This window comes from Populus euphratica, unplaced genomic scaffold (genome assembly GCF_000495115.2).
Source record: "Populus euphratica unplaced genomic scaffold, PopEup_1.0 scaffold55.1, whole genome shotgun sequence".
Classification (NCBI taxonomy): Eukaryota; Viridiplantae; Streptophyta; class Magnoliopsida; order Malpighiales; family Salicaceae; genus Populus; species Populus euphratica.
In genome coordinates this window covers 628,696-698,820 of record NW_011499921.1, presented here as the reverse complement: position 1 = coordinate 698,820, position 70,125 = coordinate 628,696, and the positions used below count along the sequence as shown (strand labels likewise).

Genomic DNA, 70,125 nt, shown 5'->3' with positions numbered 1-70,125 from the left:
AAAAGAACGCGGCTCTCACCCAGCGACAAGTCGTGAGGCCTCCACATATGAAATGTCAAAATACGTGTCGTTCACTTCTCGCATAGTCAATTGCAATTTTCTTCAGTCTCCGTCCTCTCCATCTGAAAGTAGCAAAAGAATTCAATTCCTAAGCCAAATTTCCGTTACTTTGCGTGTAAACCTGTATTATAGAAATCCAAAATGATGGCGGAGGATCTGGGTATCGAAGCAAAAGAAACCGCTGTGCGTGAGGTGGCGAAGCTGTTGCCGCTTCCAGAACTCTTGCAATCCATTGTTTCTATCAAAGCCGATTACATTACCCGCCAACAAGTAACTTCAATTCACTCCTTTTTTCTCTCAATTTTTTTATGGATCTCAAGTCAATTAAATTGCTATTATTTTTTGGTTTTTTAGGCTAATGACGCGCAACTTAGTACAATGGTAGCAGAGCAGGTGCACTTTTTATAGATTTAATTAATTATTGCTTGTTGATTTTATTTTGTTTTGTTTTTAAATTTTAAATAATTTTGATAATGTGAAAGTGCAGGTGGAACAAGCACAATCTGGATTGGAATCGCTGTCCTTGTCGCATAAGACGATAAATCAGCTACGAGAGAACTTCATTTCTATTGAAAAGTATGCTCTTATTTAAAATAATAATAATAATAATGACAAATGCTTGTGCATTCTTTTTTATTTTTTCAATGGTTTGATTTAATAGTTATAATAATTGATTTATTTGTGTGTTAGGTTATGTCAAGAATGTCAAACTTTGATTGAGAATCATGATCAGATAAAGCTACTTAGCAATGCAAGGAATAATCTAAATACTACCTTGAAGGTCGGTGCCATCCTTTCACCTCTTAGATTTTTCGAAGTCATTGCTTGTAATTAGTGTGACAAATGAGAGTATGTTATCCTGAGTTGATATAATATTTGAGCTCTTATAAGCTGTATGTTCTGATGCCTGAAGCTTCAGCTAATATGAGTATGCTAATTTTATTATTTGCTCCACGGTTACTTTTTGGCTTAACTCTTGATTCTGTGTAGGATGTTGAGGGTATGTTGTCAATATCTGTTGAAGCAGCAGAGGCACAAGATTCATTGAGTGATGATAGAGAAATTGTTAATACTTATGAGGTAGAGCTGAGTTCTTTATCTTGTTGAGTTGTAAGTTGAATAAACATACATACATACATATATATATATATATGTGTATATATATATATATATCATGAATGTGTAGTTATAAATTGTTTGATAACTTTTTGCTGTTAATTTGTCATAGAGATTAACTGCACTTGATGGGAAGCGAAGGTTTGCATTAGCAGCTGCTGCATCTCACAAAGAGGAGGTTGGAAGATTAAGGTCCGTATCTTCCTCTTCAAGTTAATTTTGATGAAGCACAACAAATTACTACTATTAAAGAGAAAATAAATAGCACCTAAATTTTGGCTTGGCTATGAGTGCCTTCACATTTGTTTGACATTGTAGCATGTTACTGATAAAAACTACAAGTAGTTATAAATATTTGGACTTCAAAGAAAAATGTTTAACCCCTTGTGATGCCAGCCTTTGAATTATACATAAGAGATTGGAATTTGATGACAACTCATGACCCACCTCTCTGTTATAACTCTTTTCCAATTACTTTTTCCTGAAATAAAAATTCTAATGTTTGACACTTTGACTTTGGCTCAACCATGAAGCTCCGTCTCCCTTGGTGGTAATGTTGATGCAGCAGAACCTTTATAATTGATATATTTCTTTTCTCTCATGGTTTGTGTGTGCTTTTTGTAGTTTGAGGTTCAGTGAATTGATTTCTTTTTATGTGAAATGATCAGAGAATATTTCGAAGACGTAGATCGGACATGGGAAACCTTTGAGAAGACTTTATGGGGACACGTTTCCAACTTCTTTAAACTTTCTAAAGAGAGGTGCATCCCTTATTTTCTCTTGAATTTTTTGATAGTGGGTATATGAGAAGTTTGTCTGGTTCTTGGAGCCACATTTGACAAGGCCTTACTGATGTTCTCTTAGTCATCCTACCTGTACAAACTGTATATTTAATCTGAGGAATCAATCAAAACAGTGTTGTAAGTGTTTTATGGGTGGTGATAATAATTAGTTTGCCTTCTGATCATCATTTTGCAAAAGAAACCTTAACCCACCTTTTCTCTCGATAGAAACACCACCCCCAGCAATCAACTAGGAGCATTGAGGTTTGTTTGAAGTAAGCTATTTTTTTTAGAGAATGCCACATTCCTTGATCAAAGCCTTTTGCTCATCTGGTTCAAACATGTTAACTAAACCCACTCCCCTTAGTCGAGTGAGAGGTCTCACTTCAATCTGGGATTTGGGGTGGGGGTAGAGAATTTGCCACCAAAAAACTCCAGAGAACCAAAATTAAAAATCTTAATGATGGCAAATGGAGCCCATTCTGCTGATAATACCACAGTATCTACTTGTAAGCAACTTCAAAGAGCTAAAATTATGATACCTAGCATTAAGTAGTTGATCCTAATGGTACAAGAGTAAATGCTGTATTGCCTGCTCATTAACAAATGTGAAAATCTTTGTTGATTAGACAAACACGTGTGAGAGAGAATAGAGTGATTTGAGACTATTTTGCTTGATTCCTGATCCTTGCGGTATCCTGGAAATACAAAGCCAAATGATTGTTCTTGAGGATTTAATGTATATAGATCTTCTGTATAATAAATAAATTGCCCATATAATTCTTTTCATTTATTAGTTCTATTACTCTTTGCTATAGAACACAATATATGTTTTATTGACCTTGTGGTTCTTCTCCGATGCTAAACTTTATTGATTGTGCCTTTTCTTTCTACCTTCACAGCCCACAAACACTGGTTCGTGCTTTAAGGTATGTTTCTGACAAGTCTTTCAGGCTTCTCTCTTTTGTACCTAGGCTGCTGCATATCAAAATGTCCTCTCTTTCATGTTCTTAAAGTAGTTGTCATCTATTAGTGGCAAAACATTAGTTACTTGCTGAAGGTTCCAATAACTATGAGGTTTTGTATCATGTAAGATGATGATAGGAGATCTGGTAACTAGAGGTAGCATTCTTTTATAACCATTTTGTTTGTAACAGAATCCTTGCTATGATATTAGTCCATTTTGTTTAGTCAACCGTACTAGCATGATTAAGAGAGAAAGCATGCTGTGAATACATTAGTTGCTCGTTTCTCTTCTAATTTGTTTGATATGGCTTTTGATTCAACAAATGATGGTGAAATAATGAAATGTGAAACTTCATATCCAGTATGTTGAAAATTTATGACATGCTTGTTTGTCTTAATTCAGTATATATTTGAAAGGCTACTGTATCCCCTTTTCCTTTTTCTAGGGTTGTCGAAATGCAAGAAATTCTTGATGAACAAGTTGCTGAGGAGGCAGCTGAGGCTGAGGGAGGTGGTGCAATGGCAACTGTTGCAAATCCTCGCAGATCTTCCAAGTAACTTGAGTCTCATCTGTTTGTGTTTATATTTTGTTTAAACTCTGAATTACTCTCTCCACCAATGATTTTGTATGTATCTTATCCATTTGTATTTCATGCTGCATTCACCTTTGTTCCATAGTGAACATCACTAACAGAAAGTTTACTTGTGAACCGCAGAAAATCCACCGCCGCAGCAGTTGCTTCTATAAACCTTACGCAACATAAGTTGAAGATTCAGGGAAAAGGGTTTAAGGATAAATGCTATGAGCATATAAGAAAGTCAGTTGAAGGACGGTTCAACAAGCTACTAACAGAGGTGTGCTTCTTTTGAATAATGTTTCACTCGATATAAAATTCACTTCTGATGCTGCATATGATTGATAATGGTATTTGTTCATCAGCTTGTACTTGAAGACCTCAAAGCTGCCTTAGAAGAAGCTCGAACAGTATGTACAAGTGATATCTCCAATTCGCAACTATTTAATTTTCCCTGTTCCTTGAGATTGGAAACTTTTATACTCTGTCTTTTATTTTATTTAAATGATTTTCATTTGATACACAAAGGTCTTGAATAAAAAGCCATGAGATATAATAAAGGTACTATTATGAAATTTTAAGAAAATCTGAACCGGGAAAAGGATTTTTTTTTTTTGTCCCCCACAAAGCATTTTGTCTGTGTGTGCAAGCATGTGTGTATGATTGCCTCTGTTCTTCTGCTTGTGCATGTTTTCACCATTGTGCTGGGAGTAGCAGCATTTGAAAGAGAAAATAGATAGAGTCGCTTGCATTTTTGGATTTCATGTCTGCTTCTTTAAAGTGCTTTTGTGGCTGCTTTTGGCATTACTTTGCTTGTAAGTGAATTTCAGTTTATTATCTATCCATAGCTGTTGATACTGCATCATATTGATCAATAATTTATATTTATATTTTTTTGACATTTAGATTGGTGAAGAACTTGGTGATATTTATGACTATGTAGCCCCATGTTTTCCTCCAAGGTAAGGCCTGTGCTAAACCTGCTTCCTTTTGTTAATTTATCTGGACATATGCAGAATTCAGTCATATGATTTGAGGATCAAAGTTGCTCTCATTTTTTATTCATCAATCAACTATTGCAAGTTTTCTTGGTGCTGCACAATGCAATGGTTCTATATGGAAGCCTTAGTATGCTTGGTGCTATTTCGTCTGTATGTTATGCTCTAATAGTCACCCTTAATGAAGGATCCATTTTTTCTAGTTATTAGTAACAGATAGATGTGAAATTGTGGGTTGCTTTATAAGTTTCCTAGTGGTTGTAAACTGGTCCTTTGAGTCAGCTTCTGTTTCAATTGGATAGCCTAAATAGGAACTTATGTCTTTATTGGAGAGTATGATGCACTTAGATCAAACACTTCATCAGTAATTTGTATATTTTCTTGATCAAGCTTAGTATACTGCGATGTGTGATTTGATCGAAATTCTTCTTGATCAACATTAGCACGTCTAAGAAACTGCTTTGCCTTGGACTGTGAAAAACTTTAGTTGCATGAACACATTCTGCTATTTTTTCCCCAGAAACCTTTTTCTGGAGCAGAGCACCTTCTTCTTGAAATAGGTTGTAATGTGGTGTAAGAACTTTGGGATATTAAGTTGATCTTTGATGCTTGCAGATATGAAATATTCCAACTCATGGTAAACCTCTATACCGAGAGGTTTATTCAGATGCTCAGATTGTTGAGTGACAGGGCAAATGAGTTATCAAATATAGAGATTTTAAAGGTATTCACCTGATCAATAATGTGTTTGAAACATCTCATTTCATACATGTAAGAGCACCATATTGGAGGGTGACCCATTGTCCCTTTGTATGGTGCTTTCTGACTTTATGTACAATTTTCTTTTATGAGAAAAGAAAGTCAATTTTATTTTACCCAGATCTCATTTTTTTCACCCTAGGGTAATAGTAAATGATTTCTTTCATGTAGATTAAGTGGTTTAATTTTGATTGTTTACAACTAGGTAACCGGTTGGGTGGTTGAATATCAAGATAATCTGGTTGGACTTGGTGTTGATGAGTCTCTTGCTCAAGTCTGTTCTGAGAGTGGCGCCATGGATCCCCTCATGAATTCATATGTGGAGAGAATGCAAGCTACAACAAGGGTAATGATATAAGATCCCATAGCTCTACTGAGCTATTTTGTATGGAATATGTATATTATTCAGTTTTGACCTTCTCTATCACTCATCTGATGCTTTTGCTCATTTTTTAGAAATGGTACTTAAATATCCTAGAAGCTGATAAGGTACAGCCACCAAAGAAAACAGATGATGGAAAGCTATATACTCCAGCTGCTGTTGATCTGTTTAGGATCCTTGGGGAGCAAGTTCAGATTGTTAGGGATAATAGCACAGATGTCATGCTATACAGGATCTCGTTGGCTATAATTCAGGCAAGTGTAGATAAATTCTGTAGAAATAATAGCTTCATTTTTTGTCACTTGGAATTGATTTCTGAGCTCGTTTAAAAATTAGAAGAGAGTTGACAGTATCTTGAAGAATATGGTAATTCGTGGAACAATCCAGTTCACTTAATCATTTTCAGCAGTATCCCACTTGAGTCTTGCTTCAATGCCTCGATAATAGGACTTCTGGCACCTTAGGGATGACTGTTTTTATTGTGAATTTGTGCTGTGCCATCTAGCAGCGCCTGCACTTGAGTGTGTATTTATGCTTCATACTAGTTCTGCATAAGTCTCCCCTCCCCCTTACTTTCTGACCATGTGCTTGATGTTGTTTTCTGTATCCACCATTAAAATTTCTGTTACTTGTGTTTTATAGGTGATGATCGATTTTCAAGCTTCTGAAAGGAAGAGGTTTCAAGAACCTGCTTCAGAAATTGGTTTGGAACCTTTATGTGCAATGGTTTGTGGATTTTATTTTTTTTGTGTGTTTTATGCAAGTATTTTGTCATGATCAAGAGATAAGTTCCATTTTTGTTTGCCACTTGTTTTTGCTATGAACAGATAAATAACAATCTGCGATGCTATGACCTTGCAATGGAGTTGAGTAACAGCACAATAGAAGCACTACCACAAAACTATGCTGAACAGGTTATTTATATGGTTACTTTTTATTTGCTTCTGCTTCATCCATGTGTTTTCTTATAGGTATCCATGCCAAGATTTTCGGTTGCTTTACTATATAATATGCTTGAAAACAACTATTCTAATTGCACAGTTGAAATTAAACATGTAGCTTAGCTTTTCTTCTTCTTCTTCTTCTTCTTTCTCATGTTATGAAATTTATTATCCTCGTCACTTTTGCAGGTTAATTTTGAAGATACTTGCAAAGGCTTCCTAGAGGTTGCAAAGGTTTAAACAAATAATGGCAGTGGTTCCTCCTTTCTCTCTGCCTCATTTGTTGTGGAAGAAAATAGCATGGAGCTTGGTCACTGCAAATGCTATTTTCTTCCACAATCCTGATGTTTGTGTTGTTGTAGCCAGTGGCCTTGCTTAGCATACTTTATCATTTTTATGGACATTCTTTTTATGAGATGATGATAAGCTGATGCTCAATTTTCCCTTTGATGGTAGGAAGCTGTGCATCTAACCGTTAGGGTTATCTTTGAAGATCCTGGAGTGCAGGAGTTAATTGTCAAGCTTTATCATAAAGGTAAAGCAATGTTCAGATTTATCATACTCTATGCTGTTAACAACTTGTTATGTCATTTATGTTATCTGTGTTAAATAATGAGAACCAAGCTGACAATTTAAGCGCATGTCAACAGCCCAATACAATCACAATATCTATATACAGTGATGTGGGACTACATAGTAGCTTTTCTAGGACTACTTATTTTAGAAGGAAAAGGTTTTAATTTAATTCTAATATTTTAGTTTCCTTATGTTTCCTACTTTCATTAGGGCTTGCCCATTCTATTTGTTTGGGTGCCTATAAATAAACACTACATGCAGGCATTCAGTTCTGAGGTTGAATTTTTGAATAAAATAAATTGAGTTTTCTTCAAGATAGAGAGCGTCTCTCTTTTATGTTGTGTTGGTTCTACACCATGCAGTGCTTAAACGAGTAATTGGCAGAGGTCAGGTAGGGCATGATACTACCCTGGGAATACAATTCAAAAGGAGCATGTATCACTAATGGATGATCTTGAAAAATATTAACAAAATGTTTCAAGTTTAACAACTAAAAGAACATATGTTGATTTTATAGAATATTGTCCAGAAATGTTGAAAGATCTTAACTCAACCAATTTTCTTAATGCATTTGGCCCATCTAATATTGCCTCTAAGTGTTTACCTCATATTTCAGAGTGGTCTGAAGGACAGGTCACTGAGTACCTAGTTGCAACATTTGGTGATTATTTTGCAGATGTGAAGATGTAAGTTTGCTCGTTTGTCACCTTTCTTCTACTGCTTTTTCCCTTTGGGTGACATCTTGTGGGATGTTCTACGCTTACATTTGCATGGAAATTTAACTTCATTGTTTCCACATACAATTCATTTTAGTTCATGCTGTATTGCAGCTGAACGTACATAATACACTGCATTTGCTTGTTGCATGGTCTTTGCATTTCCAAGGGAAAAGTTCAGGTTTATGATTTGTGTGGGAAAGTCCCAACTTTTATAGCCAAGGCCACTTAATTGTGATCCATGGTGTGTGTGGCAAATTGAATCTGGCATGCATCCTGAGTTTAGAAGCTGGGTTCCAGCCTGCTAATGGAAGGAGAAGTGTTAGAGGAATATCACAAGGTTTTAAATAACATGGTGTGCTTTCAAGAAACTACCTCTTGTCCGTGAGATAATGGAAAAATCTTGAAGGGCTTTGCACTAACAGATTAGATAAACCCATATGATTAAAATAGTTTGCTTAGGTTTTCCTCTTATCTGGAAGTTGTTGTCTCGAAATTTGAAACATGGATTTGGGTGTGTCAATTATTTTAACTATTGGCAACCACACATGCATATAGCTTTATTGATCTTGAATCTATAGTTTAAACAAGAAAGGCTGCTCTTATTTGTTTTATTTTTCTTACCTTAGGTATATTGAAGAAAGATCATTTAGGAGATTTGTTGAAGCTTGTCTTGAGGAGACAGTGGTGGTTTACGTGGATCACCTTCTGACTCAGGTTTTATTTCAAATATAAAGTTGAACCTTTTATTTTCTTGGAAGATAATCCTGCATGTCCTCTCTCCCAGTGTCTTTCTATTTTAACATAATGTTCATTTGTAATGTGTTGTGATTGTTGTAGAAAAACTACATCAAGGAAGAGACAATAGAACGGATGAGGCTAGATGAAGAGGTTATTATGGACTTCTTCAGGGAGTATATTATTGTGTCTGTAAGTAGCTGCTTCATGTAGAAACTTGCCTGGATTATTCTATGCTTACTATATTCACAAGCTGTTTCTGTTGAGATTACCAACATTTTCTATCATCTTTTTGTTCTTTATTAATATTGATCAACTGACCTTTGTTTCAGAAAGTAGAAAGTAGAGTCAGGATACTGAGTGATCTGAAAGAACTTGCTTCAGGAGAGAGTTTGGATACCTTCACGCTCATTTATATGAATATTCTTGAACATCAACCTGACTGCCCGGTAAATGTTGCTTAATATTTCTTCATTTGAGTGATTATATTGGTCCGATAATTATTCTTCTTATACTGGGTCCTGATGCGCACAAGTGGATCACCAGTTGTCAGTGATTTCTTGCAAAGCCATGGGCAGGAAAAAACAATGCAATATAAATTTGCACGTATCAAAATTTTGTGATTAACCTAGTATCTGATTGTATCATGCTTACGAATTGCAGCCCGAAGTAGTTGAAAAGCTTGTTGGACTGCGAGAAGGCATACCAAGAAAGGATGCGAAAGAGGTGCGCGCAACCCTTGATATGGATCCAATGCATAACAGACATACTCAACGACAACTAACCTCAAATATTCCTTATATTTCTCCATTTTAACATGGGAATATCTCCCCTTGCATCATATACCATGTTAGGACTAAACAAAATAATAATAATAATAATAAAGAAGCTTATTTTCATGTTATTCCTTTCACAGGTTGTACAAGAGTGCAAAGAGATTTATGAGAATTCACTTGTTGATGGAAACCCCGCGAAGGCTGGTTTTCTCTTTCCAAAGTTGAAGTGCTTTGCAGCTTCCAAAGGATCTCTCTGGCGAAAGCTCACTTAATTTCAGTGCCGATGTGGGGGCAAAAAACATTAACTGCTGTGAGGTTAATCGTCCATAATCATCCATTGCAATGACCTGATGTATTCATTTTATTGATGGTAAATTTTGAGCTTGTATTTTCTTCTCTTATATATATATATAAAACCAACCTATTCTTTTCTTTGTAATTATGTACTTATAGATAGCAATGACTAAAGTGTTGGTGATCTCAAGTCACTGCTTTTGACGAAAGTAAAAAGTTCTCTTATTTAGCTGCTATCAAATGTTGCGAGCCAAACCATTGTAATTCCCACGAAAAAAAATCAGTCACAGCAAGAACTTTGTTGTATTTGTTTTACTGTACTACCAACCTATTAACGTGGCCATATGGTATTTTTACCCCTTTCTTTTCCCTCATCTCACCATATCCAGCTTAAATTCTATTAATATCAACAAGAATAGAAAATTTCCCTCCATTGCTTTACAGAAGCCCCATAAGAAGCTCTAGGCAATCAAGTAAATACCTTGGAGCTTGGAGTAGACCATAGGGATGCTACGCTGCAAAGATTCAGGAGTGTTTGACAATTATTTGTCTAAAATTTGATTTATTTTAAATTAAATTTCTTAGTATTTTCAGATTGTTTTGATGTATTAATGTTAAAAATTATGTATTAATGTTAAAAATTAATTTTAATATATTTTTAAGCAAAAAACACTTTAAAACATAATATTTATTATACTTCCAAACAAGTCCAAGAAGAGAAATTGGCTAGGGCCGCTAGGCACATTTGACACTGCTGCGGAAGCTGCTATAGCATATGATCTATCATCCATCTCCTTTAATGGGCATTGAAAGAACTTGGCATGGAAGACATAGCTGGGCACCACACAAGTTGATGAGTCTACTGTTCTTGCTTCTATCTTGCAAAGTTTTTGCCAGTCCACTACTTCTTCTTTCCATCCACAAATTTAAGTGTTTTTTTTCCTAATAATAATAATAATCAACTGCCTCCTTTCCAAAAAGATAATATATAGCCCTCTTTTGAAAGTTGAGAATGAAAGGTGGAGGATTTCAACATGTGAGCATGTGTTCTTTTCATCTTCTTTTTCTAATTCTCTACAGAGGAGCACAATGTCATTGTTGAAACTAAGGTTGCTCTAACTTAGTTTTCTGAAGAGAACCCACCTCTTTAAGGATCCTGTAATTTGGTTTTCACTGCCACGCACATCTTATTAGAATTCACTCTCGTCTGTTTGTGAGGTAGATTTGTTGAAATTTGATTTTTTTCTGTTTGAAATTATTATTTTTATTTTTTTAAATTGTTTTGCTAATATTAAAAAATAAATAAATTATTATTTTAATTTATTTTTAAACAAAAAACATTTTAAAAAATAACCACAATCAAAATATCAAATATGCCCTTCATTCCATCAGCTAGATTGTCATTTTTAAAAGAAGTCAGTTGACTTAAAACTTAAAATTTAAGGTTTAATGATTTATTTTCTTGTCATCTGAAGCAATTTATTAGAAGAGTAGACTAATTTTGAATTATGAAGGATTAGTTGTGATAGTTAAAGGAGACCCGCAGATATTCTGCTACTTGATAATTTTATTTTATTTTTTAAAAGGCAGCAGCTTTCTGGTGTTGGAGACTAGCTTATTTTCACCTTCGACTGAAGGAAACTTGAAATTGAACCCTCTGTGTATGAACCACTGAATTTACTTGCGTGTGCGAAAGGCTCTCGGTGGACACAATATTTATTTATTTATTTTTGTTAATATGTTACACAGGTAAGATAGTTGACTAATTCTAAGAGTCTTAAAATTAGATTTTTAATAATTCTAAAAAAATTTAAATTTATAAATATTAAAAAATAAATTTAATATCTAATTAGTTTAACTTTCCTGAATTGATGAATACAATATTTAACCTCATAATTGTTAGTTAAAAGTGATTCTTATTATTATTATTATTGTTGTTATATGTTAATTAATATTTTAAAATATGTTAAGAAAGAAAGTACTGTAGTTTTTCTCGTATGTTTTTTTTTATTCCCCCGCATGTTATCTTTTCTTTTTTATTTTTTTTTCAAAATTATCTTCTTCTTCTTTTATTTTTTTGTTTTTGTTTTAAATTATCTTTGTCGATTTTATTTTTTTATTATTGAACTGGTTTAGAATTTAGCTTTATAGCTTTTTTCTTTGAAACATTGTCGATTGCTATAGTATTTTTCTACATGTTTTTTCTTTAAATTATCTATGTTGAATTTATTTTTTTAATATTGAGATAGTTGAGAATTTAACTTTGTAGTTTTTTTATTTAAAACATTATGAATTGTACAGTGTTTCCCCACATGATTTTTATGTTTTTTTATGATTTTTTTCAAAATTATCTTTGTCAATTTTATTTTTTTAATATTGAGCTTATTGAGAATTACAACTGTAGTTTTTTCTCACAAAACATTGTGAATTACTATAGTGTTTCCTACGCGGTCTTTTTTCTTTTGTTTTTTATGATATTTTTTTTAATTGTCTTTATTGCTTCTATTTTTTTAATATTAAACTGGTTAAGAATTTAACTTTGTATTTTTTTTTTTGTAAAACACTGTGGATTGCTACAGTCATTCCCCCACATGGTTTTTTTGTTATGATTTTTTTTAAATTATCTTTATCAATTTTATTTTTTTAATGTTGAACTAGTTAAGAACTATAACTGTATATTTTCTCACAAAACACTATAAATTGGTACAATGTTTCCTTATATTTTTTTTCCTTTCATTTTTTATGTTTTTTTTCTAAAATTATCTTTGTAGTTTCTTTATTGAAAACATTGTAGATTATGACAGTCTTTCTTCATATGTTTTTTTTTATGTTTTTTTCATAAGTCCAGTATAACGCATAACCATGCCACAAGCCCGCGGTAGCGTGTGGACATGGCATCTAGTAAACCACTAAAACATGTGGGACAATTAAATTACACTCTCACATTTTGTATTGGTCTTATTCTTCTTCTTTTTTTAATTTTTCACAAAATTATTTTTTTAAGTGATTACATTTTTTTAGAGTCAAATTAAATGTCAATTAATTCAAACTTGTTGATCAAGAACAAGATTGAAAAATAGATGACCAATGTGATAAGGCATAAAAAATAGGTGATGAGTTCAAAGTTCTTGTTAAAAGTTCACTTTATTTCTCTAACTTTTCAAATTATACCAATTCAGTTCCTAACCAATTTAGTCCCTAACTCTTTTTGCAATTCAATCTTGGCATAAATATTTATTTTTAACATTTTCTAGTCTCTATTTCAAGAAAGAGAGAAGAGAGAGAGAGAGATTGTTGAATAATGGCATTAAGAGAAAATGCCATTGTTCATGTTATTTCTTACCACTAAAATGGTTGTTCTTGGTGTTCACGAGTTTCATGCGATAAGAGTATGATGGTAATTGTTTGAAGTCTCTATGTTGCTTGAAAAACATATTTAGGTTGAAGAAGATAAATTTAGCTCGGTTTAATTTTGAGTTTTTTTTTTTTGTTTTTTCTGGATTGATAAATTGGTTTCTAGATACTTTAAGAGTGTTAGTAAGATATTTTTAAGTTGAAATAACTTTAAAATTAGGTTTTTAGTGCAAAAAAGCCCACAAACCTAATTTTCTAGCCACCACGGTGATGACCAGAATTTATGATGACAAACAACATATTATTTGCCTTTTTTTTCTTCAAAAAACAATAAAACCAAGCCTCGACATGCAAGACTAGGCACAATGCTCAACTTTTTTTGGCCTTTTTTCAATCTTTATTTTATATGTACATTAAATATAAATTTTAAAAAATAATTATTGAGTCCATGATTTAGATTACATGTTTGATGGGTTAAGCCACATTGTCTAATTTTTTTTAATGCATTTTTTGTCCCTTGATTTAAAAAATAATAATTTTACTCTTTGTTATAAATTATCTATTTTTTTATTGAACTTAAAAATTAAAACAAAATACAATTTCATCATTTGTTATCAATGATCTAGTTTTTCCATTTCAATCCCACACTCCTGCTCCCGTCTTGTTTTTTTCTTTTTAAAAAATATTTCATACAAAAAAATTCTTATGTGTTTTATTGTCGTATAATTAAATAAAGGTTAATCTCTTATATATGTATTTTATTATCATATAATTAAATAAAGGTTAATCTCTTAGATAAAAAAAAATAATGAATTTGATGATAATAAATGATCTATGTCGCGAGTTTAGTTGGTTGACTCGAGTTCATTTAGTTTTTTTTTAATTGATTGTTGCTTTTTATCAATTTTTTTCTCCTTCAACATTAAGTTAATTGGGGATTGAGTTTTCTAATTTATTTTTGCAAGATTATACCCACAAATTTCATAGGTTAACCTAGGTTGATTAAGATAAATCTAATATATTTTTCTCTCAATATTAAATAAACATATTTTTGAGTATGCAACTGATTTTGAATTTATGATTAAAATCTATTTGTTTTTTTAAGAAACACATTAGCGATGCCTAGACTCTTTTTTTGCATTCAATATTTTTTTGCTCCAACATGTTTCTTTTATTGTTTGATTAGATAAAGAGTTTATGATATATATGGCCTGTATTACGAATTCAAATATCTTGACCTATATTTATATCTATTTTTTAGTTTAGTCTTTGATTATCGTTAATAACTTATTTATATATTACAGGCACAAATAATAGTTTTATTAGATAAAAAAAATTATTTAAAGAAACAAAATTATGAAACATAATTTGGTATATAACAAGTGTTGTAAGTGTTGTAAGATCAAATATTTTAATTTACATCTATTTTTCAAATTTTTCAATTTAATATTTACTTATTATTAACGTCTTTAATCCTTGCTTTGATTATCGTTAATAACTTATTTATATGTTACAAGCACAAATAATAGTTTTATTAGATTAAAAAATTATTTAAAGAAATAAAATTATGAAACACAATTTGGTATATAACAAGTATTGTAAGATTAAATATCTTAATTTACATCTATTTTTCAACTTTTTCAATTTAGTATTTACTTATTATTAACATCTTTAATTCTTGATTTATTTAATTATATGTGTATATAAGTTTTTTTTTATTGGGATTTTTTTTCATGGCCGCAAACTATACATTGAGAAAGCATGCACCTTCAATTTTTTTTAAAAAAATTACTCAATGCATAACAAATCACGGGTCAAATAGTTTAAGTTTTATACTTGTACAATTTCTAAATTGTTGTTGCCTCTGGCCTCTGTTAAAAGCGTCAAGATGGGTTGACATCAGTCCAAAGACTAGGGTGACCTAGTGTAACCAACCTCAGTCCATGGAAAAAATAATTATGGAAGTCTCACGGGACCATAGATATATACCAAAAAAACCCATATATATATATATATATAGACAATTGAATTCGATTGTGTGATATATATCAATGAGCTTCTAACTCAGGTTGATAACAATCTCTTGATAGATAACAAAAGATTTACATCTCATGTAAGGAAAGATCAAAGTTAATTTTCATCCTTACTGTAGTGGTCAGATTAATACCTATCAGCAAGTTTATCTCTCTTTTCTTAAGAGTAACAATTAACACTAACCATGTTTATAACCCAATATATAATAATATAATTGTGTCATTGTTAAAATAATAATAACCTACGATTAAGTTTTTTCTTAACTCAAATTAATATTATATCTTTGTATTGCTATATGATGATGTTGTTTATGGAATTAAAGTCTATTTGGGATTTGGGATTGTGATACAAATTTAAAGTGTTTTTTCTTTAAAATATATCAAAATAAAATTTTTTATTTTAAAAAAGTTATTTTTTATATTAGTAAATCAAAATGATCTAAAAATATTTAAAAAATTATTTTAAATAGAAAATTAAAATTTTTAAAAATAAGATTTATACCGTATTTATAAAGTATTATCAAATACACTGATAGTGGATTAGTTGGGTCAAACATTTGAATTTAAGAATTAAATGACTCCTTCAATGAAAGACCTGCACTTATCTTTAGTACAGAGTACTTTTTTCTTTTAAGCCCTTAAAAATGAAGGGATCCGTTGCATGGACTCCATTAATGCATGGAAGAGACAGCCTTCTCAAGTGCCGAGGGCGTCATGTGTGCAGTTATGATGTTACAGTTATAAGATTTGTTGTCTGAAAATTTAAAGCCTCAAAACAATAACCTAAACATATGTAATATTTTTTTTTTTTATTTATGTGGGGTGTCCGGGCCAGTTTACACGGACCATAACTAATCTCCATGGTTCCCTAAACATCCTGTAAACCCAGCAGGCAAATAAAGCAGCATATTACGTGAGGTGTCCGGGCCAACTTACGCGGACCATAACTAATCTCACGGTTCACTAAACATCCTGTAAACCCAGCAGACAAATAAGATAGCACGGAGCTGACAGGCATGCAACTCCAAGACTCGAACCCTGTGTAGCAGAAGGCGCAAGACGTCTACCACGCTAGGCCAATGCCTTGGGTGCAACATATGTAATATTCATATATGTATAACTGGTATAAGATTTTCAAGTTCAAGTCACCCAAGAGAGAGAAAGAGAGAGAGAGTATCCCTAAGCACACACATAATAATTACAACTAGTACTCGTGAAATCTATAGAGAAGATGATTTTTTGGACTTTAGCAAGCCAGTATGGTGTGCCGACAGATCTTTGAGCTTCTGAGATTCTTAAGCTGAGGTGGAATTAATTAATCTGACCACCGCTCCCGCTGCTTACTGGTGGAGTCCGCCTCGCGCGAGCACTTACAGTGACTGCAGGAGGATCTTCCTATATGCACGTCACACAAAATATTAACTGGTATAATTATGTTGAACTAATAATCATGAGTCATATTTAAGAAGAAAAAAAGATTACTAGTGCTGCACGAATTTAATTTGGAATGCAAGTTCATCTGTTGGATACGAGAAATTAAGTTATTAATGCCGATTTGATAATTCAGGAACTACTCCATTTGTTGAGACCAAAACAGATGAGAAAAAAGCTTAATATCACATTGATATGTGATCAAGTCACATTTCACAGTTTGGATTCACAAGCTGAGAGAGAGAGAGAGAGAGATTACAGAGTTATCTGTGGGAGGATCAGCTTTTGAGTCGGTTGTTGTTGGAGGAGGATCTTGGGAGCTTTCTTCAGAGGCTTTTTCATCCTCTTGTTTCTCTGAACTGGAAGTTGACGAGCCTTCTTGGGTCTTACTTTGATGATCAACAATAACTAGTCCCAAGAACTTTAGAAGAGCATTCTGAGCTTCAATAAAGAAGGAAGAGAGATAGGAACCCATTTTGATACTTCTTCTTCTTTGATCTAACCTCAACAGTCAAGAGCCCTAGTTAAATAGTTTTCTCAATGGTTGTCTGGTGTATGTATTGTATCATCACTATCGTTGACAAAAGTTCGAAACTGTCCCCCTTTTTTGTCTCCTCTTATTTACGTGTATGCACCCTTTTATGACCAAATCTAATATGAACTAGCCCATTAAATGTTAAAAAGAAAACTAGGAGAGTGGAGATTTTTTTTTTTGCAATGCTATTAATCTTGGCAAGTAAATAAATATCGAAATCTTTTAATCTATTTTTTATTTAGCAGGAGTTTTCAATTAAATTATATAAAAACAAACTAATTTGATGTAAATTAGTTGATTTATTGGATTTCAAAAAAGCTGAATGACCGCTAAAAATATTGATCAACTTATAAAAAACAAGAATAACTTTTTAAAAAAATATTGAGACGATAACACATTTGATGACCTTACTCACACGAAACTTGGTTCATGAACTTATTAGCTAGGTTTGATAAAAAAAAATTATATAATAAAAATTAGATGCTCGCAATTTCAATCATCAAACCTAAAATATACGTTTATTCAAAACCATGATAACCCTAAATAAAGTAGAGAAAAAAAATCATTTATAAAGTCTATTTCTCAACAAATTAAACATCGATGGATGAAATAAGATAAAAATAAAATATTTTTTTAATTATTATCAACATTAATTAAAAAATCAAATTGCCTTTAAAATGATAATTAAACCCTTTAATTAAGTTAAGCTTTAAAAGTGAAACTTAAAAAAAAAAAAAAACCAACCTTAGACCCAAGTTAAGTGTTGTTTTCCTTATAGTAACTTAATTTTGAAAAAATGATTAAAAAAGATAGCAATAACCTCGATCAACTAAAAAATAGTTAATTTACAATAAATGAAGAAGGGTCATTTTAGGAAAAAACTAGTAAATTTATTGTTTCAACCCATACTAATTTATTCAAGTGAATCTTCTAAACCAGGATTAATATTTTAAATTTGCAACTCGTGAAATTAAAAACCCGAGTTCGATTAAGGATTTTAATTGTCAACCAATTTAATACTAAATGATAAAATTAAAAACAAAATCTCAAATTAAAATAGTAACCAAAGCAAGGGGGCAAAAAAGAAGAAGAATGTAAATCAAATATGAAAGGAGAAAAAAAATAAAGGGGTGAAATTAAAAAATAAAATAAATTCAAAAATTATCTTAAATTAAAAAAATTAAAAGAATAATAACTAAATCCGATAAACAAAAAAAATTAAAGGATTATACTATTGAAAAAAACAAAATTTAAGAAATGAATTAAAATAAAACAAATAAAAAAATGAGAGACAAAATCTAAAAAAAAATAACTTGAAGAGCTGTTATGAAAACGTGGAGATCCTAGCATGGATTTCTAGGAGAAAAGAAAAGAAAGAAAAAAGAATGATAATGATGTATTAAAAGCTCGTGTGACTAGATACATAATATAGAAAGGAAGAGGAGGCCAAGACAAATTAAATGACGAGAGAAAATAATATTTTTAATCATCAGAGTCAACCACATACATCTCTCGAAAACAGTGGAACAGCAAACAAATACAATGTATATGTCAACAACTTTTTGAGTTTTTTTTATTTGTGAAAATACTACTCTACTCTAAGGACTCAAATATTATTAAAAAAAACCATTGTGAAATTGCAAATTAATCCCAAGTAAAGCTTTTGAAATTTTGAATCCAAAGATAATGGATTAATATTGTAGCAAAAAATATAAAATGCCAAAAAAAAACCCTAAACGATTGTTAAATGATTATTTACTTTTAAGTGCATCAAAGTCTTTTTATTATCCAAAAACAAATAATGAAAATATCTAAACACCTCTTAACAATTCTAAAATAATAAATAAATAAATAAATAAAGATCGTTATACCTATAAAAGATAGGTTATTGAGAGTTTTTTATAATAAAATTATCAATTCATTATTACAATTCATAATAAATAAAGAGATATATTAAGTGTTTTTCAAGGTATTTTAGCTTTTTTTTAATTTCCTAAATGGAAAAGTTTTTAATTTACATGCATGAGGGACTTAGTATACAAATTATACAATGCATATCATTAAGAACATAACCTAATTAATTACTTGAAACAATGCTCACTAATGGAGTTTTTTTTTCATTTTTTTACAAATGAGAAGTTCGAATTCAAGTCTTTTAAGAAATGGAGAATATTGAGTTATTGATTATTAATAATGAAGAATTGATTTAAATGGAATTACCTTTTAATCATTCAACATTATCACCCCTTTAATTTCATCTGATTATTCAACCCATGTTATCTACATGTGGTGGTACGGATACCATCTATCTAATTTTACCTTACAATATCATTATGGTATTATTCTACAAAACTAGTTTGTGTATATATATTAATGAAGCTAGTATATAGTTTCAGGAATTAGTCGTCCTTGTGATCTTTGAAATACATGTTATTTTCTAGGTTCCAGCCACAATTAATGAATAAAAGACCTTAAGGAATTAATTAAGTTAATTATTTTTCACTTGTGTTATCAGAAAGTGCTTTTTTTTTTAAATGCAGTTTCCTAATTTTCATGTAATTTATATATAGCATTTTAAAAAATTGATCAATATAATTTACTTTCTAGTTAGATAATAAAACAAATTAAGTTTAAAATGATTAGAAGAGTTTTTTAGTTTAAAAGATCTGAAAATACAATGCTCAAAAATATTATATATATATATATAAGGATCTCAAAAATATTTTATATATATAAGGATTAATATATTAACAAATACTTTAAAATATATAATATTATTAGTTATCTAATATTTGAAAGAAAACTTAATATCAGCAAAACTATAATCAATCGGCATGCTACACAAACAGCTTGAATTGTGTGTCACTCGTGAGGGTATCAGAGTAAATAGCTTGAATTGTCATAAGGTAATAAATATTATTAAAGAGACCTGACACAGATGAATCTACCCCTTACCTACTCTTGGGAGGAGATGTCAGATGATACATCATGCCATGGCCCTTCTCTGTTTGTCTTTTTACACCTACTCCGATCGTATATTAGACTACTAGTATTAAAAATTCTTCTTACTGGGATCGCAGCTCTCTGTCCATGAAGAATCTCACTTTAAAAATCTAATGTTCTCGTCAGAAGTCTGAATACGCTACTTTTCTTCTTCCTCTTCTCTACGTAGGAATCAAAGTTTCGGAGTCACCCCAGGTTTTTGATGACTATAATATTTTGATATTATATCAAACCAGTTGCTAGCTGTTTACTAATTCAAGACCACCACCATGATGTCTGTGGTCATTTCTTACGTCAATGGTAGAACAGTTCTTTCCATTCGAGTGTGATTTGTGGAATTCCTCTTCCTTTAGTATCAAGAATTACATTTCAACAAGGGTAGCCAAGTGATAAGGACTTAGAATTAAAGGGTTTATTCTCTCTGTGATGATAAGGACTTGGAATTAAAGGGTTTATTCTCTCTATTATCTCAGATTCGAGTTCTTGGTTGCTTATATGATAACCACTGGAGGCTTATATGATCGTTACTTCAGGACCCGTGGGATTAGTCGTGGTATGCACAAACTGACCCGACCATCCATATTAATCTAAAAAAAAAAAATTACATTTCAACACCAGCAGGGTTGTGACTTAGTGGTTGGGGCATCCTCTTTCATTTAAATATGGTTAAATTTTAATGAAAGTGGGGTTGGAGGTTCTTCAAGTTTTTTTTGGGTTCATTTCTACATGGTATGTTTGCCATTTTTGTAGTATTTTACATGTTTTTTAAGTTTATAAAGTATTTAATAAACTTAAAAAATAGTCGAAATACTCGTAAATTGGCTCGAACATCCTAATTATAAAAAAAAAAAAAGAATTACATTTCAACATTGCATTTAACCATATACTTGGGAATAACTGATGCTAAGAACCAAGAGCAACGGCAGAAGGGTGATTAGGAAAATAGATGAAAACTTTATTGTGCAGTGATGTTTAATTTCTTGCGATGCTTAGGGCATTGTATAACAAAAAAAAATTAGAAGAACAATTTCATTCGAATGTAAAAGACATGTACCCTGTATTTAAGTAAGGAGAGAGAGAATGCCGACCTCCTGCAAGGAAGACCAGAGGTCCCATGTTACCATGAATGTCAAAGAGTAACCTAATGATTATCTTGGGAATGAAAGAGTCGGCAGGTTCAGATACATTAAAGTTTCTTAGCTCATCGAAGCATTCATACAATACTCAATTGCTGATGAGCTCATTTTTAATAGAATCCCCACAGAAAGGATCACTTTATAAAGACAATCTGGTGGCTGCATGAGCCATGTGTATACCTCCTTCTATGCTACGGGCCAGGGCATCATGAGCTGCCGTGTTCCCGTTTCTCCTCACATGAACACAGAAAATACCTCCGAAGGCATTAAACAAACGTTTCAGAATCTCAGCAAAAAATAGTTCTCACCACGACTCGTCTAAGGAACTCGATTGCAAGCAAGAAATCACTTGAGAACCAACAATGTATGACAAAAAAAAAAATTAAAGAGATGGTTTTTTGCTTTTGTTTTTTTTCAATATGCAAGCTTATACTAACCATTATAATTTTCAATTTAATCATTAAATCGAGTTGAAATTTATTAAAAAAATTTAAAAATTTTGTTTTACATAAAATTAAAATTTTATACCAATCAAATTAATTTTAAGAAGATGTTGCAATAAAAATCAGAAACTACTGTATAGGAATTTCATTATTTTTCTTGTTAGTTTAAAATTATTTTCCCTTTAATTTATGAATTTCAGGATTTTTTTTATATCTGGACACTGTGGGTTTCAGATCTTCCATATTCAACAAGGAAGTGGTTTACATATATATATATATATATATATATATATATATACACAAGAAACCCTAATAGTCCAAGATCCTTAGTTTGCAGCTTACACAAGAAACCCTAATAGTCCAAGATCCTTAGTTTGCAGCTTACACAAGAAACCCTAATAGTCCAAGATCCTTAGTTTGCAGCTTACACAAGAAACCCTAATAGTCCAAGATCCTTAGTTTGCAGCTTACACAAGAAACCCTAATAGTCCAAGATCCTTAGTTTGCAGCTTACGAGTTATATTTTGGCAGAAGGATACTTTATTCTCCAAGGTCGCAAGGTCAGCTACACAACATTATTTTTCAAGAATATTACAAGGTCAGCTTACGAGTTATAATTGTATTATAAAAATAGGATGTCAAACAAATTTAATGTCAATGTTGACCAAAGACCAAGTAAATTTAATAACTCAAAATATTTAGTTGTTTTTTACTTTGTGATCGAATATTGAAAGATGGTTTCCGACTAGCTAGTTTTTTCAACTAAACATACGAGATTATTTGCCCTATATTTGAAAGAAAACTAATTATCAGCAAACTATAATCAATAAACAGCGGAGCACAGACAGGTTGACTTGTGAAGGTAAGTTGGGTGTGCATAAGGCAAGAAATATTATTAAAGGGAGATGGCACAGATGAAGCTACCCTTACCTACTCCTGGGAAAGGATGGCAGATATTATATATAACTTGTTATTCAGGCATTAATTCAACTTACGGCTCTGTCAACGGAGATTCTCACTTAAACAATTATTGTTCTCGTTAGAAATCTCAATACGCTTAAACTATTGTTATTCAGGTATTGGAAATCTCTTCTTCTATTCTTTGTTAATGGTTTAAGTTATTAAATAAAATTTAGTTTTGTAAACTTAAAATTTAAATAAATTTATATTATTTTATATTTAATTTTTATTAATTAAATAAAAATAATAAGATTTGAATTCGTAACTACTTGGTTATTAAAGCTTTGATACCATATTAAAGAATTTTATCAATTTAATAACTTAAATTATTATATAAAATTTTAAAATATAATTTATATTATTTTTTAATATTAATTAATGTCGTGCATATCTTTTTGTTGATGTTGAGATTTTTTTTTTTTGTAGATTATAATGCAAAGGGTTTTTTGAAAAATTAAGTTCTAAGCCTGTTGGAAAATTTTCATTTAAAGGTAGTGGGTTGCAGGTTAAGAAAATATTATTTTATATCTAAATAGTAGGTGTTATAATCTATTTTAAGGTAATTTTTTAAAATTTATCCTTTAAAAAAAATAAAAAATAATAATAATAATAATAGCAAAATACTGATATTTTGATAAAAACAGATTGAGGAAGTTCCAAATATATATAAAAAATCACACTGATATTTTTTGTAATAAATTAGAAGCCTAATCAAACCCTTTGTATCAAAAATGAAGAAATGACGTGGATTAAACCCTTTGTATCAAAAATGAAGAAATGATGTGGATTTTAAATTAAATTAAATTAAATCTACATAAAAATTAAACCTAATGATATAATTAGATTTTTAATAAGTTAATTTAATTTAATTATTGATCAAATTAAAAATTTTATTATATTTAAGAATTAATTTTAAGTTAATTAAAAAATTTAACTAGAAATAACAACTTAATTAAACTTTAAATAAATATAACTTTATAATTATACTAAACCCTTTTTTCAACACAATGCCACTCGCGCCCATATTTATAATTAAGAAGATGTTTGTTTCCACCATATTTTTTAAAAATTTATTTTTTATTAAAAATAATTTTTTTATATATTTTAGATTGTTTAGATATGTTAATTTTAAAAAATTAAAAAATTATTTTAATATAAAAAATATTTTCAAAATTACTCGCAGCAATACTTTCAAAGGCTCAATTATATAGACAGCGCGAAGGGGGTTTCAAAAAATTTCAATGGTAGTCCAAATTATTATAAAAGAAGGACGAACAACCTCTTAGAGAACAATTTTACATGTGTATTTTTTTCATTTTAATTATTATATGGAAATAGTTTTGTTTCTAAGCTTGATCAATTGCAAAATATGAAACAAAGGATTTATCCTCCTTGGTTCTCTAGCCTCCAGTCAGCAAACACATGCACAAAAACAAATAGGTGAGCACGTGCAGTGGGACATGGAATTACACGGCTGCGAGGCTCCTTTTGTTCCCAAATTAAACAAGAGAAAAAGCTCGTGACCTTTTTCCCTCGAGGGGCCAGTGCTCGAAGTTCTGATTGCTGGGTTTTTCACCATTAGCTTTTTGAAGTGAAGATCTATCCTTTTTATTATTATTATTATTGTTAGGGCATAGTGCCCCCACAAATTTAAAAGAACTGAAGATCTAAGTACAGCGCTGAGAACTCCCTTGTAGGCCGACACCCTCTTCGTAACCCTACTTCTTTTGTGTCTTCTTTTTGCTTAACAAGAAAGAAAATTATTCAAGAAACAATAAGATATAGTTTAATTGGTTAAATTTTAAGTTTATTTTTTAAAAATTATTAATTTAAGTTTTATAAATATCAGAATCATTTGAAAATTATATAATTATTAATTTTAAAATTTATAAAATTAGTTGAGTTATTTATATTCAAAAATATAATTTAATAAAACAAAAATCAGTCAAGAACACAAAGGACGTACACAGGCTGTTCTGTTCTATCAAAAGACGTAATCCGTTATAGAACAGGCCGGTTTCTTTTAGAAAAAATATACCCCTTCAAACGGAAATGACGACGCTTTGTTTTTTATTTAAATAAAACACACACACGGGCACACATCGCTATTATACCAAAGATACCATCTTTCATGCCTTTATCACACCCTTTGGACCGAATATTTGACATGTCCAAACCAAAACATTGTACAAAGGTGTAAATCTATCCCCCAATTATTAAGGAACTGAATGTTTGGTCCCTCCACAAAAAATTCCATCATTCGAGTCTGTGGATATACATAGACGCAACCCGCTTCGTAGATGTTCGGAGTACAAAATCATACCTTTTCTTTTCCGACAATACTTATGTTTGGGTTCATGTTTATTGATCATGCGCATGTTGTTGGTGTTGATGTTGGTGTTGGTAAATATGTTCATTAATGTATAATAATCTCTGATTAGGTGAAAGGGATGCAATTTTACAGTTGCTCTAAACCCTTGCATGATTAATGTCGCTTGCTTTGAAAATCTTGTTTACTCTTAAATTAAATTTCCGAGGGCCAATTTACTTGATCAAAGGTTTTACAATCTAATCAAGGTTAAGGTATTGAAATTTATGATGTGGATAAAACCATTGAGGTTGATGGGCTAATAAATCAAGTAATTATGATGACTAATGCAAAGGTAATTAGAAATTAGTAGAATTATATGTCCTTAAAACATAATTAATTTCTTGTTTAAGGACCGAAGCCTTACCACTTTAATAGCACAAGGACAAATTTATACCTTACCCCAAGAAAATGTATTGACAGAAAAACGGTGTTTTTGGGGGTCACGTCACTTTCCACGATATAGCGCGAAGGCTGTTTTTGACTGCGTTCGGGCAACGGGTACCTTCAGCTCCCTGTCCGGGCAACGGAACATCTCTCTCCTCTTAAGAGGAAACCATTAAAAAAAGAGAAGAAAAGGAGGTGTAATAAATAAACATAGATAAGCGCACACTTTCACTCATTAAGCTGAAAAGGAGGGCTTCATTTTTTATTCTTTTTTTTTTATTCCTTTCATCTTTAGTTACTATTATTACGAAAAAGAAAGTGAAGTGGTAGTGAACCGAAAATGCTTTGAAATTTTTGGACTTGGTAATTGTTGTTGTGTATTTTGTGGTGGGTTTTGTGGTCTTGTCATAAAGTTGTGACCTTTTTGAAGTGAGGTATAATGGGGTGTGAGACATCATGGTAGTTTCTAGAGGGAGAAAAATGGTGGGGTTGTGAGTGTTTTTGTTGTTGTCACGGAGATGAAAGAGAAAATGGAATGTTAGGGGTTTTGTGGGTCTTATTTTTTAATTTTTGGTTGCCTATGTAATGGTGAGTTGGGTTTTGGTTTGTTGTTGTTTGGATCTGAGGAGCTTGAGAGATTAAATTCAAGAGCTTTGGTGGGTTATGGAGAGGAAAGTTGGGGACTTTCTTTTTGTGTGGCTGTTGATCTTGGCGTTGCTGCTGCATCCAGTATGGCTGGTTCTGGGTAATATGGAAGGTGTGTTGTTTCTGCACTCATTTATTGGTTTTTTGGTACAGTGGTTTTGTTTGTTTTCTCTTTTTTGGAAAATTTGAGTTTGATCTCGGTTTTTTTTGTTTGCTATAGTTGCTGATTTGTGAAAATGGGTTTTTGTTTTTGCTTTCATTAATTGTCTGGTGAGTGAAGGATGAGTTTCTGTGGTCGAGTAAAGTACTTTGATAATGGGTACTGGTGATCTCATTGAATTCTTCAATTTATTGCTTATGATGGTGAATTTGAATGTGTGATTTAAATTTGAGGTAAAGGTTGTTGATCTTTAAGCTCAAGAGTTAAAGATTCTATGTTAGTTTTTACTGTTCGTCACTTTTTAGAATTAAGATGATAGTTGAAATGGCTTTGTGTACCTGAGAATTTGCCTATTGAGACATTGCCTTTTTGTTCTCCACTTTAAAATTCATATATCTAGAGGTATTTATTAAATGCTTTCAGAATCTGTACTTGCTTTGAGATACATTTTGTTGTGGATGTATGTCCTTCCATATACATTAGATAATGAATGGATGGTTGCTGTGAGATGATTCCTGTCTTGCACATTTGATGCATTTCTGCCTTGAACCCTGCGCTTTCTTCTTCTTTTTTGAGAAAAAAAATCTCTTTTTTCTTCTTCTTTCATGTTTATAGATGAAATGCCTGAGGCAAGGGTCAGCCTCATTGTTCCTATACCTCATTGACTTATCTCTGTATATAATGTGCCTTAACTAGTGTATTGTTATCAGTTGTCAACCCCTAACTTAACTGGTTTGCTTGCTTGAAAACAGGTGATGCTTTGCATAGCCTGAGGAGCAATTTGAACGACCCAAACAATGTCCTGCAGAGTTGGGATCCTACCCTTGTCAACCCATGCACGTGGTTTCATGTCACCTGTAACAATGATAATAGTGTTATAAGAGTGTAAGCTTCTTGCCCTTTTGGTGTTCCTCAAGAACAAGTTTATGATGTAACTTGTTACAAATGTAGTAGCTTACTTAAGCATTCCTGAGGAATACAGGCTGTGATATTTCTTCTTAATTGCACAGTGATCTTGGAAATGCTGCTTTATCTGGTCAGCTTGTTCCTCAGCTTGGCCTGCTTAAGAACTTGCAATACTTGTAAGTCCTGCTATATGATTTTGAATACATTTGTGCACTGCACCAGTTCTCTTGCTCTTGTAAAGGGGATTTTGAAGTGCAATATTACAGATCCAGTTGTATTTGGAGACACAAATAAATGCTCTCAAGCATTCATTTCTTTGTCAAAATGAATAATGTTGATTCCCCAGAAATATATTTTTCTGAAATCATCAAAAAGTTTATTTCTTCTTTCTGGAAAAATATTATTTTGGAATTAGTGCATATACATTTAAGTGTTGACGTATTTCCATGTTGGACACTTTAGCAATTATTTTCCGAGTTAAAATAAGATTCTTGAATGACATTAGTAACAAGTGCTTCATTTGCTTTTGAAGATATTGTGTTATTATATCCTCACCGGGGTAGAAAAGGATCTAGTTCATGTCAGACATATGGGTTGGATGAAAGTTCATAGGTCAATTGGAAAGGTTTGATGGCATTCTCTGCCAGGGCTAATTCTCCTAAAGAGGTTACATTATAAGGATGGGAGATGTGATGACAAAAAAGAAGAAGAGAGCAGCATGAGATATTGCTCTCAATACTTTTCCAAGTGGGAAATGATTTTGGAAGTATTATCTAGATTGTTTATGTTAGCAGATGTTTTTCTCACTTCCAACCATGCAGATGATGGTGCTCTCTTGACAGACTGTTGCAACCAAAGATTTTTCACTAGAACTATGGAGCCCATGAGACAGAACAATGAACTGTGAAAGAATTGGATATTTCCAATTATGTTAGCATTTCCAGTGGTCTAACTAAATCTAACGCACATGTAGTCAGCTGTCTGGTTGAGGGAAACTCTTATTTCCTATTGCAAGTCAGCAGAAAGTAAGAAATGTTTTATGTTCTGAGCCCCTGTTATGTGTATTGGATGACCCATCACTTAATTATAACTCCATTCACAATGAGTGAAATGCTATCTTGTTATAAAGAAGAAAAAAAGAAGGCATTTCATGGGTATTGTTCCACTGAAGTGGTATCCTGGGAGGAAGAAGTTGGAGACTATTTTAGCATTTTGCTGGAAGTGCTTGTTCCCAAGACTCAAGCCCTGTTTCTCCATGGCTGCAATCCCAAAAATCTTAGCATTGTACCTAGCTAGGGCCCCTTGAGATTTTCATGGAACAATCTTACATGTACTGATGCTCATCTTTGAGCATAGGAAAGCCTCAATAGCATGTGCTAAGGTCTCAGGAAAAGTATTTAATGCTTTTCTGGCATGAAACTGTTTGCTTTTAGCTTTGGTCAGTGAGATTGAATGTGGCCAAATGTATTCCACGACTGAAAATTTGTTTAGAAGATGTATCAAAAACTTGTGGCACTGTTTCTGCTGCTTGATCTAGCAGAACAAGATTAAATGACTACATTGTGATATTCATCCTAGATCTTGCATTAGCTCCATGCCTCGATGTTATAGTTGGGTGTATGTAAATTAGATAGTGTAATATAACATCATCTCATGTGGATCAAGACCCGGAGAATTGTTTGGTAAAAGGTGCAAAATATCTATTTGGATACTGTTTCAAGCAAATTTAGCAATGATGTATTTTGTCTTGAACAGATGAAAAAGGATATCCTGCTAGTTATGGAAAATGACCCGTAGCAGTTTGTTAAATCTTGTTTCATGAATCTGTCATTGATGCATCTTCCCTTATTTTTAATTTTTCCTTGCATCATTCACCAAGCCAAATTATTGCTACAGGGAACTCTACAGTAATAACATAAGCGGACCAATTCCAAGTGATCTTGGAAATTTGACTGCCCTGGTGAGCTTGGATCTCTACTTGAATAGTTTTACTGGTCCCATTCCAGACACTTTGGGCAAGCTGTCAAAATTGCGATTCCTGTAAGTATGCTCCTATAATAGTCAGTCTCAATGTTTATTGTGTAGTTTCCAAATTGTCGTTATATCCTATCTATTCTTTATTCCTATCCATTACCAGCCATGCTTTCTGTTATGTGTACATTGTTGTAGGAGGACTAATTTTTGATTGAATGGTCATTTGAGCTATTACACTGCAAAAGAAAACAAAATGAAGTTATTAGTTGGCTCTTGGTTCTGTTGAACTGCCAGAATCTCTGAGCTGTAGCCATTATCTTAGGAGTCATCAAATGAAAAATTGCATTTGCTTCATGTTAGACATGCACACAAGTGCTGTTAACCTGCATCTGCACTTGCATGCCCAATCAATCGTGCAAATTCATTATTTCACATGGCTTTTATATCCTTGACCTTAATAGACTTTTATGGTATATGTTTATGATGCTAATGCGAGTTGCTTCTCTTGATTGATTTTATATCTTGTTTATTTATGTATTTTTGGCGTGTTTGGTGCAAGGATAGTCGGCTTAATAACAATAGTTTGACGGGGCCAATTCCAATGTCATTGACTAATATCTCAGCTCTTCAAGTACTGTGAGTGCCAAGTTATTTTCTACCTGTCATGAAGAATTATCTCTTGCTCTTTCAAAGTAATCATTTGCGATACATGACTAAGATTTTTACTTATTTTTTTTCATTTTGAAATGCAGGGATCTTTCAAACAACCACCTCTCTGGAGTGGTTCCAGATAATGGTTCCTTTTCACTATTCACCCCCATAAGGTTTGATTATCATCAGAGCACTACCTGTCTATAATTGACTGGTTTTGAAATCTCTTCTGAAAAGCTTCGTTTTCCCTTTCAGTTTTGCTAACAACTTGGATCTGTGTGGACCAGTTACTGGTCATCCCTGCCCAGGGTCTCCTCCATTTTCTCCCCCTCCTCCATTTGTCCCACCACCTCCAATTTCTTCACCAGGTAATCTGCCATTTGTTTTTAGTTTGAACTTAAAAAGGTGTAGAGCATGCTCTCCCATTGTAGTATTTTCTTAACCCTTCAGCGTGCTTGGTCATCATTCTTGGCATGTGAACTGGACCTGGGATTTTTATGCTCAAAGTTCATTGTTCTAGCATTTCATGGTCAATGTGAGCTGTTGCGCGGTCCAAGTTATGTATACTGCTAAAAATACTCCTGAATTTTGTGTCTGCATGGTCTGTATCAATGTGAAGGTTTTTTTTTTCCTGTTCATTTCTCGTGTTGTGCTCTGGCCGGAATATTTAATACATGATATAACATTACTTAGACAAAAATATACTGCTACACATTTTAACTTGTAGGTTTTAAATTAATTGAAATTGATTTAATTGTGATTATAAAACCCATTTGATTAATGCAGTGATATTTTATGAAATTTATCATCTGATATGGATATTGTTGTCTAAAACATGTTTTACACTGCCAATTCCATCACCTAAAGAAACCATAATTTTTTATCTCTTGTTTTTCACTTTCCTTGATTTAGTTTTCTATTTGTGGGCAAGTATGTAATGGAAAACCAGTTGGAAGCTTCATCTCTTTTGTCTGCAAAGGCATCAAGGTTTCACCTGCCATGGGCAGAACTACCATTTCTTAATGTTATTGTTAATAATCAGTGAAAATGAAATGTATTGTCTGACTTGATTAACTTTTGATCGATATTTGGTTTACAAGTGAATAGTTTGTCTAGAATTTGATATCTTGTTGTGCTAATTTTGGGCTTTTTTTTTTGCATGTAACTTCAGGAGGGAATAGTGCCACTGGAGCAATTGCTGGAGGAGTTGCTGCTGGTGCAGCCTTACTGTTTGCTGCCCCAGCATTGGCATTTGCTTGGTGGCGTCGGAGGAAACCTCAAGAATTCTTCTTTGATGTGCCTGGTTAGTGTATTAACTGAAAACAGATTTTAGACTTGTAGGATGGTTTGATTAAGTATGTTTATATTCCTTTGCAGCTGAAGAGGATCCTGAAGTTCATCTAGGACAGCTTAAAAGGTTTTCTCTGCGAGAATTACAAGTTGCAACGGATACCTTTAGCAACAAAAATATTCTGGGTAGAGGGGGGTTTGGTAAGGTTTACAAAGGTCGTCTAGCAGATGGCTCCTTGGTGGCTGTAAAAAGACTTAAAGAAGAGCGTACACCTGGAGGAGAGTTGCAGTTTCAAACAGAAGTAGAGATGATAAGCATGGCTGTGCATCGGAATCTCCTCCGCTTACGTGGCTTTTGCATGACACCAACTGAAAGACTGCTTGTTTATCCCTACATGGCTAATGGAAGTGTTGCTTCATGTTTGAGGGGTAAAGCTTGCCATCAGTGGCATTTATCTTTGATATTTTAACTGCCTTGGCACAATTTATTTTGATAATCAGATAGGTCGATCAGTCTTTGTGCCTTTCGATACTACATTTTGTGCCCGCCATTATAGCGTTGTCTTAACCATTCCATGGATGTATGTTTGTAGAACGCCCACCTTCACAGCCGCCTCTAGATTGGCCAACACGAAAGCGAATTGCATTGGGATCTGCAAGGGGTTTATCTTATTTGCATGATCATTGTGACCCAAAGATTATTCATCGGGATGTTAAAGCTGCAAATATTTTGTTGGATGAGGAATTCGAGGCTGTTGTTGGGGATTTTGGGCTCGCAAAATTGATGGACTACAAGGATACTCATGTCACCACTGCTGTCCGTGGTACAATAGGACATATTGCTCCAGAGTACCTATCTACTGGTAAATCATCTGAGAAAACTGATGTTTTTGGGTATGGAATCATGCTTCTGGAGCTAATCACTGGACAGAGGGCTTTTGACCTTGCCCGGCTGGCAAATGATGACGATGTCATGTTACTTGATTGGGTATGCACATTTCACTGTGCTCTTATTTTATTTATGTTTTTGTCGAGGTATTGTGTAGTTTTGTCTGTTCATGTACCTGATGCACTTGATACTGTCTCAGGTAAAAGGACTTCTCAAGGAGAAAAAGCTAGAAATGCTAGTCGATCCTGATCTCCAAAACAAATATGTGGAAGCTGAGGTGGAGCAACTAATCCAGGTTGCCCTGCTCTGCACCCAAGGCTCCCCAATGGAGCGGCCTAAGATGTCGGATGTGGTGAGAATGCTTGAAGGTGATGGTTTGGCAGAGAGATGGGATGAATGGCAAAAGGTTGAAGTTCTACGTCAGGAGGTGGAATTAGCTCCTCATCCTAGTTCTGACTGGATTGTTGACTCCACAGAAAATCTACATGCAGTCGAATTATCTGGTCCGAGGTGACCCTAGCACATTTACAAGAGAAGAGAATACTTCCCTTTTTTTTTCTTCTGATTTGATGAATGTATCCTGATTTTAAGCTCGTGTAAGTCCAGCATGCATTATTCTATTCATTACCTTCTGTGCATACAAGTCTCTTTGTTGAACTGCAATTTGTCATCTGCCGGCATTTCGAGTCAATGACATTTAGATGCGGCCTGTGCAGTTCAATCTTTGTCTGCTGCCTGCATGCTCAGTTCAAATTAATTATTGTTGATCGAGGAAACCGAACTCCATGGACTATCTGTTTAACCCATGCGTCAATCACTCTAATTTCATCAACTTTGGACATCGACTAAACATTAACAACAGGGTTGCCGAGGTTTTACTAATTGTATGAAGCTGATCTTGTATCAACTTTGGGTTTCAGATCAGTAACCTTGTGAAGCCACATTAACAACAGGGTTGCCGAGGTTTTACGAATTGTATGAAGCTGATCAGTAACCTTGGGAAGCTTGTGAAGCCAATTTTGAACTAGAATTGGATAAGGGCCGCGACTGGCGCAGCCCCCTCTGCCACAAATTTTGACGTAGGCTCTCCCTCTTGGGGAGACCTTAGGCCAGCACCCCTCCAGCGTGCAATGGAGGTCACAGACCTAGACCATGAGCCTTCAGGATCACCCATTGATCCCGTCCAGGTAAGTATGTGTATAGTTGTTGAGGCCTTCTCATTTATGCCCGCATGCCTTGTGTCCCTTCTTGTTTTTCCTCGATGTGGGATTCTAGACTACCTCGCGACATCACTTCCTCATGCGAAGCAGAAGACTTAAATGCCCCCACATGTGCCCTGCCTTCTTCCCATTTCTGAGACTTTTTTTTTTTTTCAATGCAGCTCTGTCGAAAAAAGATAGTAAAATAAAACAATTTAAAATTTAATTGGGGAAAGATTACAACTAAACTATTTTATTTTTCTAATTAAATATGCTATTTTACGCACTTTTTAATTGTGCTCTTTTGAAAGAAAGAAAAAAAACTCCAAATTTCGATAATTATTGTATTATTATGCCAGATAATATGAAGTAATACCAACCAATTAATTATTTATTTTCATAAAATTTATATAAAAATGCTAAAATTGAATCTAATTGTTTTTGTGTTAGGAGTATGTAGATCTTTTCGAACTGTGCATTAATTATTAAAGGATTATACAGGTATATAATTGTATTTTTATTTTTAAAAAAGTAAAATAACCTAACCACCCCTAAAATAAAAACATTATAAAACTGGAAAAAAAATGAATAAATATCTTTTCATTTATTAATGTATAGTAAATTGACAAGTATATTCTTTAAATAAAAAAATTAAATCATAGGTTCAAAGGCCTATTGGTCCTTTCCTTTATTTTTTTTCTTGTAATTATTGGGATAATCAATGGCATTTTAGGTTTTAATTCAATTAAAAATTAATTAATCAAAAAAACCTGTTAGCATGCGTCAACATGTAAGAGACACTTACGCACTCTGAATAACGAGCACGAAGCCTTCCAGTGACATAAAATGCTCATTTATGTGTATGTGGATGTATTGTCATATTCTTTTTCTTCTAATACGGTGCATGTTAATAGCGACAAAGTGATTTGTTGTCAATCAATGTTTTTATTTTATTTTATCTTTTCTAGCCTGAAAAATACAAGTTGGTTCTCTTTAAATATCAATATTTCAACTTCAACCCTTATTATTTTAATTTATAATTTTTGTTTTTGACTATTTTGTTAGAATTTTTTTTTTAATTTAATCTTTCAATTCTAATTTATCATTTAAATTGTTTTTTTTAATTTACTTTTTCTTTAGATTTCTATTTTTTTTTTTTGGTTCTATTATAAAAGTTTTGATGATTTTTAACTTTATCCTTCAATCCAAGTTTATGGTGTAATGTTTTTCTATATAATTTGGTTATGTTTTTTGTTTTTTTGTTATTTTTTTCAATTTAACCCTTCAATCAAAAATTTGTTCTCTCTAATTTATTTATTATTTTAATTCTCTTTATTTTATTTTATATTTTATATTTTAGATCCTTTTATATAATTGATTTGTTATTTTTAATTTCATCATTTAGTATTTAATTTGTTGAGAATTGAACTTTATAATTTTTTCATATATGATGAATGATTCAAGTTATGGATTTAAGAAGTTAATGGAATCAACTTCTTTTTTTTTTTCATCGTTCAATATTATTTTTTTTAAAAAATAATTTCATGATTTTTTTAAAAAATATTTTATAAAATTATTTTAATTTTATAATCTAGACTATAAATTCTACCTATTAACTCGAGTTAACTAACTTTTTATTTGAAAATCATAATCTTTTGGTTTATAAGGACCTTGAGCAATCGTTACTAACATTCTTTTCCATAAGCATGCAAATGGTATAAACAAACCAAAATTCGCACCTTTTTTTTTTTGGTTATGATGTGGAAGGATGCATAATTTGTCTTTTCAACTTACGTCACCCGCATTTTATGGACGGTTGTCCAAATGATCAGCACTTGATTTAATTTCAATGCTTTTTATCTAAAAAATTAATCTGTAATGTGTTTGGTTGCATAGTAAGTGTAAGACAAAAAAATAAAGATAAGTTCCATATTTTGAAACTTCTGTATTTTGTCTGCATAAATCATACTTTTCCAAATAATTGCAAATCAAAACCAGTGAACACAGGCATAAGGTTTTGTTACATCTTTGCACTCTTTACTGGATGACATTCTCAAAATTGTGTCAAAATTCAAGGAAATATGAATTCATTACCTGCAACATCATACGGTTTCTGTACATAAATCCTAAACTTGACGAACACAAAATATATAACTTGTCTGAGATGGCTTCTCAAATACATCAAGTAATTGAAATTTCCTTATTATAAACCTCACTGAACATGATTGCAGAAACGACTCTAGGGAATTGACACCACTACGACTAATAATCTCACACTCTACAAATAACAATAAAAACGGCTCATACCATATTTGCATCGATAAACTACGTAGCAGTCAATCAACTCACCACATAACCAATGCACAGGACTCAACTTAAAGGTCATATGTGGAACGGGAATGATCTGTAGCAGATTGTGCACCAGATCCGAGATTTGAGTTTTGTGATGTGAACAAATTTGGGTATGAGAAGTATGGCTCATCATCCATTGAAGGCAATCTCTGTGGCTGGTGACTAACAGACCCTTGCTCAACAACATGATCACTACGAGGAGAATCATAATACACTTCAAGTTTCTCAAAGGAAGGAATATCCAACAACTCTGATGCCTGGTGGTCTTTATGAGGTCGATGGGAGTCTACATTGTTCGGAACACTACCTGGGTCACCAAAAGATTGTTGGTGAACAAAGTGTGGCCTTTCAGTAGAGGCTGAATGATCAGAAGTATCCACAAAAAACGGGTTATCATCCTCAGGGAACTTCTCACTGTTTTTCTTGGTTAGCTCACTGATCCTTGCCTGTGCAAGAGTTGCTGCTGAGCGAGCCGCTGCTGCCGCACGCTCAGCAGACTCGGCAGCAGCATGTGCTGCAGCTAAAACATCCTGAAGATCCACATTAGCCTCGGTTCTGGTCCTCATTACAGAGGGTGGTGAAGTGCTCGGTATTGCTGCATGTTTAGCAGTCTCCACAGTGCCCTGCACAGCAGCTGAAACACTCTGCAAATCCAAATTGGCCTCACTTTCGGTCCTCGATGCAGAGGGTGGCGAAGTGCTTGGTATTGCTGAAAACGATTCAGAAGATAGTGAAGGGGGACAAATGAAAGGAAGAAACTGTTTTTCTTCCCTGTCACTGACTGCAGTGCTTGAAATTTCATCCCTGGTAGCCACTGACTTATTTTCAATCACATCACCCTGTTCAAAATGAGGTTCTTGTGATAGATCTTTGTGAGTCACGGAGTGATTTGATGACTCATGATCAATGTCAGGGTGTAGAGCAGCTTGTGCAGGTGGAGCTATTTCTGGTGCCAAGGCAGAATTTGCACTTAGCCAAGGTGAGACCTTAGGAACTTCAGGAAAATCTAATGGGTCGAAATCTGTATCGGAATTAGGCTGCTCATGCTCAGCATGATCTGGAGAATTCAGCACTTCATCATGCTTCTCTTTTGGAAGAGGCAACATACTGATATGTGTTGGACCAGCAACGGGTGTTGGATCAGTGATATGTGTTGGACCATTCTGACAAGGAGAGAACACACATAAGACATGGAAAGATAACAAGAATCAAGGCAGTTGCACCAAACTACTTACCAACAAGTCTTCGTGCTTTTTTAAGAGCTCAGTTTCAGATGCAGCTGGGTCCCAGTCCAACTCATGCTCTTCAGCAATTTCCTTCAGAAGCTTCAGTTTTTTTTCAGGTGAAGGTGCCCGAACTGATAAGAGTTCTATTAACTGCAGGATTTCAATTTATAGGAAAAATGTCAGAAGAAAAGAGGCATAAGCAGAAGGAACTTGTTGCGAGAAATAAATTAAGGCATAAGATAGAAATCCCAAAAACCTGACGATTGACACCACAAGATGGCATAAGCTCAGTTGCAGCAGCTACAAATTCCTTTCCATATTTGGAAGCAAATAGGATTTGAACCTGCTGTAGCTCAGGTAGATCCGCACATCTTGGAGCCGCAAAACAAACACTGGATATTGCTTCTTTCAAGTCTAGAGGACATTCCCTGAAAAAGGAAAAAATGACATTTGAAAAATACAACCTAAGAAAATGAGTGGAGTTCTTACTCCAAGTACCTACGGAGATTCTTCAACACATTTCACATAGGTATAAATTTATTACATGCTCGATTAAGCAAATAAAATAGCAGAGCGACACACAGATGTTGAAATTCATGAAATTGTATAACCATAAAGAAATATTGACAGGATAGGAAACATAAACAAATTGATTCCCCAGCTTCATTGGAACTCCTACATGAAGACGATAACTGGTCAGATCAGATCCAACTTGGGGATTTATAAGAGGCACTTAGTAACTATACTGTCTGCAAACCTATCATAGTATTGACTGATTTTAAGATATCCCACGACCATGATGCCTCTGCCAATTCACAATTAACATTTCATAGCAACTATAAGATAACAGTCATCAATGAACCTCCTAATTTTTTATCTTGCAGGTTTGACCTGATTCTCACTTTTAAGAGTTCACAATCTTAATCTTAAACAATTATGTCAAATGCCACATTTAGACAACGGTCTGGAGTTTCTAAGGTAAAGAAAAAATATAAAAGATCATTGACTGGCACTGCTATAGCCAAAACAAGTCGAGAAAGTAATCACGATTTCTTCCTAGACCAAGAAATGGCAACTCTCCAGAGTTAGAGCCGGGCAGCCTAGAGGAGTAAAAAAACATCCATCATTATGATGTAGTATGTTAAAACTTAAGAAAGGTTAAAACATTAAAAACCATCCCAAGTTTGTGCTTCTCTAGTCTTTTTGCATGTATAGATATGAATATCAGTAGTTTGTTCAATGACTAGCTCTTCCACCTTCCATTTCCTCAGCCTTTTGGTTCTCTGGTTTTCAGGGAAGGTCCGCAGTTTTTTTTTTAAGCCTGCTACTTCAAGAAAACACAAGCAATAATACCTACGAAACTTTCATAGCTATGATGCACTGTTAACAAACCTATAAAATTCATGTGCAGATGGAGATATCTCTAGTTCAGCACATCAAATATTAACGAAAACAAACCATCTAAATTTATCCCTGTTAGTTTCCAGTCACTAATTGCAAAAGGCGCCATAAAAAAGACAAGAATCCAAAGGGAAAGTGAATTAACAAACCAGGAGAAATAAACATGGTGCAAGACAGATAATGTAATGCGAGGAATAACCTTTGTGTTTCAATAATCGGGAGGCGCACAGAAATAAGCTCACAGAATAATTCAATGATCTCTTGAGCAGCCATCATATTCTCCTCTCTTATTATGTGTTCTACCTGAAATGGAAATATCAACAACACCGTAACATCATTCCTTCTGCAGGTACCTTAAAAAGACTAAGAACAGCAAAGCTAGTTCACACTATAAAAGATGATATTAATAAGAAAGTAGCAAACCCGGATGCGAGCGGTAGCTTCTTGACCAGTTTCAAGAAGCTTAGCAATGTCTCGACGCATATGCTTCATCTGAATCTCTCTCCTGTTCCTCAACAACTTTATCCGAGGTATCGTCAACTTCAACAGGGTTTTACTGTATACAAGCAAAACAAGTTGAAAAAACAACAATCCTCATCAAAACTTCAAACCCCAAAAACAGTAAGTAATCATAGCATTTAATCAAAACAACTCAAAAAAAAGTAAGAACACTCCAAATTCTCGATGAATTCTATTCACTTTCGAATAAACAAAATACCTACAGCACAAGAGACAAATACCCAAATCCTTAATTGATAACTTTTTTTTTTTTTTTTGCTAATAACCAGTAAAATATGAAAAAAGAAGAGTTTTGAGCAGTCCATATTTCTTTAATTTATCCAAAGAACAACAAATTCAAAATAGATTGTACATTGAATTTCATCAAGGTTAGATTTTGAATTTTCTTATTACTAATATCGTCATTTTCTCAGAAACCAAACAAAATCCAAATCCAAAAAAGAGAAAAACAAAATAGAGGAAGATAAAAATCAATTACCATTTAGCGGCTTTAAAGCCTTTGTTGAAGAAGGAATCGATCATCGACATGATTTCTTATTTTGAATAAGAATAACAGAGATCAGATCAATAATTATAACTGTAGAGAGATTGTTTCTGTTAGATAATATAGCAAAAGAAGAAATGAAATCTTGAATTTCAAAAAGAAGAAAAGGTAGGGGATAAGGAATTATCAAACAATTAACAAAATACCTGCTCCACGAGAGAGAGAGAAGACAGCTAGTTTAATTATTATTATATATATACACAAATGAGTTCTGTCGTTTTTTATTTAGTTTTTGCTTAAGACGTAAGATTTCTGTGATTCTATTTTTATTTATTTTTTTGATAAAACATATTTTTAAAACACATTAAAAACAGATGCTGTAACCTTTCCAAACAACCCCTTAATTATTGCCGGATATTATCAAACGTTTCGCCCTTGTTTGGTATTGTGTTTTAAAAGGGTTGGGTAAAATTTAATTTTTTTTACAGTTAGTTTTTTATTTTTTTATATTGATGTATTAATATAAAAATAATGAAAAATAAAAAAATATATATTAATTTATATATTTTATATTTTCAAATAAAAAATATTTAAAAAACAGATATCAAATATCCTCTTCATGTGGGACCAAACACGGCTTTATGTGCTTCCGGCGAAGGTGCCTCGTCGGTCATTATGTATCTAAGCCCTAATTCAGTGGGCCATGCAATGACTTTAGGACATAAAATACAGTACATGATAATCATAAGCCTTTGAACATTTTCGATTTTTAGCTTTAATCAATTGACAAGCTCATTTAATAATATTATTATACTTATGAACAATCCATTTGAATTTTGTTAATGTATATGTTAAATTATGATATGAACACCATAATCTTATATATATATATATATGCTGCCATTAGGAATATCTAATATGATTTCTGTTTTATTTTTTAATTTTACAGATTATAAGATTTATTTAGAATGACATCAAACTCTGAAATCAATTCTAACGAACTCATTTAGAAGTAAGGGGTTTGATTTCAAGATTCTTGAGAAATGTAAGAGAAAACATTTTAAAAAAATAAATATTTATTGTTCTGTAATTTTATTCTTTTAAATGGCTATAGTTTTTAATTAGAAATGGTTTAGAGCACCTCATTATGCTAATGACATATGATATGAACACCATAATCTTATATATATGTGTGTGTGTGTGCTGCCATAAGGAATATGTAATATGAGTTCTGTTTTGTTTTTTAATTTTACAGATTATGATATTTATTTAGAATGACATTAAACTCTGAAATCAATTCTAACGAACTCATTTAAAAGTAAGGGGTTTGATTTCAAGATTCTTGAGAAATGTAAGAGAAAACATTTAAAAAAAAAAATATTTATTGTCATATAATTTTATTTTTTTAAATGGCTATAGTTTTTAATTATAAATGGTTTTGAGCACCTCATTATGCTAATGACAGTGTAAATTTTTATTTTTAAAATTAAAATTACAAGTAATAAGGATCGTATTTTCTTCTTTTTGTATGGTAATTTATTTCTAATATAATGAAGATTTACAATTATAATAATAATATATATCTGAAATATTTATTGGTTGTAAAAGATTATCATAGAACTTATTGGTAAATTAATTGCTTTTCAAAATTGAAATTATATTACCTTTTACTTGACGTTTTGTAAAGTCCTAAGATTTCACTACCATCACGTGCATGAGCCATGCAAACTGGAATTATTTCTTACAATAAATGTGTCTATATATAATTACAAAGGGAAAATAACCCTAGTTATATTCAAGTGTAGTGGAGTACATGCCAGGATTACATGTTATTTTAATCAGTAAAACTTAACCTCAAAATTCCCGCAACTCCCTTTTAATTAATATAAAAGAGTGTTTTTGGGATTATATTCAACCATGTTTTTTTTAAATAATTTCCTTTTGTTTTGAAATTATTTTATTACATTAATATCAAAAATAAATATTTAAAAATATAAAAATATATTATTTTAATATATTTTAAAATAAAAACACTTTAAAATATAAATTACTGAGTTAATAAACCTTAAAATAGGAATAAGTTAGCGCGATAAATCACTGACAACATAGACTACTTGTCAGTCCTCCCTGCCGGACATTAGACGTTTCACCCACATGGTGGAGAGATTGGACATTCCAAAACTGAACCATTGAAGAAGAAGGAAAGCACCTACAAACCCAAATCCAAGGATTGACATCCAATTTATTAATAAGAACACCAATCCTTTCGTAGTTTCGTTGAATGACTTCAAAAGGATGGACGTCATTCAAGGACTTTGGTGTTATGGGCGAGCAAATTAACCAATTATTCAGAAATATGGATAAAAACCAACTTGAAACAATTGAACCAAATTATTATCTGAATTTATTGGGTAATTTCAATTATAAATTTTTAAAGAAAATTTGGTTGAATTTGGTTTTAGATTTTAGAAACTAAAAAGACCAACCTAATCTAAACCAAACTAAATTAAAAAAAAAACTTATTATAAACTAAATACCTATTAAATCAAAATCTATCAAAATAGCCCAACTAAAAGCTACTTAATTCAAAGTGAACTTTCTCATTTTAGCAAATATAAAACCAATCTGAGTTCTTCTTTCGTTCAATTTGATTTATAATTAAAATAAATGATTGAGTTTGAAATATTTTTTTTTATTCAAATCAAACAGAAACCTTTTAGTAATAACAAGATAGCAAGCCTGTACTCTGTTACGAGTTTATAAAATAAATATATTTAATAGTATTATAATTATAAATTAGCGCTAAATAAGTAATAGAAACTTAAATTATCATAAAGCCAATATTTTATAAAAAAAAAAAAAATTATGTTGCTAATAAAAAATCTAGAGACTAAACAAAATGATTTGTAACAATTTACAGTATTTTGTAAGGAAATATATAGTGCTTTCACTATGTAATTTAGCTTTTCTGTTAATAAAAAGCAAAAAAATTATAAAGCTAAATTCTCTAACAACTTAATATTAGAAAAAATTGATAAAGATAATTTTGGAAGGAAAACAAATTATGAGGAAAACTATAGCATTTTTTCCAATATAATCGACAAAGATAATTTTAGAAAAAATTATAAAAAAATCATTTAGAGAAATACGGTAGCAATTTATAGTGTTTTGCAAGAAAAATAACAATACTTTTTCCATATGATTTAGTTTTATTGTAATTATAATTTTTAATCAACTCAATATTCTAAAAAAATTCTATAAAGATAATTTTAGAAAAAAATTATGTGGGAAAACACTACAACAATTCACAATGTTTTTTTAAAAAATTATAAAGCTAAATTCTCAATCAGCTCAATATTAAAAAACAAATTGACAAAGATAATTTTTTAAAAAATAAAATTAAAAAACATAAAAAAAGGACAAAAAAACCATATTAAAAACACTATAGCAATTCATAGTGTTTTGTGATGAAAGCTAAAGTGCTTCTCCATATGATTTAACCTTATTTGTAATGATTTATAATTGTAATTTTCAATTAGCTTAATATTAAAAAATATAATTAAAAAAGATAATTTAAAAAAAAATTATAAAAAAACTATATTGAAAGACACTGTAGTAGTCCACATTGTTTTGTGAGGAAAACTACAATACTTTCCTCACATGATTAAATTTTATTAAAAAGTTAAATTATAATCAGTTCAATATTAAAAAAATAACACCAACAAAGATGATTTTAGAAAAAGATATTAAAAAAAACATAAAAAGAAACTGGAAAAAAAACATGTAAGAAAAAACTGTATCAATCCATAGTTTTTTGCAAGAAAGTTACTGTTTTTTTCCATATGATATAGTATTACTTATATTTATTTGTAATTATAATTCTTAAACAACATAATATTTAAAAAAATTTAAAAAGACAATTTTAGAGAAAACATAAAAAAAACTACGTGGAAAAAAAATTATAGCAATCCACAATACTTCCATCACATATTGTAAATGTAATTCTTAATCAACTCAATATTAAAAAATAAAATAAAAAATAATTTTAGAGAAAATCATAAAAAGAAAACATGTGGAGAAACACTATAACAATCAATAATATTTTTTTAAAAAATTACAAAACTAATTCTGAATCAACTAAATATTAAAAAAATAAAATTGATAAATATAATTTTAAAAAATAAAAAATAAAATAGAAAAACCATGTAGAAAAATATTGTAGCAATTTACAGTATTTAAAAAAAATTACAAAGCAAAATTTTTAACCACCTCAATATTAAAAAATAAAATTGACAAAGATAATTTTAGATAAAAAGTATAAAAAAATAAAAAAGAGTAAAAATAAAAAGTTATGCACTATAAATTATTATTTTAATCCATAATTCATAGTGCATTGGATATAAATGAGTAATAAATTTTTCACATTTTTTAACTTATTTCTTAATATTTCTTTATATGGTAGTTATAGATGGTTGTTGTACTAATTTTAATAATAATAAAATGATAGTTACTTTAATAATAAGATGATAATGATAGCGATAGTTAATATAAAAATGAGATAATAATAATAATAATAATAATTATAGTGATAATAATATTATAAAGTTACAAGAAAATAATAATTATATTAATAAAAAAAATTATTATTATTATTAATGATGATATTCATCCGGAAGATAAAAGTTATGGGATTATAGGACAAAAGTCACATTAATAACTAAACAATAGTTCTATTTTAATTGATATAGAATCTTGGGTTGAAACCAAATTGAGTTAAAAAAAATATAAGAAAAGCTATGATCTAGTGTGACATGACAGATTTAATAAATTGACCCGATAAAACTTGATTGTAATTTATTAACTTTTATTTTTAATAAAATTGATGTTTTTTTTTATTTTTTTTAAATAAAAATTAATTAGGAATGATTTGATCAAAACTCAAAATCTGAAGCTTAGATGAGTTGGGGTTTAAAAACTATAGTTTTCGCTTTTATTCTCACCTTCACGGCACAGAACTCATCTGGCCTATATGTTTTCTTTGCATTTTAAAGGGTTTAAATTTTAGGTTTTGGGCCACTATTTTCAAGTCAAAAGTGGAGTGAGGGAGACAGGATTTTCTTGTGGATATTTCTTGCTAATGCATTCTGGGTCTGGGAGCTGTCAAAGAGAGGGAAAAAAGCGAGTGAAAGTCTTGAGATTTTTTAAGGTCTATTTTTGTTTTAAAGTGTTTGGTTGATGAGAAATTTTAAAAACAAAATGACAGCCACCTTGCTATTTTAGAACCAGTGTGAGAAACCAAAGAGAAGAGAAGGGAGACTAGAGAGAGAGAAGAAGAAAGAAAAGACTACCAAAACGATACCGTTACTTGTTCGTCGACACACGACGCCTCCTGTAAAAACCCTCCTCGGACCGCTTCCAACCCCTCCAACAATGATGGTATTCTGATAATGAAGGAATTTATAGTTTTTTTTTATAGCATACAATCACAAATTCTCTTTTGAAATTTTGAATAAGAACAATTTATAGTTTATAGTTTTTTTTAAAAAATTATTTTTTGAAACAAATAACCTCAAAAACTTCTACAATGCCGAACACATACTATAAAACATTAAAGATTCAGGGTTTTTTGGCATTGCAATTGAATTATTATTTTCTTATTTATTGTGTTTTTTGATATTTTTAATATACTAATATTAAAAACAAATTTAAACATAAAAAAATATTATTTTAATTTATTTTTTCTAACAATATGCATTTAAAGCTAGGTATTCAAATTTAAATTATAGTTATAAGATCCAACCATAATTAATTCACAAATAAGTAGATTAATCCATTTTTTTATTGTTTAAGTTTTTAATTAAAAAAACTAAAAAAATATCGTTTTTAGTTAAAAAAATCATATTAAAAATAAACTCAACATAGATAAATCACTAAATTGACCGTCTATTTTCATAAATACGACTCAAATCCTCTGCTCAAAACATCAAAAAATACCCTCCAATTATTAAAAAAAAAAAAAACATAAAAAGACAGAGAGACATTGAAATACAAGTCCACATAGCAACTCTATTCCAAAATCCATGCCACAACAATTAAATCCAACCCCCTCCCCACATAATTTACCACAAAAGAATCAAAACCAAAAAAAGAGTCCAAAAATTAAGCAGCAAGTTCAATATCACTTAAATCAAGCTGAGCAGCAATCTCCTCCAACTGTTTCTTCACACTCATATCAATCAACTTGGACCCTGAATTTCCATACCTTACAGTAAACCCAGCAACCAAACTGGGGTCAATCACTGGCTTAACCCTTACATTCTTAGCTCCTGTCAGTTTCTGCACTTGTTTTGCTATCTGTGCCAAATGTTGCGACTCCAAAGGCACCACTGAACTCACCACAGCAAGCTCTGTATCCGTCAACCTATTGTAAACCATCTCAAATTCTTTCACTATATCTTTAACCAAATCAATCCTCTTTGCATCTATAAGTATATTAATGAAGTTTACTGTATGGGGTTGGAGAGATGAGGACTTGGCAAACTCATCAACCATTTGTCGTTTCTTTTCTGTGTCTACTGTCGGGTTAGCAAAGAAGCCATAGACTGCTGTGTCTGAAAAGAGTTTCTCTACTTTGCCCATGTCAGACGAGGTAGCATCTAATGTGTTGTTGGATTTTGCCACGTCAGCTAGCGCTGCAGCGTAACTTCCTGCTGCTGTTGCTGACATTTTGGTCCCCAAGGCCGAGCCGCCACGGAGGCGGAGGGTGGTTGTGGTGGAGAGGTTGAGGGAAGGCAAAGTGGCGGAGAAGGAGAGGCTGAGAGGTTTCGGGGAGGTGAAGTTTGTTGGCAGCCTGGCTGATGGTGGGATTTTGGATTGGAGTGAAACGGTGGCATTTTGGAGTGCTGATGCCATGTTAACAGTAGCGGAGAGATAGAGGAGAAGGGCGGAGATTGTTTTGATTGGTGAAGTGTTTTTTTGGAGAGAATGGCGGGGTTTGAGAGAGGAATGGAGGGTGGTCGAAGCAGCGGGGGTTATCTTCTTCGGTAGAGAATAAGCCACTTATCTGCGTACACAGAGGATAATGGAGTTTGACGTGTGGATCACGCTGATGGGCTAATAGAGATTGAGTGACCTATTTATTTTTTGTGGCGTGACTTTAATAATAATAATAACGTGTCACTTGTGGATTATGGAATATATATATATATATAAAGAGATGTCTATATGAGAAATTTTAATGAGATTAATTAAATTTAAATATATTATTTTAATAAAAAATCAATAATAATTTTTTATCATCTAAATTCGTAGATGTTTTGAACTAACTTGTATTAAATTTTTAGATTTATCTCTTTAATTTGATTAAAATGGCTATTTTTCTACAAATTTTGGATTTGAATTTTTGTTTATATTCATAATACATATTTGTTTGGGATTTTCAAGCTCTAAATATGAGAGAAAATCTATAATTTTGGCATTTATATTCCAAAAAAGCCATGGAATATTTCTTCTTTTTCAAGATTAAATAAAAAACAAGGCGAAAATTAGACATCACTCCAAAGATTAAAGAGCTAACCACACACGTGTGAAAATCAAGGGAAAAAAAACAGAAACACATGATTGCTGTAGTTGCACGCGCCATTTCAATGAGCACCTGCAGTTACATATACAAGAGCAAAACCCTAGCTAAAACCTCTCATTCTTCTCCTCCCTAGCAAACGCCAAGGCATCGCCATACTTCTCCTCCCTAGCAAACGCCAAGGCATCGATCATTTCACGACGACGACGGAAATTGAAATAAATAATTAAAAAAGGCGAAAAATGAACGGGGCAAATCGATCATTTCACGACGACGACGAAGACGATCAAGGCGAAGTTTTCCTTGATGATTCCGATATCATCCATGAAGTCACCGTCGATGAAGAAGGTATTTATTAAATTATCATTATTTTATTAATCAAGTTATTGTTGTTTTATATTGGATTGATAAATAATTCACGAACTTGTAGACCTTCCTGACGCGGATGACGACGACACGGATGATTCTCTGCACATATTTACCGGTCATACCAGTGGGTTTTTTTTTTTCCCTTTGAAGTCTCCATCTCTTTTTATAATGAAATTAATTAATTTTCAAAATAAAAAAGAATCCCAATTCTATTATTTGGATTTAGAGAAGTATACGAATTAAATGAAACTAAAAACGAAAAAAGTAATTAATTCCTTTTTGTAATCAACTAAACGATTATGAAAGAATAGCTAAAAATGTATTTATTTGGTTTTAATTTGTTGGATTAAGGTAAGTAATGAAGTATTGTTGTTTCTCTTTTTTTTTCTTTTTCTTTTTTTAAATGTAGGTGAACTCTATACAGTTGCCTGCAGTCCAGCAGACCCTTTGCTAGTGGCGACTGGTGGAGGAGATGACAGAGGGTTTCTTTGGAAGATTGGTCTTGGAGATTGGGCTTCTGAGCTCAAAGGTTTGATCTTTGTAGCCGTTGGAATCTTTTCTATTTAGTAACTGCTCCATTCGTGGATTTTTTTTTTTTGTTATTAGTTGATTTCTTCTTATTGTTTGCTCTTTGTAGCATGCTTGAGTAACCTCCTTTTTTTAATTAATGATGATCTCTAATTCATTTAAAAAAAAGGGCTTTAAGATTTTTGTACTTTTTGTTGGTCTTGATACGTGCTATAGTGCCTGTCAATGAAGCGAGGTTTTCTGTGGTTTCTATATGAGGACGATTTTGATATCGTGTCCTAAGTTAACGTTTTAGAATTTTTTTGACAGGTCATAAGGAATCTGTGTCTAGTTTAACATTTAGTAGTGATGGACAGTTGCTTGCATCTGGAGGGTTTGATGGGATTGTTCAAATTTGGGATGCTTCGTCGGGAAACCTTAAATGTGCACTTGAAGGTCCTGATGAGGGCATTGAGGTGAATGTGCTTACTGAATTTACTTGCACTGATTTATTCTGTTTCATGTCTGAGTCTGGGTATCAACTTTGTGGTTTCTCAGTGGGTCAGATGGCATCCAAAAGGGCATCTGGTGTTGGCTGGTTCCGAGGATAAAACTGTTTGGATGTGGAATGCTGACAAAGTTGCCTATCTTAATTCATTTACAGGACATGAAGCAAGTGTTACCTGTGGTGATTTTACTCCTGATGGTATTAAACTACTCCTTATCTTGTTTTTTTTTCTCTGAAGACCTTTAGATTTAGCTCGCATTGGATCTGTTTCTTTCATATTTCTTTCATCCTTTTTCTCCCTATCTGCCTGCTTCAGGTAAAACAATCTGTACGGGTTCTGATGATGCATCCCTGAGGATATGGAATCCTAAAAGTGGTGAAAACATACATGTTGTGAAAGGTATTCATTTAAAATTCATTTTGTCATTATCTAAAGCTAAATCCTGCTCTATTTCATGTTTTGAAAAGGTTATTTATCTGGTCATTACATAAATATAGTTGGTTTTGAAGGGATCAATAAAGGAGATGTTCAAATTCAACCTTACCTTAAAAATAACTACATAAAAATTAAAGGAGCTTGGTTTGGTTGTTTGGCATTGCTGACAACTCTGCTCTTCAGGTCATCCATATCACACTGATGGACTGACGTGCTTGGCATTGAGCTCAGATTCTAATCTTGCTATTACTGGTTCTAAGGACAACTCTGTCCACATTGTGAACATTACTACTGGCAGGGTTTGTTTTCTTCTTGCACTCCATAATGTTGTGGTTTATTTTAGTTATCTCAATTTTAGCTAGATAACTTGGTTGTGTCCTATTTAACTGTTGTATCTGTGCCGTCAGTGCTTTTGGTTCTTTTACATGTTGTGCATTGGCATGCTCCTTTTAAGCCTTTTTTCTGGGTCTTTATTGAGGTATCTGGAAAGCCTTCTGCGTTATAGTGGGAGGAATGATAGAAAACATAATCTCCAATAAAACTTAAAGATGGATTTAATATTCAAACTCCACTTCAGCAACTACCAAAACACCAGCAAGCTTTAGCATGGTGGGTTTTATGTTTTAGCATTTAAGGATTCTTTATTCTGTCATATGAAATTCAGCATGTTGGATTAAAATTAAGTTATCGAATGAATGAAGAAGCAGTAGTTATCCAATCTTTGATGAAAGGGCCGACATCCTTAAAAGTTGTCTTTTGCACTGGAGAGGTTAATGTCTGGAAGCTGAATGCTAGTGCAAGTTCCCAGAAATTCATCTGTTCTTAGAAGATCTTGCCTTGGGTCTTTTTATTGAGATTCTTTCAAGTTTGAAGCAATTAAGCAAGTTGTGTGGTTACTATGTGCTCAAGTTCTATTCTTCTTTAGATTTGTTGGAAAGGTCTGAATAATGCTAAGGTGTGGGGTTGAATACAGCTAAAATCTTGGTTTAAATCTTCATTCTGCTATGGCACTATTGAATTGTGGGTTGTGGTGTTTCTATCAGCATTTGGATGGATTTTCAATTTCTATCCTCTTTTTATGCTGTCATAATCTGGGACATTTTCTGTTGCATTTTTTTTTATGTTTTCTTGTAATGTTTAGATATACCTGCCAATGCAATTGCTTTCCACATGTTTGCTTATGTGATTTGTTCATACTGGTAGCCTCTTTAATAGACTTTTTCCGTGTAACAGGTGGTTAGTTCTCTAGTTTCTCACTCGGATTCCGTTGAATGTGTCGGGCTTGCACCAAGGTAGAAACAATCTTTCTCAATGCCTGTTTAGAAGTATGGTAAATGTTACTTTTCAAAATACTTTTTGCTTAAAAATGTATCAAAATATTATTTTTTTTTATTTTTTAAAACTTACTTTTGATATCAGCACATCAAAACGATAAAAAAATACAAAAAAAAAATTAATTTGAAGCTAGAAAAAAATATTACAATTTTTTCGGAAATGGCATTGTGGCTGCAATACCGAACAAGTTCTTAGTGTCTCCGTCTGTCTCACTCTCTCTTTCTTTGTGGGTGTGACAACAGGAAATTATGTGGTAGGAACTAGGAGAAATCGTACATACTTTAATGATAACAAAAACAATTATTTAGTGAAACTAGGAAGTACATACTCAGAGATTAGCTAGGCTTTGGTGCATTTGAAAAAAAGTTGATTGTATGTTGCCAGGCTTTCAACAAGAGAATAATATTTGCCTTGGTGACAAACTTATACAAGTAATAGTCTCTGTTTTTATCAGGAAGATTATCTTCAAATTGAGACGCTCCTGCTTTTTCTTGAAGTTTCCGGATTTGGACTGGCCATTGTTTATAAGTTGTGTTTTGCATATTTAAGAGTCAACTTCTGATAATCTTAAAGTTCTCCCATCATAAAAGAAAGCAGGCGGGGGGGATAAAAAAGAAAGTCAAATTCTGTGAAATCTTGTGTAACCTAGTTTAACACTTTTGTATTGTATACCATGTGCATGGCAGCTTCCCCTGGGCTGCTACGGGAGGCTTGGATCAGAAGCTTATCATCTGGGACCTGCAGCATTCTTTGCCCCGTGCCTCATGTGAACACAAGGTCCGTTTGAGTTTTGTTTTTGTTTCATTTTAGTATCATCCGGCATATCTCAATTGATTGCCAGTTTTAGAAGCCCTCCGAATAAGTCATAATTTCTCAGCTCATAATGATCAAAGTTGCAATTAGCCCTAGAAACATAAAGTTGAGAGAATAAGACGATGAATTAACAAAAGCCAGCACTTCCCGTATGCAGCAGTTGTAATTGATCAAAAGTTTAGTTATCGTCTAATGATGTTTTGGCTTGTTACAATGGCATCAAGATTCCATATCTCACAAATTGAACTTCTGGACAGGATGGAGTTACATGTCTGGCATGGCTCGGTGCATCAAGATACGTGGTTACAGGTTGTGTGGATGGGAAAGTAAGACTGTGGGATAGTCTCTCTGGTGATTGCATAAGAATATTTAGTGGCCACGCTGATGCCATTCAATCCCTGTCTATATCGGCCAATCAAGATTATCTTGTCTCGGGTTCAAGTGATGGAACCGCAAGAGTGTTTGAGATTGCAGAGTTCAAGTAAGCCATAGTAGTATCAATATAAGGCCTTGGATTGTAAAATTGAGAATAATCCTTTTCCAAAATTTTAAATCCTTGCCCCACTCTTACAAGTATTAATGGGAATTCTAGATTTTAATTGTTAGAGCATTCCCAAGAGAGAGAAAATAAAAGAATTTAGTTATGTATCAAATCCTAGTCTCGTTTTTTTTAAAAGAAAAAAAAATAAAAAATAAAAAATGAAAAGTTGAGAAGTCAAAATATGGGTTTTTTAGGGTGTGTTTTTGCTTTTGTGTTTGTTGTAGGGTATAATTCTCGGAGGTTAAACTTTAATCTAAATGCTTGTAGTGTAATTTTTACCCTCCAAAAATAAGGTCTGGGTGTAAAGTTTCACCTTACTAAAACATTATAACCAATTAGCTTAAATTTTAGTAGCCTCCTACCTAACATATCTTTGTAGCTACAATGCCCTTAAAACTACAAATCTTTAAATACAAGTTGAAGAATAAAAAATATATTTTGGAAGAATGCAAAAAACTCTTTTTTTTAAAAAAATATCAAGCCTAAAGTAAAATAAGAAATAAATTTTGAAAAAAAGAGGTTCAATAAATCATGTGACAACAAAATTAAAAAAAAAATAGTTTAAAACTAATATCGACTACAATAGCTAATTAATCACAAGTTACTAAACAATCACCAATGACTACAATAGCTAATTAATCACAAGTTACGTAAACAATCACCAATTTCTTCACTCATGTTTTATATAATTTTTTTTAATCAATTATAAAATTTATTTTTTTATCTATTCATATATCAATTACAATTATTTTTTCTGATTTTAAAAGCATATCTTTTACATCAAATTTATTGGTTTTGGAAATATCTTTCATAAAATTAAAATTTTAATCCTTCATCAAGTTTCTTAAATTTTTCATTACTAACAAAAACCTTTCCTTGACTTCTATTTATCTTTATGGACTTCTTTGATGCTATGATAACGGTTATTTTTTAATATATTTTTTATTTAAAAATATATTAAAATAATATTTTTTTATATTTTTATTATTAATACATTAAAGCAATCTAAAAAAATTAAAATAAAAACTACTTCTTTTCAAAAATACTTGTTCATCTATAAGCAAACACGCAATTACAAAAATAAAGCCAATGATAAACACTTTTCTCAACAATTAAATTCCGTGATGCTTTCATTAGAGATAATTATTTTTTATTCGGTTTGATTTTTTCTTTGAAAAATAACCATATTAAAATTTTATAAAATACAAAAAATAAAACTGAAATCGAACCAAAACTGACTCAAATCAACCGTTTTGGTTCAGTTATTTTATATTAAAAACCAAAACTCAACAAACCGGTTCTAATTTGGTTTAGTTCGATTTCGATTGAGTCATTTTATTTTAAAAACCAAAAACTATATTATCTTTTGGGTTTTTTTTTTACATTTTAGTAGACTTGGTTTCAGTTTAGTTTAGTTTTTTCTTATTTTTTTGATTTTAGACTTATGAAATTGAAACCAAATCTAACCAAACATGATTTTTTAAAAATATTCTAATTAGTTTAATTTGTTTTTTTATAGTTCTGTATTTTTAATTTTTTTAATTTTCTTGATTTAATTGATTATTTAAATGTTTTACTCACTCCTAGCCATAATTTTTAGACCCGGCTAGGTCTAAGGCCTGGATTCTAAATTTTGACTAAGTCATATCGTTCGAGTCAATTTTTTAAAAAAATCAAAATAATATTAATTTAATAAAAAATATCAATAAATTATATCCAGGTTTTTAGCATGAATAATCAAGTTGCCAGGTCAATCCACCTGATCATACTATATTTTTTCTTTTCCTATTTTTGTTTAACCTTACATGGTTTCAATTCTAAACCAACCTACCAGTTCAGGCAAATTTTAAAACTATATTACTTTCTTCCACTGATCTGGAACAAAAAAAAAAAAATCAAATTAGAGAACTTGTCGCTGTTTAATTAACTTGACAATCCATCGGCCAAGGTTATTCTCTGAAAATTAATGGTCTAGATTTAGCCACATCGACAAAGACACTATAAACAAGAGAAACCTTAAATTACCCCGAGCGTATTACCCAAATCTTAATTGACTCTAAAATAAATATTGTTATCAATTAGGTCCAAAAACTCTTAGATGTTTCTCAATTGGATCTTCCTATCAAATGATTTTAGTTTTTATGTTAATTATATTTAAAAAAAGTCATTTTTTCGCATAAAATATCCAAATCAGATGAAAATATTAACAGATTGGGACAGATTGAGAAGTATGAGCCGAATTGAAAAATATCTTTATGTTGGGACTTGAATAAGAGTAAATGTATACATTAAGGACTAAATAAAGAGGTTTCCCCAGTTAATACAGTACCCTGTACCGCCTCTACTTCTCATAAATAGAAGTACGAAAACCCCCAAAGAAAAACCCTAGCCTCCTCTGTGCTTTGCATTCACCAAAAGCAGAGAAAGTCTCCATCTTTGATTGAGAAACCCTAAACCTAAAAATGGTATCCTCTTTCTCTTTCTCCTTAGCAGCGCATAGGATTTAGTTTTGTTTTCTATGAAAGGTTTCACTTTGGTTTTTTGGTTTTGCAGACAGTAGAAGCAGTGAATCCAAAAGCATACCCGCTTGCAGATGCCCAGTTGTCAATAACAATACTTGACCTTGTTCAACAAGCTGCTAACTACAAGCAACTCAAGAAAGGAGCGAATGAAGGTTAGTTTTGTCAAAAGTAGCAGTTAATGTGTTTTTTTTTTGGCTAATATAAAATATGGGGTTTTAATGAAGTTTTGATTTTCAGCTACTAAGACACTTAACAGAGGTATCTCTGAGTTTGTTGTGATGGCTGCTGATACTGAACCACTTGAGATCCTTCTCCATCTTCCTTTGCTTGCTGAAGACAAGGTTATCTTTTCTTTTTACCTTCTGTTGATGGTTTTTTTGTTTGGGTTTCTGTCTTGTTGTGGATTGGTTTGTTGTATTTGTGACAATATTAAGAGAATGTAGTTTTAGGGATTTATGCTTATTTATTTGGTTTTTTGTTTTTGTTTTTTCTGGTTATTGCTTTACAACTGGTTTTGTCACTAATTTAGTTCTGGATGCCTTTGTTGGTTGTATATGACAAGCTCACATATATACTCAGTCTTCAATCATACTGGCTTCAATTCAGTAATCTGAATAAATTTGATTTAGGATGAATGAATTTCATTGGATTGGATTATGGTTTTGTAACCTTTTTTTTAAGACCAAGCTATTCTGCCTTTGAATTTCTTACGCAGGCTTGAAACTCCCAAGTTTAGGTCGAACTTATTTATAGAATTTCACACAACTTTAGTTCTTTTCTGGTTACAAATGATATATAAAGCAAAGAACTAGCTAGTACTTAAGTGGGGGAACATAAACCAACTTATATCACCCCACATTAAGCTAAGACAACTCTAGAATTGTAATGTCTAACTGCAAGTCATATACATAATTTGCTAGCCAGTCTGCTACTGAATTAGCTTCACAAAAAATGTGCTGCATTTGCTAGGAGTCTTATACTGCATAAGAAAGGATCGCTGTTTGTAATAGCATCATCCCTGCCCAAAATCACATGTAACACCATGCTAGGATCCACCTCAAGCATAAGCTGTATAAAACCCAAGTTCCATGCTACGTGAAATCCTTCATAAATACCCTACAATTCTACCTTGAAAGAAGTATGTACATGACTTAGTTCTCTTTGTCACATGATTAAAGTAGAAGTTGACTTCACAGAGCTTGGTTCATTGACTTGTGATAGTAGAGATTGGATTTCAACTCTTTTCTTTTTTCAACTATGAAAGGATGCTTGGGAATTATCCTAGATTACTCTTTATGTCAAAGGCATGAAATTAATGTTGTTTTTTTGCCTATGCTCCTTTTCTAATCATTTTGTAAATGACTTTGTGGAGGCACAGAGTAAACTAATTTATTTTTTTTATTTGAATTGGCAGAATGTGCCCTATGTATTTGTACCTTCAAAGCAAGCACTTGGCCGAGCATGTGGTGTCACAAGGCCTGTTATTGCTTGTTCTGTGACGACAAATGAGGGGAGTCAATTGAAAACCCAAATTCAACAACTCAAGGTATTTTGCTTTCTGTACGTTTCTGGAATTCATGTAGTGTAACCTTGTTGAATTCAGCTCATAATTCTTTTCTCCCCCTTTTAAAATTCAGGATGCCATTGAGAAACTTTTGATCTGAAATAGTACGGAATGCAATTTCGGTGTGATGGGCCTCTTGGACCATTGGTGGTTTGCTACTTTGGAGGCTTTGACTGATGAAGTTGTGCCCTGTTGCCATGAACAAATAATGTTTTTGACTTCTTTAAGGGCCTGTTATCTTGTGTTTTTTTGGCTCTGTGACTTGGGACCAATTATAATGTTCAATATGAGTAGTTTGTTTGTTGTGGTTTAAATATTGTCATGGAGTTTTTTACAGTGAATGGTTTGTGCCATGAAAGCCAAATACTGATATTACGAAATGTGGCGTTTGTCATGTGAGGATTTTTGGTTTGGAAAGTAAAATGTGGTATCCAATTGCGCACCAAAAATGTTCAAACTGAGAGGTAATTCTGATAGAAAGTATTGCTCTGAGAGCTATTAGGGGAACGCTAGTCAGGGTCCATTTGGTTTTCAATATTGATCACAATGGTCAAATGTGTGATGGTTTCAAATCACGCTGAGACATGAATTCGTGTTTGTACATGTTCTGCTTTCTGCATTTCATTTTTTTTAATGAGCTCGTATAGACTGATTGATCCATATTCATGGTCGTATACCATTTTGCTATCTATCTTATACGAAGAGATTAAACAGGAAACTTATCCTTTATTCTTGAAATGCTTTCTTGCAATGTCACGATGAAAATCTCAGATTTACCCCAGTTTTAGCTATCTTAACTAGGTTTGCACCTTGCAAACGTTAACTTTTGAAAACTAGAGATTTTTTTCAATTAAGATATGTTTCCACCTTCTAATGAATACTTTCGTCAAGAAACTCTCATTGAAGAATGGGATTTTATCAAAATTAGACTCTGAATTAAGTAAGTTTCTTCACAGATGCATGATGCCTACATGAATTTGAATGAATAATTCTGACATTGGTTCTGCCTCGAGGTAAATCTTTGAGGACTTCTCTCTCATCCCATTTGTGCCCACCACAAAGCGACTTCAGGTGAAACTCCTAATCACTCAAAGTGATGATCATTCCTTTGCTATTGACGTCTCAATGCTACCTTCAGCTCTACACAATACCTAAGATGAAAGGCACCTCTTTAGCCATGTCCATGGGTATTCATAACTCCTAATCACTCAAAGTGATGATCATTTTGGTGCCCACCACATTGCTATTGACGTCTCAATGCCACCTTCAGCTCTACACAATACCAAAGATGAAAGGCACCTCTTTAGCCATGTCCATGGGTATTCATGGATAGTCTATTATTATTATTATTATTATAAATAAAGCTAAAACATTGTTTCCTCACACAAAAATAGTAATCTATTATGTTTATTTTTTCCTGTTTGATTATTGATTTTTTTTTTAATTTCTAGTCCTTTAATTTTTCTAATAGTTTTTTTTTTATTTCAATCTTATTTAATATTGGATTGATCAAGAAATAGAATTTATAATTTATTTTTCTCTACTTTCTATAAGATTATCAGTATCTTAAATAATTTTTTTAGGTTGATACTCGATTTTAAAAATATCTAATATTATCATAAAATTAAATAAAAATAATTTATAAAAACAATAAATTTATTAAATCTACTAAAGTTTATAACTCAAGTTGTAAGGTGATCAAGGTTAATATAGTTTGACATCATCTTAATATAAAGACAATTATTATTTTAAAGTTTTTTTAAAAAACTATGTCATATTTTTATCATTCATTCAAATTATTTTTGGACCCATTAAATTAAATAATTTATTTTGAATTATTTTTCACGTAATTTAATTTAAAACTTGAGCTAAATAAGGAGCTAAGTTGACAGGTTTTAAGATCAAACTACTTAATTAAATTTAATGATATTGTAAAAAAAAAATCTTTATACTCTTATTGTTTTTTTAAATTAAAAACAAAAAACAATTCAAGTGAAATGCATAAGAAAATGCTAATAGAAACTAAAAAGAAATGGTTAGGTCCTATTTGACAACTTGGGAATTTCTTCTCATGTACTTGATGGCTTAGAGGATGTTTGGATGGGAGGTAACTTGTGCTTTTTCGAGTAAGAAGTATGTTTTTATAATTTTTAGAGGTGTAATTTATTTTTAAAAGATATTGTAGTTTTAATAAAAAAAACCATCAAACCTCCAAGCCAAATACATTGTTAGATATCTTGAGCACCTCTACACAATACCTTCAATTATCTGTAAAAAGTCTATTATAACCTTCTCTTAAATAAAAAACTATAAAACCTTATTTTAGCTAAAGCTAAATAAAATCTTAAAATTACAACAAAGATACTTTCCTAATTTAAAAATCAACCAAACCTTAAAAAACCTTAACAATTACAATATTACAAATAATTAAACAAAAAAATAATGGGATTTGTGTCTTGCAGCAATTCGAACACAAGTTAGTGATTTATGTCTAATGCAGCAAAAGAAATGTCTTGATCATCACCCCATTCAGATTGCATTGCACACTTGCAGTTAATTAGACGGCTTCAGTATATTTGCGCATAATGTGTTCTTATAAGTTGCATTCCTGCTTTAAAGGGATTAAGCAGTCTGTGAGCATCACTTTGAAGATGAGGAAGACCATTTCTTTCGTCGTCGGGGTTCTGCTTGTGCGTGCTTTTGTTTCAGGTCTCCTGCAGCTGCCTCAACACATACTTCAAACTTCAAACATTGAACAATTTAGGTCACTAGGATTTTTCATCTTAGCAAAGCTGACATATGTAGCCATTTTTTCTTTGACAGGTTGCAGAGGGGCTCGGCCATAAAGAGACAGGAAGAGATTTGTCGCGACGAATTTGTGCTGCCCGAACCAGATTTTGCAGTTTTGAAACACGGATGGATCTCTGTGATGCAAAGCAGTACATTACACTTTGATGCAACCTATTGGTGGGTTTCACATAAAAAATAAAAGTTAAAAAAATATATGTTAAAAAAGTAAAAAATAGTAACAGTGAGAATAAGATGATATAATAGTCCAAAAATAATTAAAAATTAGTTGAAGAAGTTCAAAAATTTAAAGATTAAAATTGTACAGTATTTTGTTAACTGATAAGAGTCATGTTGATAAAAAAAATTCAATTTAGGGAAAAAAAAATCTAAAATCAGACATTTATGAACTCAATTATATTTTATTGTAGGTTTAATTGAATTTATTAAGAGTTTGATTGTAAGAAAAATTGATTTTGAAGTCAATTTAAGTTTTAATTTAAAGAAACTAAAGTTTTGGGGGCAAATTATAATTTTTGAGAGTTAATTTAGTCAAATCAGGGGCTTAATTGAATAAAATATTAAAGTTTGATAGCCAATTAAGAACTTAATTGAAAAAATTCAAAACCAATGATCAAAATGAAAAACTTACATAAATAGAGGATCTATAATTAAACAGAATCAGAGGTCAAATTAAAAAAATTAAAAGTTTATTGATTAGTTGAAGGTCAAATTACATAAATCATAAACCAAGAACTAAAGTGAAAAAAAGAGTCAACTTCAGGGCCGCCATTTGATTTTTGACAGGAATACAATTGCATTGATTTTTAAATCAAAATTGCAATTTAGAACTTGGTTGAATAAATTATAAATTGAAGACTGATTAGGACTTTCACATAAGTTTTTACCATCTTTTTCTTTTAAATAAAATGATGTATTTTATTCAAAATGGCGTCGTTTCATACACTATTAATTAAAAAAAGACAAAAGCTCAAAACGGTGCAGTTTTGAATGGCATTGGGGGTCATCTTCTTCCCCTGGATGCAAGAAGCAGGGGAAGAAGATTTTTTCCCCCCCTGTTTGCACCGATTTTCTTCCTCTAAAAAGCATATAAAAAAAGCCGACCAAGGACCCCCACTTGCCCAAAACTTTTCATGTATTGGAAGTGTAGCAGCACAGTGGCCGTCTTGGGGTCTCTCTTCCCTGTTTTTTTGCCTATAAAAATAGAGGAAGAGGGAGCACAAGAAAAAAAAAGGGGCATCAAAGGAAGAGAAGAAAGGGAAAAGATCAAAAGAAAAAAAATAAGAAAAAGCAGAAAAGAGAACAAAAAACAAAGAAGAGAAAGAAAAAAAAAGAGTCGCTGCCAACAACAGCAACCATCAGCGCTACCATCAACTCCGCTAACAACAACAACCAACGCAAGTCAGCCCTTCTCCTTTTCTTCTACTTTGTCCTTGTCATGCCTCCACTGTTCACGTAGCATGTGAACAGTGGAGGGCACTATTCACAAGGGCTAGGAGCCCAACCCACATAGCTCGGTCGAGTTCGACCTAGTCTATGCATTTAAGTAGGATCCAGCCCATTTCAAAATAAAATAAAATAAAAGGAATAGTTTTCAATGTTTTTTATTTCTTTACCTTTTGATTTATGTCTTTTGTTTACTTAATATTAGTTTGAATTTTATGTCGTAAAAATATAAATCTGATATTAAAATACTTGGTTATCGTCAAAACTTTCAAAATACAAAAAAAAATAAAGAAATAAAAAATATTTTTGTGCATACGACCAAGTATCTCAAAGCTAAAAAATCATAGTGTTTTTTATATATCAAAAAATAATATTTTAATATGCATTTTGGCTTTAATAACCAATTTATTATAGTAAAGGACATTGATCAAAATTTCAAAAATAACAAAAATTTTATTTTGTTTGTCTTTTTGAATTCAGGATACAATATTACACGTAATACATATTTTGGATATTAATTTCTTTTTTCAAACACTAGAATGGTTAGGTTATAACCCATTAAGATAAATTTTAATGGTTAGGTTATAACCCATTAAGATAAATTTTTTTTTATTAAAACCAACTTTTATTGAACCTTAGATCAACAATTAGAAAGCATAATAAGACCATAATTTTTTATCAGACAACAAAACAATATAGCTTACTTTAGATAGGTCGTATTTGAGATGCTAATATTTTTCATTTACGCAATTAGTCTTTGTACTCGATCTCTATAATCAGTTAGTGTTCATAGCAATCAAAATACTTAGTGATAAATTCTATTTTATTTTACTATTAAAAAATAAAATTTTCTTATTTTTCACATTTGCTAGATAGGCCTTTATATTTATTTTAAATGGTGAATGATAATCGTGACGCTACACAGTTACAACACACCCTATGGCCATGAATGCCTTGATGGTGTCACCTGTGCTTGTGCTCACCTCTGTTGATCTCATGCCTAATGGAATCAAACTGGTCTCTGTGTGTGCGCTTGGGCACCAACTTAATGCAATGAATGAATAATCACCAGAACCTGTTACTTGTTAGGATTTGTGATGAAAACAAGGGATGAACGTCTCAATCAAGCAAGAGATGTAAGCCAGTTGTTTGATTAAAATGACCACATCACAAGTGAAAAAATTTGCGGATAACATTCTTGATCATGGAAAGCAACTGACACAAATAGGCACAGAAAAATTAGAATAAGAACACCAAGTTTACATAGAAAATCCTTCAACTTAACAACAAATGAGCACCCAAACCTGCATCTGCACTCATCAGCCTACAAAATATTAAATGCACTTTTCATGTTGGCCATTGCCCTCGAATTGCATAGTACAAATTTCCCTAAAGGAAATTGCATTTCCACTAAAATACTAATGCAACGCAAGCATTGAACAAGTAATTGGTAGCAAGATGAAATACCAACTAATCTCCAAATGCGAATGACATCCACAAGTAAACAGATTCAATTTCAGAATATAAAGTGCCACAATGACTGATTAAAGCAGAAGCTTCACATGGCATGGCAGCTTTATGCACAGCTTCCTGTCATCACTAAGCAATTTGGGTTCAAATAAACGTGTAAATTAAGATTGTATGTATAGTCATAATAATATCACCAAAGACCATTAGCTATATTATACAGGAATATGCTGGCAAAATTAAAGCAGATACAGTGAAACGTATATGACAGCAACAGCCAACTCTGTGCACCTACTCAGTAATCAGAAGTCAATATTTTTAGTCATTGAGCAATGAAGCATAGAAATATATGATGCATGGTTTGAGTGGCACAATATGAGCAAACCTCGTGATTTCTAAGTATTCCTTTAAGCCTAATTGCAGTACAAAAAGAAAATTGACCCGTTGAAAATTCAAACTTGAAAAACTGCAGAAATAATGATAATGGGGGAAAACACTGGCATTACTTGATACCCATGTCATTGATTTGATTTGAATATGATTCACTGACATAACTAAAAAAAAAAAAAATATCAAAGAGAAACAGTGCGCCTGAAAAGTACTTCATCTTCATCATCATCGAACTTGTCTTCCTCATCTGACAGAATCTCACACCCTGGTAGTTCTAACTTCCCACCCATACAAAATGATGGGCCAAGACTCTCTGATTCAATATAATCGCCTTCTAACCTCTCCTCAAATCTTTTATCACTACAATTGAGGAACCAATTAAGTGAAGACCTGATTCCCTTGCTTTTCAGCATCTCGTACCTGGGCTTTATTCTAGATTCCAAGCTATAAGTAAAATATTCTGGGAATTCCACGAGCTCCTTCAATGGCCTTCCCATTTCACTCTTGAAAAAGTAATAGCTGTTCTTCATGAGTGGAACTCTCAATGCAAGTAACTGTGGACATTTTATAACCATCGTAGCTACATCCTCAGATGGGATTGCCCGCTCCAAAAGGAACTGAACAGGTTTCATAATCACATTTTGGTTAAGGCTAACAATTTGTGGCATTTTCTCTATCACTCTGGCAAACCTTTCAGGGTCAATCTTCAGTTTCAGGTTAAAGAAGTACTGCTGAGAAGAGAGCTTAGCTTTCAGAGGCAAACCCAGAATTTGTGGATATTGTGCTACAATGGAAGCGAGTTCTTCCCTCCTAATCCCAAAACTAATCAAACAATCCACATTTGGCTTAACAGTCTCTTGAAGATCATATCCAAGTACATATGGCCTTTTCTCCAACATCCGAGCCACTATCTTCTTTGGCAGACCTAAAGAAACCAAGTAATCAACCAACGGCTTAATCATAGTCCCCACTCTCATCCCCAAAAAGTAAGGATATTGCGTTACCATTGGTCCAATATCTCTAGGACTAACACCGATACTAACTAAATATGCCACAGAAGTACTCATTGTCCCTTCAAGCTTAAACCCAAGAAGCTCTGGATACTTCTGCAAAACATATCCAATATCCAGCTTGTCAACATCCAACCCCCGAAGAAACTTAATAACAGGCTGCAACTCAACAACTACACTCGCATGCAACACCTGTGGATAACTCTTAACAAACTCCCCAAGTTTTGACCTACTAATACCAATCTTTTCCAAATAACCCAACACTGGTATAATGTTTTTCCTCACACTACAACCTAACATTAAAGGGTACTCATTAATATCATCAATAGTCAATCCCATTCTCTGCAAGAACTCAACACGCTCCTTCATAACCTCAACAGTTGATGGAAGTTCTAAACTTTCCAATTCATCAGGAATTATCCCTAAACCCTTAAGATAATCACAAATTATAACACGATTAACAAGCTTCTCTTTTTTACCTTGAACTACACCCCAAGTAACTGAAGGCATCTCATATTCATGGAATTTAGAAGCTTGTGTTGAAAATAGGGCATAAAATTGTAAAACCCTGAGAGGGTTTTGTGTGAGAGGGTTTTGGGGACATGGGTTTTGTTGGGTTTTGGATATTAATGCGGGATTTGTGTAAAATGTTTGTGGGGAAATAGGGTATGTGCATAGAGATAGAAACTTTCTTCTTCTAAGCAATGAAAAGCTCATGGTTATTAATAAAATGGAATAGGGTTGTCCTCGAATTGCTTCTTTTGATGATTTTTGTATTGAAACGAGAAGAGTGGGAGGATTACCTCACTGAAGAGAAGTTAAAAGCTTTAAACTTGATTGTTGTTGTTGTGCTGCTGCTGCTGTTCGTACACTGAGAAATGAGGAATTGTGAAAGGAGGAGGAGGAGGATGGGGGAGCCAGTCTGCCAGTGTATTCTGGGCTAAGTGTTTGGATTTTAAGTTTGATGGGCTTTTGGGGAAAGTAAACGACCTGTCGTTTGAGCTTGCTGTCTTGTAAAAGTTTTGAGATGGCATAAAATAATTTGAATTTTAATAATTGCTTGATGTAATAAAACAGGAAAAAACTTGAAATAAAATTATGTGATTGGATAAAAAAATCAAACTTAAATTCTAATGTTGAGAATTAAAAAATAAAACAAAGAGCTTACAACATATTTTATTTTCAAAGCCATCCAACATTTCTAAAATCATTCCTTAAAAACTTTCATTGTAAATCATTTCCTTGTGTTAAGTTTTTTATAAGCTATTTGGTATCAGTTCATTTTAATTGAATTCAATTATAATATTTAATTTAAATTTAATTAATAAATAAGTTTAATTTATATTTTTTTAAAGACAAAATTCAATTTATTTTATTTTCTATATTACCCTTTTTATCGTACTAATTCAAAGTTCTTTAAAAAATGATAAGTAGATAGGTATTTTGAATAAACTTATTTTAACGTTATTTGTGTTTAGAATAACGAAATGATCTGTAGTTTGCTTTTATATAATTTTGAGAAATTAAATTTCATTTAAAATTTAATTATTAACACTCAAAATATTTTTAAACATGAAAAAAGTTTGACTTTGTTGACCTGGGCTAACTTAGCATAATTATTAACTTTTTTTTAAAAAAAAGAGTTTTTATTTTAAAATAATATTATTTTAATAATTTAAAAAATATTTTTTTATCAATCCTTCTTTTTTCCTCGGTGGTTTTTAAAACTATGTCTTAAATTATCATATTTTCTCCACGGTCCTTCCAAGTTAAATAATTTAAAAAACTTTCATTGCTTTGCCTGGCTAGTAATACTAGGTTGGTAGCATGTATTATTTAATAATTTTCCCAATAATTATATATTCAATTTTATAATGTGCAAGTATACATTTCATTCTTGTTTAAATAATAATAATAATGAAATTCCATGCTCAAAATATCTAGAATTTTTAGAAAAAGATGCCATTTATTTGATGAAAAATAAAAATAAATATAAAAAATTCAAGTAATTAAAGCTGAAGTAGCAATAAACAAAATAATAGAAAGAAAAACAACGAATAAAATGGGAGTTTGAATTGAAAAGAGAATTCAGTTCCATTTTAGAATTTCTCTCCAACTTTAATGGTAGAGGAGGAGGAACTAGAAAATCAAGCTTGGGGGATGGGATAATAAAATTGATACTTGTAAATAATATGGTTGTATATGTGTGTATACACTATCAGGTTATTGAGTACTAAGTTTTCATAACTTTGAATAAGAAAACCATGTAAATGAAAATGACATTAATAAATATGACTGAATAATAGTTTTTTAATAACTAATAAATTTTTTATTTGATTACAAAAATAAAAAAATATTTTTTATTAACAAATAAGATTGGAATTGAATAAAAATAAAAACCTAGACCCTATATTATTAGGCATGGAATAATTGGCTGCCCTATCAGTAAGATATTATGCAACTATGAGAGATTAAATCTCATAGAGTTCAATCCTTGTTTTAACCCATCCTTGTTTTAACCCATGAAAAATATGAGCTTGAAGTTTCCTTTGTAATCTTTGAAAAATTTTGGAAATGTCTTTTATATATATAAGATCTAGAAAGAATAGTAAAAATGAATATGATAATAGAAAATTATAAAAAAAAATAAAAAAAGAAAGAGATCTTTGAGATCTTTTTCTTCATATTTGTTTGTTTTGCTGATTTCCATCTCATTTCAATTAATTAATGAAATGATATGTACTTATTTAAAAACTAATTTTAATATAACTCAACAAAAATCAAATCTATTAGCAAGTTATACAAATTTTAAAATAACTTATTTTATTTATAGACAAGTTAGAGTTTTGAAAAATACTAGTTTTTTTTAAAAAAAATTTCTTATAAAAAAGTATCACTTGATAATATCTATCTTTATTATAAGTATCCTTCATCTGATTGATAACAAATAAAATTCAATAATTCAATTTTAATCTAATTAAATATTTTTGAGAAACCAATATAATAACTTTAAATATTAAGGATATATTGAATCAAAATAGTTAATAGCATGACAATATATTTACATCAAACTTTTATCCCAAGCACATGCAATAAAGCCATAAACAATTAAGTAAATTCAATACATGAAATAATTTAATTTATAAAGAGCATTATCAGTGATCATCACTCACCTTACTTCAAGGTAGTTGTGTTACTCGTGTAGGTTTCACATTAAATTTTATTTTATCAGATAAATCATTTTTAATTAATAACACTCTAAAACACATCACACTCAATTGGATGATAACGGTATAGATCGGTAATATGTTATACTGACATTTATAAAAATATATTTAAATTGAAAATGCATTCATTTAATACTTTATTTTTGTGTTTTTAATAATTTTAATATTTTTATATCAAAATAATCTAAAAACATCTAAATTAATTTAAAAGTATTTTGAAAAACATTTTAAAATTAAAACACTTAAAAGTATATCAAAATAATTTAAAAAATCTAATTAAATTAATTCAATACATGAAATATTTCATCGTTTGGGACTCTCTTTTTTTTTAATTGTTTCAAGCCTCCAAAGCTTTTTGTTGCTTACTACAATAATCCTCTCTTTCTAGCCTCCTAAGCTTTATTACACGGGATCAGTTTTACCATGTCAGCACACCCCTGCTATCAGCAGCAGCAAGTCATTCCTCATGCACAGTACTTGTGTGGCTGCAAAGATGGGATACACGGGAACAACAATAAAGAAGGAGACGACAATTATCCATGAAGGCAAGGGAAAAGAGTAAAACAAGTTCATTTAAGCCCCAGGCCTGACCTTCACGTTTATGGCAGGCCTTCACAGTCGCCCTTCACGTCTGTGAATAGGAATAGGAAGAGGAATAGGAACTTCTCTTCTATATATTTTTTTACTGTCACGTGAACTAGCCAATTTAAAGCTAGAATACCAAGGGTATTGTTCACTCACATATAGTAAATGCGCATCAAAGAACACATTCAAATGAACGTTGTGTCATGATTTGCCCATCTAGGTCCATAATTCTTCTCTTTCTGGTCAATCTCTTGTTACTATATCTCAGGAACATAAATGAATGCTGGTCTTCTAGATATGTAGTTTCTGAACCCTTTCGAGGTATTGGTTTTTATTTCATTAATAAATCACTTGCTTGGCTTAATTTGTAGAGAGATTTTGTCATGTTAACTATTTATTGGCCTAATTCATGACATCTATTTTTCTGAATTTCCCTCCCCAGTTTCTTTTTTCCTTCTTTGGGGCCCGTTTGCAATTTATTTGTGGGTGTTTAGGCAAGTACCAATGCAGCAATAGAACATTTTGCATTATAAAAAAAGAAATGGACAGCAATATTAGTTGACTATCCAGACAATGGACAGTAATACTAGTTGACCATCCAGATGTGCAGCTGTTTCATGTGTTGAGAATTGAATGCAGGATTCAAATTTGTACTTATGATTTAATTAAATATACTTCTGTTGAATGTTCATTTAAAGCTTTGATATGTGTGTGTGTGTTTTGATTTATTTTCATGAACTCACCAAAACATGTGAAACCTTCATAATTAAGATAGCCGTGGATCATGTGAAGTGTATCAGGTGTCCTTCCATTTACATTTAAAACCCACCCCTTTCCCTCCTTGTAAAATCTATATATAAACCTACTCACTTGTCAACTCTACTCAGCAACTTCTTTCTTGCAAGATCTCTTCTCTCACATTTCTTTTCCTTTATTAGGATTGAAGTATTTCTTGATCAAGTTTCCCAGAAGGAAGCAATGAAGTTCTTAGTTGGAGCCCACAAATCTTTGCTTCTTATGCTTATTTTTATGGTTTTCATGGTTGGTAAAAGCCTCCGGCCTCATCATTGTAAGTGCGCCTTAATCGATCATTTCTTCTCTCGATCTTCAATTGGTTTCATAGCAAAATGACTCTTAATCAGTCTTATTTTCACTTCCAAAATGCTATCATCGTAGGATAGGAACATGAAAGTTATTACAAGTATGATCTCTATATTTATTTTCAACTATTTTGGTAGATACCAAGTCCAGCTACAGCAAAGAAGGTGCTTCAAATGGTGATGAGGCTCATGATTTTCCCAAGGTTTGTTTTCTGGATGTTTTTAGGGTTAACTTGTCAACGTTGTTAAGTAAATTTCTTCATGGTGAACAAGGGTATTACTTTATGTGATCTTCTGGCAATGTACAATATGTGTAGGAAGCAGCAAGAGAAGAGCTAGGAATGGAACTATATCCAACAGGATCAAGCTTGCCAGACTGCTCTCATGCCTGTGGACCTTGCACTCCATGCAAGAGGGTGATGGTGAGCTTCAAATGCTCCGTTGCAGAATCTTGTCCTATTGTTTATAGGTGCATGTGTAAAGGGAAATACTACCATGTGCCTTCAGCTTGATTGCTTCAAAAGCGTGCACTAGCTATTGATAGCTCATTACTATAATTAATGGAGGACGTTAGCACTCCAGTAGTAATCTAGTAGCTAGCTAGGTCTGGTTTATGAGCGTGGATGTTGTTAGTTAATATGTTTTGACGTAAAGTAGTGTTGGCCCTAATTGCGTACGCCATATATGAAGTTATCTATGTGCATTTCGAAAGGGAGATGGAAACAATTCAGGAGGAGAAAGATGTGTAAATAGTGGAATCATGAGGTTTTGCTAGCTTGAATGGTGGAATATTTCAGATTTTGTTTTGTGTTTTCTCCTCAACAATGTACTCGAATTGTGTTTTGGTTACTCCTTTCCTCTCTCTGCATGTTTGCCCGCCCGTGTATGCATATTATGCAAAGCTTAAATGAATAATTGTCGTGATTGCAAAGCAGTGTTACCGTGGAGTATTTTGAGAGTGCAGTCATAGTTATGGTTTAACTTAAGTGTTTATGTTTCTCTCTCAGAGTCTCAAGTTCAAATCTCTCCTTTATTCAGAAAAAAAAAAAGTGATATTGGAGGAAGAAAAGGTGACAGATTGAGAAATTACTACTGATATATGTTCTACAGAATTTATGGATCAAGAATATTTTGAACATCTTGGGCACTAATCAGCCCTTAACAGGGAAGATTTTAGGATTTTTATTAATCCTCTCAAAAACAAAAAAAAAAACACATGAGACACATTCCTTGTAGTAATTTATTAATTTTATATAATAAAAAATAATATAAATTATATAACGAGACAACATCTAACAATAATATAAAATTTTATATAATAATTTAAATTATTAAATTGATTTTAATGTAGTCATTTATTGTACCGAATTGGAATGACATAAAAAGATGGTTAGGAATAGACTGTTCATTGGGGATCTCGAGAGGAACCGCGTCAGCCTCTCCCATTTGAATGGAAATGGGGCACTCCAGATCGGCATTGGAGGCCCCAAGTGGGACAAAATAATTCACCTTGCAACAATTCTGTTCATCAGGCAGTAATTATTACTCTTACAGAACAGCAGTCATTATTCCAACACATTCAGGCTTGTAAAGAACTGTTCAATCCTGGCATGACAATCTTGGCTTGATCTGGTTCTAACATCTCCACATGAATTACCTTGGTGTGCGCGTGAGTGTTGTAGAAATGTTATGGCATCATAAAGAAGTACTTTTCTCATATAATGGCACAAGCTTCCAACCATCTTCTTCACAAGAAATATTTATGTTTTTAATAAATTTATTTCTAAAAAAAAATAAAACTTTTAAAATCAATATATTATCTTGATTAGATACTAATCATAAAAAAATCCATTTAATATATAAAAAAAAAACCTAAGTTAATAGAAATATGTTAATAACTATATTTTTTATAAATTGTTCTGTTATAACTGACATTACGATAATTTAAAAAAAAAATATTTGATATCTTGGTATAAAATTGATTACACTAAAGAAAAAAAATACTATCATTCATAAAATATTTATTTTAAAAAAAAACATCTTATGCTATCATGGTTAACTTATAATATTTCTAACTCTAATATTAATAAATTTTGAGTTAATATTTATGATTCTGACATTAATAAATATTAAGATTAATATTTTTTATTATAACATCCATAAATAATGAAATTGATATTTCTAACTCTATAGTAAATCAATACCAAAATTGATATTAACAATTTTATTATTAGTGAATATCAAAAATCAATACTCATCTCCAATCCACTTATATCAAACAATTTTAAAATGAGTTCTAAAATGTATATTTAACTTAAAAATAAAACAAACAAACATTGTACCTCCAAACATTCAAATATGGTATATATATACACTAAAGGCTCAATGAATGATTTTATTTGAATCAAGTTCTTAATTAAAAATACATGCAAATAAAAACATAATTTTTTTTATTTCAATGCCAAAAACACAAATATATACTTTTATGTTAAAATACACAAAATGATTTATTTTTGTTGAACATAATATTTAACCAAAAAAATTAAATTATGCAAAAGACATATTTTTTAGTTTTTTTTTCTTGGCCCTAATGCAAATTTTTCGATGGTTAAATTTTTTTGGTATTTTTGTTATTCATTTCAACACTTGCTAAAAATAAAACATGTATCTCACACACACACAACATCCTTTTCACTAATCGCTCACACATATTTACAATTACCCCTCTTCAATTTGTACAATAACAAACACAAAATCATTCAAATTCAGATAACACCTTCTTGAAAGAGTCTGAATGATAAAGATGAGCTACTGGGATTTAGTGAGACTGTTGAAACAGTACTGGCTCATGGAGATCACGCGCCGCCGCGACTGGTGGGGATGAACCGATGGT

At 31.9% G+C, this 70,125-nt stretch overlaps 8 protein-coding genes across 9 annotated transcripts; 5 read left to right on the top strand and 3 right to left on the bottom strand.

The window, feature by feature from the left end:
* The first annotated feature begins 39 nt into the window (after positions 1–39).
* On the top strand, positions 40–9,900 carry LOC105135156 (exocyst complex component SEC6-like). Its single transcript, XM_011039898.1, has 25 exons — positions 40–330; positions 415–453; positions 548–636; positions 751–841; positions 1,051–1,140; positions 1,289–1,368; positions 1,845–1,937; positions 2,861–2,887; positions 3,371–3,478; positions 3,641–3,779; positions 3,865–3,909; positions 4,406–4,461; positions 5,113–5,221; positions 5,462–5,602; positions 5,713–5,892; positions 6,281–6,364; positions 6,466–6,552; positions 6,769–6,813; positions 7,036–7,114; positions 7,772–7,841; positions 8,501–8,588; positions 8,712–8,801; positions 8,942–9,058; positions 9,273–9,335; positions 9,526–9,900. The coding sequence occupies exons 1-25, from the start codon at positions 202–204 to the stop codon at positions 9,655–9,657; spliced, it is 2,271 nt and encodes a 756-aa protein (XP_011038200.1). The 5' UTR covers positions 40–201; the 3' UTR covers positions 9,658–9,900.
* Positions 9,901–25,497: 15,597 nt separating this feature from the next.
* On the top strand, positions 25,498–32,568 carry LOC105135155 (somatic embryogenesis receptor kinase 2). The gene is made up of 11 exons (XM_011039897.1): positions 25,498–26,086; positions 26,887–27,019; positions 27,145–27,216; positions 28,937–29,080; positions 29,579–29,650; positions 29,767–29,838; positions 29,921–30,033; positions 30,837–30,968; positions 31,043–31,384; positions 31,549–31,943; positions 32,044–32,568. Exons 1-11 carry the CDS (start codon positions 25,993–25,995, stop codon positions 32,356–32,358), a joined length of 1,884 nt encoding a protein of 627 aa, XP_011038199.1. The 5' UTR covers positions 25,498–25,992; the 3' UTR covers positions 32,359–32,568.
* Positions 32,569–35,058: 2,490 nt separating this feature from the next.
* Positions 35,059–39,285, bottom strand: LOC105135154 (IST1 homolog). 2 transcript variants are annotated; one of them, XM_011039896.1, is made up of 7 exons: positions 39,232–39,285; positions 39,020–39,118; positions 38,446–38,578; positions 38,222–38,325; positions 36,878–37,049; positions 36,631–36,771; positions 35,059–36,558 (listed from the first exon to the last, which is right to left on the bottom strand). In XM_011039896.1, the coding sequence occupies exons 2-7, from the start codon at positions 39,067–39,069 to the stop codon at positions 35,419–35,421; spliced, it is 1,740 nt and encodes a 579-aa protein (XP_011038198.1). In that variant the 5' UTR covers positions 39,070–39,118; positions 39,232–39,285; the 3' UTR covers positions 35,059–35,418. The 2 variants fall into 2 exon arrangements, with proteins under 2 accessions (XP_011038198.1, XP_011038197.1); XM_011039895.1 differs by lacking the exon at positions 39,232–39,285 and having other exon boundaries at positions 39,020–39,225.
* A 5,666-nt stretch (positions 39,286–44,951) lies between these two features.
* LOC105135153 (ATP synthase delta chain, chloroplastic-like) lies at positions 44,952–46,130 on the bottom strand. The gene has a single exon (XM_011039893.1). It carries the CDS (start codon positions 45,935–45,937, stop codon positions 45,185–45,187), a length of 753 nt encoding a protein of 250 aa, XP_011038195.1. The 5' UTR covers positions 45,938–46,130; the 3' UTR covers positions 44,952–45,184.
* A 638-nt stretch (positions 46,131–46,768) lies between these two features.
* On the top strand, positions 46,769–51,290 carry LOC105135152 (angio-associated migratory cell protein-like). The gene is made up of 10 exons (XM_011039892.1): positions 46,769–46,952; positions 47,035–47,097; positions 47,383–47,502; positions 47,811–47,956; positions 48,039–48,186; positions 48,305–48,388; positions 48,608–48,723; positions 49,658–49,716; positions 50,446–50,536; positions 50,830–51,290. The coding sequence occupies exons 1-10, from the start codon at positions 46,847–46,849 to the stop codon at positions 51,055–51,057; spliced, it is 1,161 nt and encodes a 386-aa protein (XP_011038194.1). The 5' UTR covers positions 46,769–46,846; the 3' UTR covers positions 51,058–51,290.
* A 2,169-nt stretch (positions 51,291–53,459) lies between these two features.
* Positions 53,460–55,571, top strand: LOC105135151 (NHP2-like protein 1). The gene is made up of 5 exons (XM_011039891.1): positions 53,460–53,578; positions 53,667–53,787; positions 53,873–53,976; positions 55,050–55,181; positions 55,273–55,571. The coding sequence occupies exons 1-5, from the start codon at positions 53,576–53,578 to the stop codon at positions 55,297–55,299; spliced, it is 387 nt and encodes a 128-aa protein (XP_011038193.1). The 5' UTR covers positions 53,460–53,575; the 3' UTR covers positions 55,300–55,571.
* A 5,674-nt stretch (positions 55,572–61,245) lies between these two features.
* Positions 61,246–63,245, bottom strand: LOC105135149 (Mitochondrial transcription termination factor family protein). The gene has a single exon (XM_011039890.1). The coding sequence runs from the start codon at positions 63,035–63,037 to the stop codon at positions 61,493–61,495; it is 1,545 nt and encodes a 514-aa protein (XP_011038192.1). The 5' UTR covers positions 63,038–63,245; the 3' UTR covers positions 61,246–61,492.
* A 3,760-nt stretch (positions 63,246–67,005) lies between these two features.
* Positions 67,006–68,088, top strand: LOC105135148 (protein EPIDERMAL PATTERNING FACTOR 2-like). Its single transcript, XM_011039889.1, has 3 exons — positions 67,006–67,201; positions 67,371–67,435; positions 67,550–68,088. Exons 1-3 carry the CDS (start codon positions 67,111–67,113, stop codon positions 67,742–67,744), a joined length of 351 nt encoding a protein of 116 aa, XP_011038191.1. The 5' UTR covers positions 67,006–67,110; the 3' UTR covers positions 67,745–68,088.
* The last annotated feature ends 2,037 nt before the right edge of the window (positions 68,089–70,125 follow it).

Bases quoted from the DNA above. Each gene is read 5' to 3' on its own strand.
- LOC105135156 (XM_011039898.1), top strand. From the start codon at position 202: ATGATGGCGGAGGATCTGGGTATCGAAGCAAAAGAAACCGCTGTGCGT. The intron at 6,553-6,768 runs GTTATTTATATG...TCACTTTTGCAG, and splicing joins CACAAAACTATGCTGAACAG to GTTAATTTTGAAGATACTTG. The intron at 9,059-9,272 runs GTAAATGTTGCT...TACGAATTGCAG, and splicing joins AACATCAACCTGACTGCCCG to CCCGAAGTAGTTGAAAAGCT.
- LOC105135155 (XM_011039897.1), top strand. From the start codon at position 25,993: ATGGAGAGGAAAGTTGGGGACTTTCTTTTTGTGTGGCTGTTGATCTTG. The intron at 27,020-27,144 runs GTAAGCTTCTTG...TTAATTGCACAG, and splicing joins GATAATAGTGTTATAAGAGT to TGATCTTGGAAATGCTGCTT. The intron at 29,081-29,578 runs GTAAGTATGCTC...GTGCAAGGATAG, and splicing joins CTGTCAAAATTGCGATTCCT to TCGGCTTAATAACAATAGTT.
- LOC105135154 (XM_011039896.1), bottom strand. From the start codon at position 39,069: ATGTCGATGATCGATTCCTTCTTCAACAAAGGCTTTAAAGCCGCTAAA. The intron at 38,579-39,019 runs GTAATTGATTTT...GCTTGTATACAG, and splicing joins GGCTTTAAAGCCGCTAAATG to TAAAACCCTGTTGAAGTTGA. The intron at 37,050-38,221 runs GTTATTCCTCGC...TTCCTTTTTCAG, and splicing joins CCGATTATTGAAACACAAAG to GGAATGTCCTCTAGACTTGA.
- LOC105135153 (XM_011039893.1), bottom strand. From the start codon at position 45,937: ATGGCATCAGCACTCCAAAATGCCACCGTTTCACTCCAATCCAAAATC.
- LOC105135152 (XM_011039892.1), top strand. From the start codon at position 46,847: ATGAACGGGGCAAATCGATCATTTCACGACGACGACGAAGACGATCAA. The intron at 47,503-47,810 runs GTTTGATCTTTG...TTTTTTTGACAG, and splicing joins TTGGGCTTCTGAGCTCAAAG to GTCATAAGGAATCTGTGTCT. The intron at 48,389-48,607 runs GTATTCATTTAA...TCTGCTCTTCAG, and splicing joins AAACATACATGTTGTGAAAG to GTCATCCATATCACACTGAT.
- LOC105135151 (XM_011039891.1), top strand. The intron at 53,788-53,872 runs GTTAGTTTTGTC...TTTGATTTTCAG, and splicing joins CAAGAAAGGAGCGAATGAAG to CTACTAAGACACTTAACAGA. The intron at 55,182-55,272 runs GTATTTTGCTTT...TTTAAAATTCAG, and splicing joins CCCAAATTCAACAACTCAAG to GATGCCATTGAGAAACTTTT.
- LOC105135149 (XM_011039890.1), bottom strand. From the start codon at position 63,037: ATGAGCTTTTCATTGCTTAGAAGAAGAAAGTTTCTATCTCTATGCACA.
- LOC105135148 (XM_011039889.1), top strand. From the start codon at position 67,111: ATGAAGTTCTTAGTTGGAGCCCACAAATCTTTGCTTCTTATGCTTATT. The intron at 67,202-67,370 runs GTAAGTGCGCCT...CTATTTTGGTAG, and splicing joins AAGCCTCCGGCCTCATCATT to ATACCAAGTCCAGCTACAGC. The intron at 67,436-67,549 runs GTTTGTTTTCTG...CAATATGTGTAG, and splicing joins AGGCTCATGATTTTCCCAAG to GAAGCAGCAAGAGAAGAGCT.